This window comes from Rhipicephalus microplus, unplaced genomic scaffold, assembly GCF_043290135.1.
Source record: "Rhipicephalus microplus isolate Deutch F79 unplaced genomic scaffold, USDA_Rmic scaffold_12, whole genome shotgun sequence".
NCBI lineage: Eukaryota > Metazoa > Arthropoda > Arachnida > Ixodida > Ixodidae > Rhipicephalus > Rhipicephalus microplus.
The window spans coordinates 54,408,278-54,479,108 of NW_027464585.1; the positions used below are offsets into that span (position 1 = coordinate 54,408,278).

General features: G+C 48.0%; 3 protein-coding genes across 6 annotated transcripts; 1 reads left to right on the plus strand and 2 right to left on the minus strand.

The window, feature by feature from the left end:
* Positions 1 to 19,541: 19,541 nt before the first annotated feature.
* On the minus strand, positions 19,542 to 31,199 carry LOC142783862 (uncharacterized). 3 transcript variants are annotated; one of them, XM_075882575.1, is made up of 5 exons: positions 30,836 to 31,199; positions 25,548 to 25,602; positions 23,304 to 23,392; positions 19,988 to 20,147; positions 19,542 to 19,890 (listed from the first exon to the last, which is right to left on the minus strand). In XM_075882575.1, exons 1-5 carry the CDS (start codon positions 30,980 to 30,982, stop codon positions 19,829 to 19,831), a joined length of 513 nt encoding a protein of 170 aa, XP_075738690.1. In that variant the 5' UTR covers positions 30,983 to 31,199; the 3' UTR covers positions 19,542 to 19,828. The 3 variants fall into 3 exon arrangements, with proteins under 3 accessions (XP_075738690.1, XP_075738689.1, XP_075738691.1); XM_075882574.1 differs by having other exon boundaries at positions 23,166 to 23,392; XM_075882576.1 differs by having other exon boundaries at positions 23,166 to 23,392; positions 25,548 to 25,610; positions 30,836 to 30,974.
* A 5,282-nt stretch (positions 31,200 to 36,481) lies between these two features.
* Positions 36,482 to 40,589, minus strand: LOC142783864 (BEN domain-containing protein 5-like). Its single transcript, XM_075882580.1, has 11 exons — positions 40,257 to 40,589; positions 40,060 to 40,199; positions 39,864 to 39,965; positions 39,331 to 39,586; positions 39,167 to 39,214; positions 38,437 to 38,475; positions 38,307 to 38,351; positions 38,127 to 38,204; positions 38,005 to 38,042; positions 37,108 to 37,327; positions 36,482 to 36,639 (listed from the first exon to the last, which is right to left on the minus strand). Exons 1-11 carry the CDS (start codon positions 40,447 to 40,449, stop codon positions 36,497 to 36,499), a joined length of 1,302 nt encoding a protein of 433 aa, XP_075738695.1. The 5' UTR covers positions 40,450 to 40,589; the 3' UTR covers positions 36,482 to 36,496.
* A 131-nt stretch (positions 40,590 to 40,720) lies between these two features.
* On the plus strand, positions 40,721 to 44,353 carry LOC142783863 (uncharacterized). Of its 2 annotated transcripts, XM_075882578.1 has the most exons (3): positions 40,721 to 42,017; positions 42,550 to 42,667; positions 43,020 to 44,353. In XM_075882578.1, exons 1-3 carry the CDS (start codon positions 40,959 to 40,961, stop codon positions 44,285 to 44,287), a joined length of 2,445 nt encoding a protein of 814 aa, XP_075738693.1. In that variant the 5' UTR covers positions 40,721 to 40,958; the 3' UTR covers positions 44,288 to 44,353. The 2 variants fall into 2 exon arrangements, with proteins under 2 accessions (XP_075738693.1, XP_075738694.1); XM_075882579.1 differs by lacking the exon at positions 43,020 to 44,353 and having other exon boundaries at positions 42,550 to 42,938.
* Positions 44,354 to 70,831: the final 26,478 nt, after the last annotated feature.

The window sequence follows — 70,831 nt, forward strand, 5'->3', positions numbered from 1 at the left end:
ACCCGCTTTAAGCTTCCGTCTACCTTTCCGTCTGTCTTCCAGTCTGTCTGTCTGTTCGTCCATGCGTCCATCCATGCGTCTATCTAGAGAACACTGAAAGTACCGCCATCTCGCATAACCTGTGGCACACAGCCACTTTACGCGTCCGTCTACCTGTCCATCTGTCTGCCAGTCTGTCTGTCTGTCCGTCCATGCGTCCGTTCGTGCGTCAATCTAGAGAACACTCTGAGTACCGCCATCTCGCGCGTCGTATACCCAGTGGCACATTCCCGCTTTACTCTTCCATCTACCTGCCCGTCTGTCTGCCAGTCTGTTTGTCTTCATCCATGCGTCCATCCGTGCGTCCATCTAGATAACACTAAAAGTACCGCCATCTCGCATACCCTGTGGCACATAGCCGCTTTACACATCCGTCTACGCTTCCGTCTGTCTGCCAGTCTGTCTGTCTGTGCATCCGTGCATCCGTCCGTGCGTCCATCTAGAGAACACTCTGAGTACCGCCATCTCGCGCGTCATATACCCTGTGACACATACCCGCTTTACGCGTCCGTCTACCTGTCCATCTGTCTGCCAGTCTGTCTTTCTCTTCGTCCATGCGTCCATCCGTGCGCCCATCTAGAGAACACTCAAAGTACCGCCATACCGCATCTCTGTGGCACATAGCCGCTGTACACGTCCGTCCACCTGTCCGTCTGTCTGCCAGTCTGTCTGTCTCTCCGTCCATGCGTCCATTCGTTCGTCCATCTAGAGAACACTCTGAGTACCGCCATCTCGCGCGTCGTATACCCTGTGGCACATACCTTCTTTACGCGTCCGTCTACCTTTCCGTCTGTCTTCCAGTCTGTCAGTCTGTTCGTCCATGCGTCCATCCATGCGTCTATCTAGAGAACACTGAAAGTACCGCCATCTCGCATACCCTGTGGCACATAGCCACTTTACGCGTCCGTCTACCTGTCCATGTCTGCCAGTCTGTCTGTCTGTCCGTCCATGCGTCCGTTCGTGCGTCAATCTAGAGAACACTCTGAGTACCGCCATCTCGCGCGTCGTATACCCAGTGGCACATTCCCGCTTTACTCTTCCATCTACCTGCCCGTCTGTCTGCCAGTCTGTTTGTCTTCATCCATGCGTTCATCCGTGCGTCCATCTAGAGAACACTCAAAGTACCGCCATCTCGCATACCCTGTGGCACATAGCCACTTTACACGTCTGTCAACCTGTCCGTCTTTCTGCAGTCTGTCTGCCTGTTCGTCCAAGCGTCCGTCCGTGCGTCCATCTAAAGAACACTCAAAGTACCGCCATCTCGCATATCCTGTGGCAAATAGCAGCTTTACACGTCTGTCTACCTGTCCGTCTCTCTGCCAGTCTGTCTCTCTGTCCATCCGTGCGTCCGTCCGTTCGTCAATCAAGAGAATACTCTGAGTACCGCCATCTCACGCGTCGTATACGCTGTGGCAGATACCCGCTTTACGCGTCCATCTACCTGTCCGTCTGTCTTCCAGTCTGTCTGTCTGTTCATCCATGCGTCCATCCATGCGTCTATCTAGAGAACACTGAAAGTACCGCCATCTCGCATACCCTGTGGCACATAGCCACGTTACGCGTCCGTCTACCTGTCTATCTGTCTGCCAGTCTGTCTGTCTGTCCGTCCATGCGTCCGTTCGTGCGTCAATCTAGAGAACACTCTGAGTACCGCCATCTCGCGCGTCGTATACCCAGTGGCACATTCCCGCTTTACTCTTCCTTCTACCTGCCCGTCTGTCTGCCAGTCTGTTTGTCTTCATCCATGCGTCCATCCGTGCGTCCATCTAGAGAACACTCAAAGTACCGCCATCTCGCATACCCTCTGGCACATAGCCACTTTACACGTTTGTCTACCTGTCCGTCTGTCTGCCAGTCAATCTGTCTGTCCGTCCATGCGTCCGTTCGTGCGTTAATCTGGAGAACACTCAAAATACCGCCATCTCGCATAGCCTGTGGCACAGATCCGCTTTACGCGTCCGTCTACCTATCCATCTGTCTGCCAGTCTGTCTGTCTGTCCGTCCATGCGTCCGTTCGTGCTTAAATCTAGAGAACACTCCGAGTACCACCATCTCGCATACCCTGTGGCACATAGCCGCTTTACGCGTCCGTCTACCTATCCGTCTGTCTGCCAGCCTGTCTGTCTCTCCGTCCATGCATTCGTTCGTTTGTCAATCTAGAGAATACTCTGAGTACCGCCATTTCGCGCGTCGTATACCCTGTGGCACATACCCGCTTTATGCGTCCGTCTACCTGTCCGTGTGTCTTCCAGTCTGTCTGTCTGTTTTTTTGTCCATGCGTTCATCCGTGCGTCCATCTAGAGAACACTGAAAGTACCGCCATCTCGCGCATCATATACCCTGTGGTACATACCCACTTTACGTTTCTGTCTACCTCTCCGTCTGTCTACCAGTCTGTCTGTTTGTTCGTCCATGCGTCCATCCGTGCGTCCATCTAGAGAACACTCAAAGTACCGCCATCTCGCATACCCTCTGGCACATAGCCGCTTTACACGTTTGTCTACCTGTCTGTCTGTCTGCCAGTCTGTCGGTCTGTCCGTCCATGCGTCCATCCGTGCGTCCATCTAGAGAACACTCAAAGTACCACCATCTCGCATACCCTCTGGCACATAGCCGCTTTACACGTTTGTCTAACTGTCCGTCTGTCTGCCAGTCTGTCGGTCTGTCCGTCCATGCGTCCGTTCGTGCGTCAATCTAGAGAACACTCCAAATACCACCATCTCGCATAGCCTGTGGCACATAGCCGCTTTACGCGTCCGTCTACCTATCCATCTGTCTGGCAGTCTGTCTGTCTGAGCGTCCATGCGTCCGTTCGTGCTTCAATCTAGAGAACACTCCGAGTACCGCCATCTCGCATACCCTGTGGCACATAGCCGCTTTACGCGTCCGTCACCCTGTCCGTCTGTCTTCCAGTCTGTCTGTCTGTTCGTCCATGCGTCCATGTGTGCGTCCATCTAGAGAACACTCAAAGTACCGCCATCTCGCATACCCTGTGGCACATAGCCACTTTACGCGTCCGTCTACTTGTCCATCTGTCTGCCAGTCTGTCTGTCCGTCCATGCGTCCATTCGTGCGTCAATCTAGAGAACACTCTCAGTACTGCCATCTCGCGCGTCGTATACCCTGTGGCACATTCCCGCCTTACTCTTCCGTCTACCTGCCCGTCTGTCTGCCTGTCTGTCTGTCTGTTCGTCCATGTGTCCATCCATGCGTCCATCTAGAGAACACTCAAAGTACCGCTATCTCGCATACCCTGTGGCTCATAGCCGCTTTACACGTCCGTATACCTGTCCGTCTGTCTGCCAGTCTGTCTGTCTGTCCATCCGTGCGTCCGTCCGTGCGTCCATCTGGAGAACACTTAAAGTACCGCCATCTCGCATACCCTGTGGCACATAGCCGCTTTACACATCCGTCTATGCCTCCGTCTGTCTGCCAGTCTGTCTGTCTGTCTGTGTGTCCGTGCATCCGTCCGTGAGTCCATCTAGAGAACACTTAAAGTACCGCCATCTCGCGCGTCGTATACCCTGTGGCACATACCCGCTTTACGCGTCCGTCTACCTGTCCGTCTAACTGCCAGTCTGTCTGTCTGTTCGTCCATGCGTCCATCCGTGCGTCCATCCAGAGAACACTCAAAGTACCGCCATCTCGCATAGCCTGTGGCACACAGCCAATTTACACGTCTGTCTACCTGTCCGTCTGTCTGCAGTCTGTCTGCCTGTTCGTCCATGCGTCCGTCCGTGCGTCCATCTAGAGAACACTCAAAGTGTAGCCATCTCGCATATCCTGTGGCACATAGCAGCTTTACACGTCTGTCTACCTGTCCGTCTGTCTGCCAGTCTATCTCTCTGTCCATCCATGCGTCCGTTCGTTCGTCACTCTAGAGAATACTCTGAGTACCGTCATCTCGCATCTCGTATACCCTGTGGCACATACCCGCTTTACGCGTCCGTCTACCTATCCGTCTGTCTTCCAGTCTATCTGTCTGTCCATCCATGCGTCTACTCGTGCGTAAATCTAGAGAACACTCCGAGTACTGCCATCTCGCGCGTCGTATACCCTGTGACACATACCCGCTTTACGCGTCCGTCTACCTGTCCGCCTTTCTGCCAGTCTGTCTGTCTCTTCGTCCATGCGTCCATCTGTGCGTCCATCTGGAGAACACTCAAAAAACCGCCATCTCGCATACCCTGTGGCACATAGCCGCTTTACACGTTCGTCTACCTGTCCGTCTGTCTGCCAGTCTGTCTCTCCGTCCATGCGTCTGTTCAATCGTCAATCTAGAGAATACTCTTAGTACCGCTATCTCGCGCGTCGTATACCCTGTGGCACATACCCGCTTTACGCGTCCGTTTACCTGTCCGTCTGTCTTCCAGTCTGTCTGTCTGTTCATCCATGAGTCCATCCGTGCGTCCATCTAGAGAACACTCAAAGTACCGCCATCTCGCATACCCTGTGGCACATAGCCGCTGTACACGTCCATCTACCTGTCCGTCTGTCTGCCAGTCTGTCTGTCTCCCCGTCCATGCGTCCATCCGTGCGTCCATCTAGAGAAAACTCAAAGTACCGCCATCTCGCGCGTCGTATACCCTGGGGCAGATACCCGCTTTACGCGTCCATATACCTGTACGTCTGTCTTCCAGTCACTCTGTCGGTTCGTCCATGCGTCCATCCTTGCGTCCATCTAGAAAACACTCAAAGTACCGCCATCTCGCATACTCTGTGGCACATAGCCACTTTACACGTCTCTCTACCTATTCGTCTGCCTGCCAGTCTGTCTGTCTGTTCATCCGTGCGTCTGTCCGTGCGTCCATTTAGAGAACACTCAAAGTACCGCCATCTCGCATACCCTCTGGCAAATAGCCGCTTTATACGTTTGTCTACCTGTCCGTCCATGCGTCCGTTCGTGCTTCAATCTAGAGAACACTCCGAGTACCGCCATCTCGCATACCCTGTGGCACACAGCCGCTTTACGCGTCCGTATACCTGTCCATCTGTGTGCCAGTCTGTCTGTCTGTCCATGCGTCCACTCGTGCGTAAATCTAGAGAACACTCCCAGTACCGCCATCTCGCGCGTCGTATACCCTGTGACACATACCCGCTTTAAGCTTCCGTCTACCCTTCCGTCTGTCTTCCAGTTTGTCTGTCTGTTCGTCCATGCGTCCATCCATGCGTCTATCTAGAGAACACTGAATGTACCGCCATCTCGCATACCCTGTGGCACATAGCCACGTTACGCGTCCGTCTACCTGTCCATCTGTCTGCCAGTCTGTCTGTCTGTCCGTCCATGCGTCCGTTCGTCCGTCAATCAAGAGAACACTCTGAGTACCGCCATCTCGCGCGTCGTATACCCTGTGGCACATTCCCGTTTTACTCTTCCTTCTACCTGCCCGTCTGTCTGCCAGTCTGTTTGTCTTCATCCATGCGTCCATCCGTGCGTCCATCTAGAGAACACTAAAAGTACCGCCATCTCGCATACCCTGTGGCACATAGCCGCTTTACACATCCGTCTACGCTTCCGTCTGTCTGCCAGTCTGTCTGTCTGTGCGTCCGTGCATCCGTCCGTGCGTCCATCTAGAGAACACTCCGAGTACCGCCATCTCGCGCGTCGTATACCCTGTGACACATACCCGCTTTACGCGTCCGTTTACCTGTCCATCTGTCTGCCAGTCTGTCTGTCTCTTCGTCCATGCGTCCATCCGTGCGCTCATCTAGAGAACACTCAAAGTACCGCCATACCGCATACCCTGTGGCACATAGCCACTGTACACGTCCGTCCACCTGACCGTCTGTCTGCCAGTCTGTCTGTCTCTCCGTCCATGCGTCCATTCGTTCGTCCATCTAGAGAACACTCTGAGTACCGCCATCTCGCGCGTCGTATACCCTAGGGCACATACCTTCTTTACGCGTCCGTCTACCTGTCCGTCTGTCTGCCAGTCTGTCTGTCTGTTCGTCCATGCGTCCATCCGTGCGTCCATCTAGAGAACACTCAAAGTACCGCCATCTCGCATACCCTGTGGCACATAGCCACTTTACACGTCTGTCTACCTGTCCGTCTTTCTGCAGTCTGTCTGCCTGTACGTCCAAGCGTCCGTCCGTGCGTCCATATAGAGAACACTCAAAGTACCGCCATCTCGCATATCCTGTGGCAAATAGCAGCTTTACACGTCCGTCTACCTGTCCGTCTGTCTGCCAGTCTGTCTCTCTGTCCGTCCGTGCGTCCGTCCGTTCGTCAATCTAGAGAATACTCTGAGTACCGCCATCTCACGCGTCGTATGTCCTGTCGCAGATACCCGCTTTACGCGTCCATCTACCTGTCCGTCTGTCTTCCAGTCTCTCTGTCTGTTCGTCCATGCGTCCATCCGTGCGTCTATCTAGAAAACACTCAAACCACCACCATCTCGCATACCCTGTGGCACATAGCCGCTTTACACGTCTGTCTACCTATTCGTCTTTCTGCCAGTCTGTCTGTTTGTCCATCCGTGAGTCCGTCCGTGCGTCCGTTCGTGCGTCCATCTAGAGAACACTCAAAGTGCCGCCATCTTGCATACCCTCTGGCACATAGCCGCTTTATGCGTGCGTTTACCTGTCCGTCTGTCTGCAGTCTGTCTGCCTGTTCGTCCATGCGTCCGTCCGTGCTTCCATCTAGAGAACAATCAAAGTACCGCCATCTCGAATATCCTGTGGAACATAGCAGCTTTACCCGTCCGTCTACCTGTCCGTCTGTCTGCCAGTCTGTCTGTCTGTCCGTCCATGCGTCCACTTGTGCGTAAATCTAGAGAACACTCCGAGTACCGCCATCACGCGCGTCGTATACCCAGTGACACACACCCGCTTTACGCGACCGTCTACCTGTCCATCTGTCTGCCAGTCTGTATGTCTATTCGTCCATGCGTCCATCCTTGCGTCCATCTAGAGAACACTCAAAGTATCACCATCTCGCATACCCTGTGGCACATAGCCACTTTACACGTTCGTCTACCTGTCCATTTGTCTGCCAGTCTGTCTGTCTCTTCGTCCGTGCGTCCGTTCATTCGTCAATCTAGAGAATACTCTGAGTACCGCCATCTCGCGCGTCGTATACCCTGTGGCACATACCCGCTTTACGCGTCCGTCTACCTGTCCGTCTGTCTTCCAGTCTGTCTGTCTGTTCGTCCATGCGTCCATGTGTGCGTCCATCTAGAGAACACTCAAAGTACCGCCATCTCGCATACCCTGTGGCACATAGCCACTTTACGCGTCCGTCTACCTGTCCATCTGTCTGCCAGTCTGTCTGTCTGTTCATCCATGCGTCCGTTCGTGCGTCAATCTAGAGAACACTCTGATTACCGCCATCTCGCGCGTCGTATACCCTTTGGCACATTCCCGCTTTACTCTTCCGTCTACCTGCCCGTCTCTCTGCCAGTCTGTCTGTCTTCATCCATGCATCCATCCGTGCGTCCATCTAGAGAACACTCAAAGTACCGCTATCTCGCATACCCTGTGGCACATAGCCGCTTTACACGTCCGTCTACCTGTCCGTCTGTCTGCCAGTCTGTCTGTCTGTCCATCCGTGCGTCCGTCCGTGCGTCCATCTGGAGAACACTAAAAGTACTGCCATCTCGCATACCCTGTGGCACATAGCCGCTTTACACATCCGTCTATGCTTCTGTCTGTCTGTCTGTCTGTGCATACGTGCATCCGTCCGTGCGTCCATCTAGAGAACACTTAAAGTACCGTCATCTCGCATCTCATATACCCTGTGGCACATACCCGCTTTACGCGTCCGTCTACCTATCCGTCTGTCTGCCAGTCTGTCTGTCTGTCTGTCTGTTCGTCCATGCGTCCATCCGTGCGTCCATCTAGAGAACACTCCCTGTACCGCCATTTCGCGCGTCGTATACCCTGTGACACATACCCGCATTACGCGTCCGTCTACCTGTCCGTCTGTCTGCCAGTCTGTCTGTCTCTTCGTCCATGCGTCCATCCTTGCGACCATCTAGAGAACACTCAAAGTACCGCCATCTCGCATACCCTGTGGCACATAGCCGCTTTACACGTTCGTCTACCTGTCCGTCTGTCTGCCAGTCTGTCTGTCTCTCCATCCATGCGTCCGTTTATTCGTCAATCTAGAGAATACTCTGAGTACCGCCATCTCGCGCGTCGTATACCCTGTGGCACATACCCGCTTTACGTGTCCGTCTACCTGTCCGTCTGTCTGCCAGTCTGTCTGTCTGTTCGTCCATGCGTCCATCCATGCGTCTATCTAGAGAACACTCAAAGTACCGCTATATCGCATACCCTGTGGCACATAGCCGCTTTACACGTCCATATACCTGTCCGTCTGTCTGCCAGTCTGTCTGTCTCTCCATCCGTGCGTCCGTCCGTGCGTCCATCTAGAGAACACTCAAAGTACTGCCATCTCGCATACCCTCTGGCACATAGCTCCTTTACACATCCGTCTATGCTTCCGTCTGTCTGCCAGTCTGTCTGTCTGTCTGTGCGTCCGTGCATCCGTGCGTGCGTCCATCTAGAGAACACTTAAAGTACCGTCATCTCGCATCTCGTATACCCTGTGGCACATACCCGCTTTACGCGTCCGTCTACCTGTCTATCTGTCTGCCAGTCTGTCTTTCTATTCGTCCATGCGTCCGTTCGTGCGTTAATCTAGAGAACACTCTGAGTACCGCCATCTCGCGCGTCGTATAACCTGTGGCACATTCCCGCTTTACTCTTCCGTCTACCTGTACGTCTGTCTGCCAGTCTGTCTGTCTTCATCCATGCGTCCATCCGTGCGTCCATCTAGAGAACACTCAAAGTACCGCCATCTCGCATACCCTGTGGCACATAGCCATTTTACACGTCTGTCTACCTGTCGGTCTGTCTGCAGTCTGTCTGCCTGTTCGTCCAAGCGTCCATCCGTGCGTCCATCTAGAGAACACTCAAAGTACCGCCATCTCGAATATCCTGTGGAACATAGCAGCTTTACCCGTCTGTCTACCTGTCCGTCTGTCTACCAGTCTGTGTCTCTGTCCGTCCGTGCGTCCGTTTGTTCGTCAATCTAGAGAATACTCTGAGTACCGCCATCTCGCGCGTCGTATACCCTGTGGCACATACCCGCTTTACGCGTCTGTCCACCTGTCTGTCTGTCTTCCAGTCTCTCTGTCTGTTCGTCCTTGCGTCCATCCGTGCATCTATCTAGAGAACACTCAAAGTACCGCTTTCTCTCATACCCTGTGGCACATAGCCACTTTACGCGTCCGTCTACCTGTCCCTCTGTCTGCCAGTCTGTCTGTCTGTCCGTCCATGTGTCTGTTTGTGCGTCAATCAAGGGAACACTCTGAGTACCGCCATCTCGCGCTACAAATACCCTGTGGCACATTCCCGCTTTAATCTTCCGTCTACCTGCCCGTCTGTCTAACAGCCTGTCTGTCTGTCCATCCGTGTGTCCATTCGTGCGTCAATCTAGAGAACACTCTGAGTACCGTCATCTCGCGCGTTTTATACCCTGTGGCACATAGCCGCTTTACACGTCTGTCTACCTGTCCGTCTGTCTGTCTGTCTGTCCGTGCGTCCGTCCGTACGCCCATCTAGAGAACACTCAAAGTACCGCCATCTCGCATAGCCTGTGGCACATAGCCGCTTTACGCGTGCGTTTACCTGTCCGTCTGTCTGCAGTCTGTCTGCCTGTTCGTTCATGCGTCCGGCCGTGCGTCCATCTAGAGAACGATCAAAGTACCGCCATCTCGAATATCCTGTGGAACATAGCAGCTTTACCCGTCCGTCTACCTGTCCGTCTGTCTGCCAGTCTGTCTCTCTGTCCGTCCGTGCGTCCGTTCGTTCGTCAATCTAGAGAATACTCTGAGTACCGCCATCTCGCGCGCCGTATACCCTGTGGCAGATTCCCACTTTACGCGTCCGTCTACCTGTCCGTCTGTCTTCCAGTCTCTCTGTCTGTTCGTCCATGCGTCCATCCGAGCGTCCATCTAGAAAACACTCAAAGTACCGCCATCTCGCATACCCTGTGGCACATAGCCGCTTTACACGTCTGTCTACCTGTTCGTTTGTCTGGAGTCTGCCGTCTGTCCGTCCGTTCGTGCGTCCGTCCGTGCGTCCATTTAGAGAACACTCAAAATACCGCCATCTCGCATACCCTCTGGCACATAGCGGCTTTACACGTTTGTCTACCTGTCCTTCTGTCTGCCAGTCTGTCTGTCTGTCCGTCCATGCGTCCGTTCGTGCGTTAATCTGGAGAACACTCAAAATACCGCCATCTCGCATAGCCTGTGGCACATAGCCGCTTTACGCGTCTGTCTACCTATCTATCTGTCTGCCAGTCTGTCTGTCTGTCCGTCCATGCGTCCGTTCGTGCTTCAATATAGAGAACACTCCGAGTACCGCCATCTCGCATACCCTGTGGCACATAGCCGCTTTACGCAACCGTCTACCTGTCCATCTGTCTGCCAGTCTGTCTGTCTCTCCGTCCATGCGTCCACTTGTGCGTAAATCTAGAGAACACTCCGAATACCGCCATCTCGCGCGTCGTATACCCTGTGAAACATACCCGCTTTACGCGTCCGTCTACCTGTCCATCTGTCTGCCAGTCTGCCTGTCTATTCGTCCATCCATCCAGCCGTGCGTCAATCTAGAGAATACTCTGAGTACTGCCATCTCGCGCGTCGTATACCCTGTGGCACATAGCCGCTTTACGCAACCGTCTACCTGTCCATCTGTCTGCCAGTCTGTCTGTCTCTCCGTCCATGCGTTCGTTCGTGCGTCCATTTAGAGAACACTCAAAATACCGCCATCTCGCATAGCCTGTGGCACATAGCCTCTCTACGCGTCCGTCTTCCTGTCCGTCTGTCTGCCTGTCTGTCTGTCCGTCCGTCCATGCGTCCGTTCTTCTATAATCTAGAAAACACTCCGAGTACCGCCATCTCGCATACCCTGTGGCACATAGCCGCTTTACGCGTCCGTCTACCTGTCCATCTGTCTGCTAGTCTGTCTGTCTGCCCGTCCATGCGTCCACTCGTGCGTAAATCTAGAGAACACTCAAAGTACCGCCATCTCGCATACCCTGTGGCACATAGCCATTTTACACGTCTGTCTACCTGTCCGTCTGTCTGCAGCCTGTCTGCCTGTTCGTCCATGCGTCCGTCCGTGCGTCCAAATAGAGAACAGTCAAAGTACCGCCATCTCGCATATCCTGTGGCACATAGCAGCTTTACGCGTCTGTCTACCTGTCCATCTGTCGGCCAGTCTGTCTGTCTGTTCGTCCATGCGTCCATCCATGCGTCCATCTAGAGAACACTCAAAGTACCGCCAACTCGCATACACTGTGGCACATAGCCGCTTTAAACGCTCGTCTACCTGTCCGTCTGTCTGCCAGTCTGTCAGTCTGTCCATCCATGCGTCCGTCCGTGCGCCCATCTAGAGAACACTCAAAGTACCGCCATCTCGCATACTCTGTGGCACATAGCCGCTTTACACATCCGTCTATGCTTCCATCTGTCCGCCAGTCTGTCTGTCTGTCTGCGTCCGTGGATCCGTCTGTGCGTTCATCTAGAGAACACTTAAGTACCGTCATCTCGCATATCCTGTAGCACTTAGCAGCTCTACACGTCCGTCTACCTGTCCGTCTGTCTGCCAGTCTGTCTGTCTCTCCGTCCATGCGTCCGTTCATTCGTGAATCTAGAAAATACTCTGAGTACTGCCATCTCACGTGTCGCATACCCTGTGGCACATAGCCACTTTACGCGTCCGTCTACCTCTCCATCTGTCTGCCAGTCTGTCTGTCTGTCCGTCCATGCGTCAGTTCGTGCGTCAACCTAGAGAACACTCTGAGTACTGCCATCTCGCGTGTCGTATACTCTGTGGCACATTGCCGCTTAACTCTTCATTCTACCTGCCCGTCTGTCTGCCATCTGTCTGTCTGTTCGTCCATGCGTCCATCCATGCGTCCATCTAGAGAACACTCAAAGTACCGCCAACTCGCATACCCTGTGGCACATAGCCGCTTTACACATCCGTCTATGCTTCCGTCTGTCTGCCAGTCTGTCTGTCTGTCTGTGCGTCCGTGCATCCGTCCGTGCGTCCATATAGAGAACACCTAAAGTACCGTCATCTCGCATCTGGTATACCCTGTGGGACATACCCGCTATACGCGTCCGTCTACCTGTCCGTCTGTCTGCCACTCTGTCTGTCTGTTCTTCCATGCATTTGTCCGTGCGTCCATCTAGAGACCACTCAAAAGAAAGCCATACCGCATACCCTGTGGCACATAGCCGCTGTACACGTCCGTCTAACTGGCCGTCTGTCTGCCAGTCTCTCTGTCTCTCCGTCCATGCGTCCATCCGTGCGTCCATTTAGAGAACACTCAAAGTACCGACATTTCGCATACCCTGTGACACATAGCCACTTTACACATCTCTCTACCTGTCCGTCTGTCTGCAGTCTGTCTTCCTGTTCGTCCAAGCTTCCGTCCGTGCGTCCATCTAGAGAACACTCAAAGTACCGCCATCTCGCATATCCTGTGGCACATAGCAGCTTTACACGTCCGTCTACCTGTCCGTCTGTCTGCAAGTCTGCCTCTCTGTCCGTCCGTGCGTCCGTTCGTTCGTCAATCTAGAGAATACTCTGAGTACCGCCATCTCGCGCGCCGTATACCCTGTGGCAGATTCCCACTTTACGCGTCCGTCTACCTGTCCGTCTGTCTTCCAGTCTCTCTGTCTGTTCGTCCATGCGTCCATCCGAGCGTCCATCTAGAAAACACTCAAAGTACCGCCATCTCGCATACCCTGTGGCACATAGCCGCTTTACACGTCTGTCTACCTGTTCGTTTGTCTGGAGTCTGCCGTCTGTCCGTCCGTCCGTGCGTCCGTCCGTGCGTCCATTTAGAGAACACTCAAAATACCGCCATCTCGCATACCCTCTGGCACATAGCGGCTTTACACGTTTGTCTACCTGTCCTTCTGTCTGCCAGTCTGTCTGTCTGTCCGTCCATGCGTCCGTTCGTGCGTTAATCTGGAGAACACTCAAAATACCGCCATCTCGCATAGCCTGTGGCACATAGCCGCTTTACGCGTCTGTCTACCTATCCATCTGTCTGCCAGTCTGTCTGTCTGTCCGTCCATGCGTCCGTTCGTGCTTCAATATAGAGAACACTCCGAGTACCGCCATCTCGCATACCCTGTGGCACATAGCCGCTTTACGCAACCGTCTACCTGTCCATCTGTCTGCCAGTCTGTCTGTCTCTCCGTCCATGCGTCCACTTGTGCGTAAATCTAGAGAACACTCCGAATACCGCCATCTCGCGCGTCGTATACCCTGTGACACATACCCGCTTTACGCGTCCGTCTACCTGTCCATCTGTCTGCCAGTCTGCCTGTCTATTCGTCCATCCATCCATCCGTGCGTCAATCTAGAGAATACTCTGAGTACTGCCATCTCGCGCGTCGTATACCCTGTGGCACATAGCCGCTTTACGCAACCGTCTACCTGTCCATCTGTCTGCCAGTCTGTCTGTCTCTCCGTCCATGCGTTCGTTCGTGCGTCCATTTAGAGAACACTCAAAATACCGCCATCTCGCATAGCCTGTGGCACATAGCCTCTTTACGCGTCCGTCTTCCTGTCCGTCTGTCTGCCTGTCTGTCTGTCCGTCCGTCCATGCATCCGTTCTTCTATAATCTAGAAAACACTCCGAGTACCGCCATCTCGCATACCCTGTGGCACATAGCCGCTTTACGCGTCCGTCTACCTGTCCATCTGTCTGCTAGTCTGTCTGTCTGCCCGTCCATGCGTCCACTCGTGCGTAAATCTAGAGAACACTCCGAGTACCGCCATCTCGCGCGTCGTATACCCTGTGGCACGTACGCGCTTTACGCGTCCGTCTACCTGTCCGTCTGTCTGCCAGTCTGTCTGTTCGTCCATGCGTCCATCCGTGCGTCCATCTAGAGAACACTCAAAGTACCGCCATCTCGCATACCCTGTGGCACATAGCCATTTTACACGTCTGTCTACCTGTCCGTCTGTCTGCAGCCTGTCTGCCTGTTCGTCCATGCGTCCGTCCGTGCGTCCAAATAGAGAACAGTCAAAGTACCGCCATCTCGCATATCCTGTGGCACATAGCAGCTTTACGCGTCTGTCTACCTGTCCATCTGTCGGCCAGTCTGTCTGTCTGTTCGTCCATGCGTCCATCCATGCGTCCATCTAGAGAACACTCAAAGTACCGCCAACTCGCATACACTGTGGCACATAGCCGCTTTAAACGCTCGTCTACCTGTCCGTCTGTCTGCCAGTCTGTCAGTCTGTCCATCCATGCGTCCGTCCGTGCGCCCATCTAGAGAACACTCAAAGTACCGCCATCTCGCATACTCTGTGGCACATAGCCGCTTTACACATCCGTCTATGCTTCCATCTGTCCGCCAGTCTGTCTGTCTGTCTGCGTCCGTGGATCCGTCTGTGCGTTCATCTAGAGAACACTTAAGTACCGTCATCTCGCATATCCTGTAGCACTTAGCAGCTCTACACGTCCGTCTACCTGTCCGTCTGTCTGCCAGTCTGTCTGTCTCTCCGTCCATGCGTCCGTTCATTCGTGAATCTAGAAAATACTCTGAGTACTGCCATCTCACGTGTCGCATACCCTGTGGCACATAGCCACTTTACGCGTCCGTCTACCTCTCCATCTGTCTGCCAGTCTGTCTGTCTGTCCGTCCATGCGTCAGTTCGTGCGTCAACCTAGAGAACACTCTGAGTACTGCCATCTCGCGTGTCGTATACTCTGTGGCACATTGCCGCTTAACTCTTCATTCTACCTGCCCGTCTGTCTGCCATCTGTCTGTCTGTTCGTCCATGCGTCCATCCATGCGTCCATCTAGAGAACACTCAAAGTACCGCCAACTCGCATACCCTGTGGCACATAGCCGCTTTACACATCCGTCTATGCTTCCGTCTGTCTGCCAGTCTGTCTGTCTGTCTGTGCGTCCGTGCATCCGTCCGTGCGTCCATATAGAGAACACCTAAAGTACCGTCATCTCGCATCTGGTATACCCTGTGGGACATACCCGCTATACGCGTCCGTCTACCTGTCCGTCTGTCTGCCACTCTGTCTGTCTGTTCTTCCATGCATTTGTCCGTGCGTCCATCTAGAGACCACTCAAAAGAAAGCCATACCGCATACCCTGTGGCACATAGCCGCTGTACACGTCCGTCTAACTGGCCGTCTGTCTGCCAGTCTCTCTGTCTCTCCGTCCATGCGTCCATCCGTGCGTCCATTTAGAGAACACTCAAAGTACCGACATTTCGCATACCCTGTGACACATAGCCACTTTACACATCTCTCTACCTGTCCGTCTGTCTGCAGTCTGTCTTCCTGTTCGTCCAAGCTTCCGTCCGTGCGTCCATCTAGAGAACACTCAAAGTACCGCCATCTCGCATATCCTGTGGCACATAGCAGCTTTACACGTCCGTCTACCTGTCCGTCTGTCTGCAAGTCTGCCTCTCTGTCCGTCCGTGCGTCCGTTCGTTCGTCAATCTAGAGAATACTCTGAGTACCGCCATCTCGCGCGCCGTATACCCTGTGGCAGATTCCCACTTTACGCGTCCGTCTACCTGTCCGTCTGTCTTCCAGTCTCTCTGTCTGTTCGTCCATGCGTCCATCCGAGCGTCCATCTAGAAAACACTCAAAGTACCGCCATCTCGCATACCCTGTGGCACATAGCCGCTTTACACGTCTGTCTACCTGTTCGTTTGTCTGGAGTCTGCCGTCTGTCCGTCCGTCCGTGCGTCCGTCCGTGCGTCCATTTAGAGAACACTCAAAATACCGCCATCTCGCATACCCTCTGGCACATAGCGGCTTTACACGTTTGTCTACCTGTCCTTCTGTCTGCCAGTCTGTCTGTCTGTCCGTCCATGCGTCCGTTCGTGCGTTAATCTGGAGAACACTCAAAATACCGCCATCTCGCATAGCCTGTGGCACATAGCCGCTTTACGCGTCTGTCTACCTATCCATCTGTCTGCCAGTCTGTCTGTCTGTCCGTCCATGCGTCCGTTCGTGCTTCAATATAGAGAACACTCCGAGTACCGCCATCTCGCATACCCTGTGGCACATAGCCGCTTTACGCAACCGTCTACCTGTCCATCTGTCTGCCAGTCTGTCTGTCTCTCCGTCCATGCGTCCACTTGTGCGTAAATCTAGAGAACACTCCGAATACCGCCATCTCGCGCGTCGTATACCCTGTGACACATACCCGCTTTACGCGTCCGTCTACCTGTCCATCTGTCTGCCAGTCTGCCTGTCTATTCGTCCATCCATCCATCCGTGCGTCAATCTAGAGAATACTCTGAGTACTGCCATCTCGCGCGTCGTATACCCTGTGGCACATAGCCGCTTTACGCAACCGTCTACCTGTCCATCTGTCTGCCAGTCTGTCTGTCTCTCCGTCCATGCGTTCGTTCGTGCGTCCATTTAGAGAACACTCAAAATACCGCCATCTCGCATAGCCTGTGGCACATAGCCTCTTTACGCGTCCGTCTTCCTGTCCGTCTGTCTGCCTGTCTGTCTGTCCGTCCGTCCATGCATCCGTTCTTCTATAATCTAGAAAACACTCCGAGTACCGCCATCTCGCATACCCTGTGGCACATAGCCGCTTTACGCGTCCGTCTACCTGTCCATCTGTCTGCTAGTCTGTCTGTCTGCCCGTCCATGCGTCCACTCGTGCGTAAATCTAGAGAACACTCCGAGTACCGCCATCTCGCGCGTCGTATACCCTGTGGCACGTACGCGCTTTACGCGTCCGTCTACCTGTCCGTCTGTCTGCCAGTCTGTCTGTTCGTCCATGCGTCCATCCGTGCGTCCATCTAGAGAACACTCAAAGTACCGCCATCTCGCATACCCTGTGGCACATAGCCATTTTACACGTCTGTCTACCTGTCCGTCTGTCTGCAGCCTGTCTGCCTGTTCGTCCATGCGTCCGTCCGTGCGTCCAAATAGAGAACAGTCAAAGTACCGCCATCTCGCATATCCTGTGGCACATAGCAGCTTTACGCGTCTGTCTACCTGTCCATCTGTCGGCCAGTCTGTCTGTCTGTTCGTCCATGCGTCCATCCATGCGTCCATCTAGAGAACACTCAAAGTACCGCCAACTCGCATACACTGTGGCACATAGCCGCTTTAAACGCTCGTCTACCTGTCCCTCTGTCTGCCAGTCTGTCAGTCTGTCCATCCATGCGTCCGTCCGTGCGCCCATCTAGAGAACACTCAAAGTACCGCCATCTCGCATACTCTGTGGCACATAGCCGCTTTACACATCCGTCTATGCTTCCATCTGTCCGCCAGTCTGTCTGTCTGTCTGCGTCCGTGGATCCGTCTGTGCGTTCATCTAGAGAACACTTAAGTACCGTCATCTCGCATATCCTGTAGCACTTAGCAGCTCTACACGTCCGTCTACCTGTCCGTCTGTCTGCCAGTCTGTCTGTCTCTCCGTCCATGCGTCCGTTCATTCGTGATTCTAGAAAATACTCTGAGTACTGCCATCTCACGTGTCGCATACCCTGTGGCACATAGCCACTTTACGCGTCCGTCTACCTCTCCATCTGTCTGCCAGTCTGTCTGTCTGTCCGTCCATGCGTCAGTTCGTGCGTCAACCTAGAGAACACTCTGAGTACTGCCATCTCGCGTGTCGTATACTCTGTGGCACATTGCCGCTTAACTCTTCATTCTACCTGCCCGTCTGTCTGCCATCTGTCTGTCTGTTCGTCCATGCGTCCATCCATGCGTCCATCTAGAGAACACTCAAAGTACCGCCAACTCGCATACCCTGTGGCACATAGCCGCTTTACACATCCGTCTATGCTTCCGTCTGTCTGCCAGTCTGTCTGTCTGTCTGTGCGTCCGTGCATCCGTCCGTGCGTCCATATAGAGAACACCTAAAGTACCATCATCTCGCATCTGGTATACCCTGTGGGACATACCCGCTATACGCGTCCGTCTACCTGTCCGTCTGTCTGCCACTCTGTCTGTCTGTTCGTCCATGCATTTGTCCGTGCGTCCATCTAGAGACCACTCAAAAGAAAGCCATACCGCATACCCTGTGGCACATAGCCGCTGTACACGTCCGTCTAACTGGCCGTCTGTCTGCCAGTCTCTCTGTCTCTCCGTCCATGCGTCCATCCGTGCGTCCATTTAGAGAACACTCAAAGTACCGCCATTTCGCATACCCTGTGACACATAGCCACTTTACACGTCTCTCTACCTGTCCGTCTGTCTGCAGTCTGTCTTCCTGTTCGTCCAAGCATCCGTCCGTGCGTCCATCTAGAGAACACTCAAAATACCGCCATCTCGCATACCCTCTGGCACATAGCGGCTTTACACGTTTGTCTACCTGTCCTTCTGTCTGCCAGTCTGTCTGTCTGTCCGTCCATGCGTCCGTTCGTGCGTTAATCTGGAGAACACTCAAAATACCGCCATCTCGCATAGCCTGTGGCACATAGCCGCTTTACGCGTCTGTCTACCTATCCATCTGTCTGCCAGTCTGTCTGTCTGTCCGTCCATGCGTCCGTTCGTGCTTCAATATAGAGAACACTCCGAGTACCGCCATCTCGCATACCCTGTGGCACATAGCCGCTTTACGCAACCGTCTACCTGTCCATCTGTCTCTCCGTCCATGCGTCCACTTGTGCGCCCAGGCAGCACGCCGCCGTTGGACCAATCTTGGACCAACATCGGCTAACATCGGCACCGACGTCGGAAGTGCAACTTCTTCCAATGTCGGGCCGACGTTCAAGCCAATGATGGGCCGACGTTTTGCCGATATTTTAGCCAGTATGCAACCAACATTGGGCCGACGAAGGCCCATCGTATTGCTGACAAAGCTGCCAATGTTCGGCCAACATTGGGCCATATTTCAGCCAATCACATGCCATTTTTACGCCGATGTTTTCTGCACGACGAATATTGGCTACGGATGTACGACCGACATTGGACCAATTCAGGGCCACATTGCAGCCAATCAAATGCCGTTATTACACCAATGTTTCCTGCACGACAAATATTGGCTACTGATTGGCTTGCCATTATGTAACCATTATTAGTAGGGAATTTTTCTTACCGGAAGATTTAAACAATATGCCTCGATGACCCGCTCTTGTAGCTTTGCAGCCCTGTATACTTGGGGCAACAGAAAATTGAATGCTGAGAACTGAAAGCAGTTACTCGATCTATTTCATCTTTTATACCTCATTCCCTTTGCTAACACTAGAAGTGTTGTTTATTTTTTTACCAATTTATCTTTTGCAATAGCGAGTGCTTTATTTGGTACTGGTATTTGGTACAGCAGATCAAAAAAAGTCGTTAGGAAGTAAATGTTGAAAGCGTATGTCCCCCACTTGCAATCCCCACATATGTCCCCCACATGGTAATCGAGAATATTCATAGTTTAGAGCATTTTTTTGTAACTAAAACATGGTGATGGTGCTTCCGAATCAGCATAAGCTAGCCGAACAGTGCACCACCGACACTCTGCAGACTATTTATTCTTTGTTTTTTTTATTTATTTGGTACAACAAAAAATGTATACATTGAAAAATATATATACACAACTAAAGAAGGCCCGCTCTACTGCAGGTCAGGTTGCGTTGGGGGCACAGTGACAGTGGTGCTGTCAAGGCCCTGGCTGCTGTGACTGAGCAGGAAGCCAGCTGCCGCGAGCAGCCGATAATCTGCACACTGAGAGTGGGGATCATCGGGCTGCTCCACAACAAATGCTTCTCTGAAGCGCCGCTTCCTGCCCCCACAGCGATCACCAGACCCTGGCAGTCACCTCTTAATAAAGTTGAGGGCCTCCGCTTGGTCGCACCCTGCTTTTTGGCAGATGACATCTGCATACAAGAACAGAAATACCATAGTACACATGAACCACTGCAGTACAGAGAATACACAAGGGTACACACACATAAAACAATGAACAAGTCTAACCTGTCACTAATCTACAGAGCCTCAGGTTCACAAAGGCCCTTTTCCCTTTTCTGCCATGAAGGCTGTACAGCACTTGCACATCATGTGCCAATACAGCCTTCATGACATTCACACCAATTTCTCGGAGGCCACGTCCCCCAATCTGCAGGAGGTGCTTGCGCTGTAAAAAAATGCAAGAAGCATAGATGGGGTAAACGCAACAGCACATCAAAATGTTTTCATGATAAAAATCTGCGAGAGGACACTGAAAACAACAACTTGAATTTTTGGGCATCACAACATTTCATTGTTTTTTTACGCTAACTTCAACTCACTTGACCTAAAATGGTTATCACATCAGCCCTCTCACACTCAGTGTGAGAACCTTTCAGAGTCCTTCTCTGAATGCAGTTTCGCTGTTATGAAATCAAATACAAAACTGTTATAACCCTTAATAAATATTGATTCTAGCTATGAAATAGTATAATTGCTTTGTTCAGTGCTCAAATACCAATACACGTTTCTTCGAGGTTACAATGTCTTTGCCTGAATGTTGACCAGGACTAGCTTCTACAGGTGAAAATCGATAAAATATGTGGAATTCAAAAAGAAGCTTGGACATGTTTTTAATCAATGCATTGTAAGCAGAGCACAACAAGATAAATGAACATGATCAAGGTGTACTAAGAGGCAACCTTAGAGCGACCAAATCTTGGTCATAGATAAAACTGATAGAAAAATAAAGGTCGCACTAGATGGTCGCACCATTTGCTGTTTATATTTTTCTGTGATAGCCAACAAAGAGGCATGTCGCTATAGAAATCTCATCACAATAAACAAAGGTGCATTTTTCTTCACACTGCGAAATTGGGTGCATGTTAGATTTTTAAAAAAGTAAGAAATCGGCTAACACAAAGCAGGGTGAACTGTAGCTCAAAGTAGAGAGAGCCGCAGCAGACCCGAAATAGGGTGATAAATGAACAAAATTGCTGAATGTCTGTTTTAAGTAGGCTATTGCTAGTCACTGCCCATCAAACACACGATGCCGCCTACATCGTCTGCTAGCTTAGGACGGTTCACTTGGACTTCACAGACTATAGTAAATACAGTCGAATCTCATTAATTACAACACACTTAATTCGAACTGACGCTGTGGTCCTATCAAAGCTATACCGCGCTCCGAAAATGCTCTCAGCACCCCGCCCAATCCTGCGGTGGCACTTCAGACACCTCATCGCTGTGCTTGAAGAAGAAAATGAAGAAAAGGAAAGAAAAGACTGCGGTGGAATGTTTGCCAAATGCCAATCTGTGACATTCCTGTGCCCCGCTTCGGCTTTTTCCGTCCCTGCCACGTAGAGACCCTTCACCTCTTAACACTGTGCATGAAGAGAAAGAGGGGAAAAAAAGCTGTCGCAGAGAGTTGGCTCTCTCATGCCGATCTGCAACGCGCCGGTGTCACGCTTCCCTGTTTTTCGTTCCTGCTATGTAGAGACTCTTCTCCTTTCAACACCGCGCATGAAGAGAGAAAAAAAAAAAAAGCTGCCGCGGAGTGTTTCTCTCTTGAATGCCCATCTGCTTTTCTCCAGGTGGAGACGCTCCTCCATTCTCATCATGTGCTGGCCACGCTCCGGCTGCAGCGCAGATGGTAACAGTGGAAACACAGTTGTCTTCGAAGAGTGTCAGCACTGGACATTGCCGCGCGCAACTTCTTTTCCCAGGAGAATACTGAAGCCAAAGTACAAATGCTTTGCAAACTGCACGCAAAACTTGTTGACTCGTTGCAAGGCCAACGTGTACAGACATGTATTGACTACTTTAATTAATGACGGATGTCCTGTAATTTGTGAATAAAACTTCTCCATGCACATGCATCACTCCATGGTGAGCCCTCCGCTCGTTTACCGTATTTACTCTATTCTACCGCGCCCTCGATTGTAACGCGCGCCCGATTTCCACGACAAAAAAAAAAAAGAAAAAAAAACTAAGACATCGGTTGCAATGCGCACCCTTTTTTTTCGTTGGCCCGCTTGATCACACCACTCGCGAAAACTACTCTTTTTGAGAGCGTCTTCCGTTTAAATATGAAGTACGGGGGAAGCTTATGCCTATCTGACGTGCAACAGAGCATTGCTGTCACTCTAGTTTTACCGTGGCCTGATGTCAGTACACAAACTTGCTTCGCCCCCTTCTCCTAGACGGTTGTGGTGCCACGCATGTCGAAGTAAAGAGGCGTGTGATCGGCATTCCCGATTTGCCCAAGCAGGTAGCCGTTGTTCAGGAACCTCTGAAGACTGAAGCTTTTCTTCGTTTTCTTCCGGCAACTTCCGGCATATGCCCGTTCGCCTTCGGAGGGAAAAGCCTTTTCTCATCATAAAGTTCGTTAGCCAGCACCTGCTCGCTTTAAAATGGCTCTGCATTAGCCCTTTTTCTAAGGCTAACTGCATAGCCTGCACTTGGAGCAGTTCTGTCGTCACGGGCCTCTGTGCCGCTCACTGCTTAATCACATACTCCCCGAGCCGCTGTTCAATTTGTGGAAACCGACCCTGCTGTGGTCCACTGAAGCCTTTGCGTGAATCTTTGCTGTCGACAATATTCTGCTTTTGTTTCCGCCAGTCCCGCACGCACGTTTCGAGAACTCCGAATGACTGCGATGCGGCCCGATTTCTGTCCGTTCCGGCACACGCGACGACTTTTCTTTTAGAAGCAGCATTGTGGTGCACTGGTCGAGTTTTTGGAGTCGGCCCTACCATGCCGTCGATGCTAATGTACTACAAGATGACGAACTCCTCAGCACACGTATGAAGTGCCACGCATGGGAAACACATAGGCAGAAATGACCGACGCGCCATGCCGACGCACGTAGGGGGCGGCCATATTGTAAGTGACGATGGCAATAGAATGACCATATTCTTTTTTTTTGTTCGTACTCGATTCTAACGCACATGCGATTTATGAACTCTCTTAACCGGAAAAAAGGTGCGTGTTAGATTCAAGTAATTACGGTAACTTTCATTATTTTGAACTTCTTTTAATTTGAAGAAATTTTCTGGCCTCTTTGAGTACGAATTATTCATATTCGACTGTAGTACAGTGGCTCATGAGATAACCTGACTAGTTTGTTTCCCGAAACACAGTATCTTAAAGCAGTACTAAATTTCTGCATGTTACATAGGCATATTAAAAATCAAGAAATATACACCAAAGCCGCAGCCACAGCTTTACTCTGCACAGCTGCCTCTGCTGCCTCCACTTCTCCAATTGTACCAGCAGGCAGCCGGGGAAGGTCAGAGGGGCGCTGTGCTGGCTGGGCGTGCTGAGGCACGGACAAGAGCCGTACCTTGTGCTTCAGCTGTCGCACCTCCTGCAGAACCTCTCTCTGTTGCTGCCGGATGCAAAGTTGGATCCGCAGGATCCGTAGCAATAGAGCTGAAACATACAAGAGTACATACCATATTTACTCGCACAATTTGCATCCTCACATAATTTGCTCACCAGTATAATTAGCCAGCCTGCTTTACTACAAGAAACTTTTTGCTCGCATACTTTGCCCTCCCCAACGAGCCCGAGCCACCTTGCCAGCACACACACAGACACATTCGACTTTATGATGCTCTGGTCAGGCACATCTCTTGTCGAGCACGCGAGTGCAGTTTTACACAAAATTGACTGAGTGCAAGGTCCCTTCTTCCATGAACTTTTATGCTTTCCCTAGAATATCGAACTTGAAAACTGAAACCTGTTTATGTGTAGTCCGAAATGCCTAAAGGTTTGCCTCCTATCTTCCCACCTCTTCTACGGCAAGAATGTATTCCCGAGACACAGCACATATGTTGAACGCGTGCAAGGACCTGTCACATCAACTAGATGAGGCAGGTTTTTGCACTCATTTTTTTTTTTTTTCCGGTTTCGCCATCTGGCCATTGCGTTTTTACCGTTTCTTGTGATAGGCTACAATATTTATATACGAGGCAGATTGCTGTTATAAAGCTTACCGAAGAAAACTGAAACCGTGCTACCGCTAAGCACATCAGCGTGGAGTTCTTCGACATGCAATATTCAGTATGGGAGCCAGCAGAAGAGTGCATTGAATAAGACTTAGCATAGAAGCTTGGGTGTGTTGGTTAGATATCGGAGGGAACACAACGCAATAGAAGACTGGGACAAGGAATGGACACACACACACATGAAGGGCGACACACACAGCACTGTGTTGGCATCGCGCTTCCTTGTCTGCATATTACTTTATGTTCGGTACCCGACAATTATTGGAGAGTACTTATGTTCTCTGGTATAACCCTGTCGTGGGAACTGGTTTTTGTGAGCACTGTTCGGAAGAACTTCAAGAAAATGGGGGCATTTGAACAGGTTTAGCAAACAAATGACAATCCGCTTTGAGACAGCTGTGACAGCGTCTGCAACATATATTCCCAGTTGAGCTTTTAGGCCAGCGATTCCTACTAGCTTCGCACATGACCGGATTGACAAAAAAAGTACACATAATACGCCAGTATATACCGCATTTGACTCTGTAGCTTTGATGAACCAGGCAGATACACAAATTTATCCAAAACTCCATTGATTCTGTTGCAAAATTATTCAACAAACAAATTGCGATGTTATCCATGTTACTTTACGATTGTGGCACTTTACCATTGCAGCTTTCCAGGAGGCACACATAGTGCAGCGTTAGTTCACCACTCGCAGTTAATTGTATGCAGTAGGTTGCTCACAGCAACTGACTGCATGCAATGGTGAACATCTTGCATGCTTGCACCGCTGTTTCAGCATGCTGGCTGCTTCCCATACGGCTATCAATTGATGTTCACAAAATTGGGAAGATGAAGAAAGACTACACAGTGCCCTCTGGCCACCCTATACTCCAAACCTCCAGCCAACAAACAAACAAAAGAAACAGAAGTATGCAAATGAATATTATTCCTAATGCAGCTGGAATGGAGTGTAGTTTTCACCAATTCTGTGTGTTAAGTCAATATGGAGTGAGTTAACTCCATAAAGTAGCTTTTCTCATAACAGTGTTCACTCTATTGTAACACAAGGAGTGACTTCATAGCATCTAGAAGGAAAAATAGAATCTTCAGTATTTGATAGAAATGTGAGGCTCTACCTTAAAACAACAATAATCTGGAAAAAGAACTCATTACATTCGAAAAAAAAAAAAGGTAGCACAGTTGATCCCCTTTACAAGAGACACTGATGTAACAGACAAACGGGGATAAGAGGCACCAGTGTGCAGGCTGACATTTGGCCCATCATGCATCAGGCACTCCGTAGATGCGCCTGTGCAGCCGAAGCCCTGCAGTCAAGCATGCTGAGCAAGACTGTTGACCACTGTACAATGACACATTGCCACAAAATTTCAAAACTTCATTTCAGACTTCTGCAAAAGCTTCTTACACTCTTGCATAATTTTTGCACAAGCTTCTCTCCTTCTTGCGTGATTTTCGTCAGAACATATAAGTGTTGGAAGCTGTATGTCCCCAAAAACTTGCACAATACAAATAGCATACATTAAAGTCTATCACTTAATACGTGCATAGTGTAACAATGAAAGATAACTCACGCATGGTTTGCTCCGAGCCTTCCCCGTGCAGTGCCTCCTTGAGCCTTGGAGAGCACTGTGCAGCTAGAGCAAAGTAGCATCAATCCATTGTTAATGGCAGGTTAACAAGACAACAAAACTAACCCCCATATTCATAAACGCTTCCCTACTCGACTTTCACCCTTCACTTGACAGAGTTGAACACTGTGCCGCTGCTCGTTTGAAAGCGACGCTGCGCTACTGGAGAATCACAGCAGATTATTGCTGACATGCAGCAATTTTCTCTGCTTAGAGACGGCGCTCCCATCAGCCATCTCAAGTGAAGGTGAAGCGTTGAGTGGAGGGACGTTCTAGAATACGGGGGTAAGATTTGTTGCAAGAACACTACAATAGACGCACTTAATTTTTACACTTCATCTATATTGTACAGCTACACACATTCTGCATCCTTATAATGCAACATATACATACAGGCTTATAAAGTAAACACTGTAGGCTGCTCAAATAACACCTACACAAAAAAATTACCCAAAAGTGGCCATGCGCAAAGTACTTTTATTTGAAACTCACAAAACTTTTGCGGTGATGGAGAATAAATAAGACAGGTTACGCTTGGAGGCACATGAGACCTTCGCAGCTTTCATAAAGTACAAAAAACAATATGGTATGTGTGTGTGTATGTACGCATGAAGCTTCAGCCTTTACATACGGTTTTTTGAAAGAATCGACTATGAATTTTACGGCACCTGTGTCCTTCAGCGTAATTGAAAGCCTGCTGATCAGTGTGTGCAATTTGTGGAATAGTTACATGGAAAATGGCGTGAAACACCTAAAATCAAATTTTTCTAGCTAGGAAATATGCAGCTGTGTATACACAACACATGCTGCAAACAGTGGGAGGTGACCACAAGAGTGATTTGAGTGTAAGCGGCAGTATTCCGCATTCATGCACCCCGCCATTTTCAACTTTTGCCCAAAAGCAGCACCACTTCAGCGTGCTACTTTTTTTTTTTACATCATAAACAGCTCGGAATACAGCGAGAATGAAAACAACATATGCAATTAAATTTTGAGCACTATTTATGGTGCGCATGATTGATTGATTGATATGTGTGGTTTAACGTCCCAAAACCACTATATGATTATGATAGACGCCGTAGTGGAGGGCTCCGGAAATTTAGACCACCTGGGGTTCTTTAACGTGCACCTAAATCTGAGCACACGGGCCTACAACATTCCCGCCTCCATCGGAAATGCAGCCCCCGCAGCCGGGATTCGAATCAGCGCCCTGCGGGTCAGCAGCCGAGTACCTTAGCCACTAGACCACTGCGGCGGGGATGGTGCGCATGAAAAAAAAAAAAAAAAAAGGCCTTTGAACAACGACGAATTCATAATTTGCCTTCACGGACCTTCTGTTAGGCTGCACCACATACAGATTTTTTGTGGCTTTCAAAAGAGATTTGAAAAAAATAATAATAACCGTGTTTACTCTCGTCATGAGCGCACTCACTAAGTGACCCTCATTTCAGTCGCCAAAATTTTTAATTTTTTTTTCTTCCACATATTAAACACACACCTTACGTTCATCCGCTGAAGTCCCACGGGCTCCCCCCCCCCCCTTGCCGCCTTCGCTCGCTGCCACGTGCCATTTTATTTTTGTTTCTATTTGTTCACGGAACGTCCCCTGTCTTTTTTAATTATCTCTTGTAACATATGTGGCATTATCTTCTTCCCGAGGTGCCACAGGTGCTCTGCTATGTAGATGCACCATTAAACTAGTATTTTTGATCAACTGTGCATTTCTGATGTTTACCTTGCAAGTACGTAAAACTGGCATGCTTCTTGATCTACGATACACATGTGGCTTGTCTCACTTTGAAGGAAAAGTTAGCATACAATGGTGTAAATGCTTAATTTGAAATATTGAGGCAGCAGCACACCGGAGATGATCATATGGTAAAGAAACAAGTGCTGCCTTATTACTGGCAAGTTGTCACCTATATGTACAAATAAATTTTGCGAGCTAAAAAAGTACAAAAGCACAGCGAGGCTATGATGTGGTTCAACCTGTGGATTCGCTTCATTTATCACGCCATATGATGAACCTTCCTTTGGTAAAACTGCTCAGATAAGAAAAAAAGTTTGCTGTCCGATACAGCAACTCTACAAAGTGTGCACGTGCATCTCGCAGCGCCTTTTCGTCACTTCCGAAATGCGCCACCAACATGCCCGGGCACCAACCGAATCTATCGCCTACAACTGCCATGTTGTCTCCTCGTGCTTGAACCCGTTTAGTTTTGCCTCACGATGCAAGTTTGAGAAATTATGAGCTGCTAGTGAGGCAAGTTGATTTAGTAGTCCACGCAGAGGGAGCAGAGCTTAGGGTGTTTCTTCGCTGAAAGTTATAACCTGAAATTGAGAACGCACATTCCGATTTTCCTAAAAGTACCAGCGTATTTGGCTGGTGCAGATTAACAAAAGCTACTTGAAGAAACTGCAATATTTGCATCTTCAGGTGCAACTTCATTACGGGTAAGTGCCATAGTCAAGTATTTACCTGCAAACAGATATAGCTTACCAAGATACTGTACATACAAACTTGTCCGCAGTTAAAATCATGATGGCGAGGAAGGCAGTTAAAATCGTGATGGCGATCGCGAAGATTTGGTATTGCATTGAAACAAACTATAAAGAATGGGAAACAATATTAGTTCACTTTGAAGTATAGCCGATCGGTTCAAGTTGGGCGTCAGGATTTTTTTTAATTAGTCAATTAATTCTATACACGGTCTCTATCATGTTCAGTGACTCCACTGTACATTAGCGTACAACAAAAGCAAAATACAAAGTGAAAAGTGTGTTAAAGCATACGCGAAAAATCAAGTGATGACTGGCATTACCGCGGCACACATCACGCAAAGTCGCTATCTGCCTTGTATAATATTTTCCTCGACTATTTCCACAAATTGCAATCAAAGAGGCTCAAGCTCGCCCCGCCGCGGTGGTCTAGTGGCTAAGGTACTCAGCTGCTGACCCGCAGGGCGCGGGTTCGAATCCCGGCTGCGGCGGCTGCATTTCCGATGGAGACGGAAATGTTGTAGGCCTGTGTGCTCAGATTTGGGTGCACGTTAAAGAACCCCAGGTGGTCAAAATTTCCGGAGCCCTCCACTACGGCGTCTCTCATAATCATATAGTGGTTTTGGGACGTTAAACCCCACATATCAATCAGAGGCTCAAGCTCAACATCAGCACTGTTTAAAACACTTGGAGGGGGGGGGGGGGGCATTGCTACTTTGGTGGCGTAGGCCGTGACAATATATTCATAATATTATATCTCTTTTAAACTTGCCTAGCTCTGCACGACTAGTTTTCGATGGGAGCAGCTGCGCTTCGCACATCCACTCTTAAAATTGCGGCTCGAGAGACTTTGAGCTTTCACTTGTTTTTGGGCCAGGCAATTTGTAGTGAAAGCAAGATAATAGGCCCTCATAGGTTGTGGCGGGCAGCCGGTGTACGCCGTGGCTGGTATATGTGTCGCACATCTTGATTATCTGGTCTTGTATCGAGTGAACGAGCGAGGCCTTCCTAATCCAATGAGCTCGTTAAAGTAAGACAACAAAAAACCACAATGCTTCCACATCGTTCACAGCAACAGACGACGAGCCCCCAACAAACCGCACTGCAGCACGTGAACTGCCGTAGGTACCCAGGGAGTTACCCGGGCATGGCGGGAGAGGGCGACAATGGCAGAAGTGACATCACAAGAACACTATGTATAAAGGGGACATTTAAACACTTTTTTCCCATTTTTAAACTTCGTGCACTGTTCTGTCACAATTTATAGCTCAGAATAGTTGTATTTTGAAAAGGGCACTAATTCATAAGCCCAATGGTTCAAGGATGGGTGCATTTAGGGGGCCCATTCTACATTTTACTTATGCCCTTCAAGAACTTGCTTACAGGGCCAAAGTCCTGTTTCAGAAAGAACACGCTAGTGCATGGCCAGCAGTCCGTCAAGCATTAGTGCTGGTGAGATTTGGAAATGCAGCGCATGAGCATCCTCATCTGCTACTTCTCTGCTCATGCTCTCGGGGCTTACTTGCGAGGCACGGTCCTTCGCACTTTTCATTTTCACACTGTAAATCAACTGATACCAACTCTGCCTTCCATTATTTAATAAACCAATATTTCATGGTCACGAGGACGAGCTTAAAATGTTTGCTACATCAGACCTGAACAGCATTTTGAGTCATCGAAACTTGCTAGTTGCAGCGAGCATTATGCGAAAAATATGATGTGCTTTACGGTGACAACTTGCAAAACACTGCAGCAATGATTAAAATCATGCATTTTTTGTGCTCACAGGAAATCCCTGAAGCAGGAGGCACTGGGCTAGATAAATTGCGCAGCTAAAATACGGATGCGCTTTCCAATGCTGTCATGCGTACAGGCGGAGAAATGGCAGACAAAACTGGGCGCACCCCGATTCTATGCGCATGCGTCCCATTCACAAGCCTCGCTGCCAGTTAGCACCACATGGCTCACTGTCCATGAGCTCGCTTGTTTCCTGTAACAGTGGACCATACGGTACACCTATTTAAAAACGAGGATAGAATGTATATAATGCAGCATCTGATGAAGCCATGACGATGTGTTGCTGATGAAATCTGGAACTCTAGTTAGTACCCTTATTGTTAACCAGCCGACCGACTAGCAAAAAGATTTGCGACTGAAATGATGGCATCTACACCTGCCCTTAAAGGGACACTGAACAAAGTTTTTGCCGCTAAGATTATCAGCCAAAGCAAAAGATTGGGCCATGAAATTCATAGACTATAATAATTTCAAGCAGAAACTACGAAAACATACTGAATTTAATGAGCCTTTTACAAAATGCCGCGCCTAGCTCTTAGACACGGCGTTTTCTAAAAGGTCGCGACATTTATTTTTCAAGTTTTTTTTTTTGTTATTCAAGACAAATCTACGGTGTATTGTTCACAGAGAACAAAATTGCCTCGGTAAGATTTCTTTGCGAGCAGCTTACTAATTTTAAGGCAGGCGCGTTGATTCGTGAACTGAAGGATGCGAGGGATCGATCTTGCCTGCTAGTGGTTAGGCGACAAAGGCTTTACCTCATGTCCTGGTGTAGCTAAGTCACGCAAATGGAGCAGAAAATGTGCATTATCATTGATTTCACCTAAATATCACACGTATGTGACTTATTGCCGGTGACAGGTGATCAGGATGAAGTCGACAAGTTGCAAATCTGAACAAGAATTCACTCGAATGAAAAACCAACCTATACTCACGTGCACGGTGAAGTCGAACACGTCGTCCGTCACTGTTGTCGCTGATGCCCGAAGGAAAAGAGAAGAGGACAAGCGACGGGGTCGTCTCTTTCTATAAAGTCGGCGGAACTGCCAGAACGGCCAACACAAAAGGCATCGGGTTGACATTCCTCCATCTGGGCATCAGTCGCTCCACCCGGGCATGCAGCTGCTACTGGTTCTACAGTATACTATCCTCTTTCCCGTGCCTCTTCCGGACATTGCAGTGTTGCTGCCATACTCGCGAACCTTTTTAAATTAAAGCACGCAATCATGTATTATCGTGCGCCATACTAAACTTAAAAACAGTGCGCCGGTACATGAGATCACGAAGCGCGGTCCACGCCATCACAAGAGCAATTAGAAAAATGAAACAAAGAAAACAAAAATGTATAAAATATTTTGTCTCAATACGATCCGCAATCCAGTTTCCTGCAGCGGCTTTTGCCTCTGTATGAACGGCCAAGCCAGTGCCAAGCCAAGCTTGCGTCCCTGATCAGCTGTTTGTTTCCATCGAGAATTCAACAGTGAACTGGCAATTTGTTTAGATGATATTGCTAAAGGGCTTGAAATTTAATATTTCTCTACGTACTACTGCTGTATTTTTCCTCTCTGTTTCCTGATCACAGTGATGAGATTGAGGAGGTTACAATTTAGAAAACAGCAAGTGCAGCTCAAGCATTGCTAGTATCGCTGTTTCGGTAATAAAATGTTACAGAGATTTTGCCCCGCGACCTGCTTGCCGTGTTCGAGCACCCAGTAGAAATTTATGGTGCCGCGTTTGAAAGAGTTGAATAAAATTGCAATATTACGAAAGAAAGGCTCTGAAGCAACATCGCATTTTATCAGGCCTACACCTCCCACACCTAGACGAGTAAAACTCGTCGATATTATCTTGCAAAGCTGTGTATAATATTTAAAACACATTCTTTAGCCCACGATGAATTGTTTTCTCGTGTGGCTTCTTCATTTGGTACTGTCATGTTAACTTACAAAGGCAACTTTCCATATTTAGTCTCTTTAGATGTTGCAAAAGCTTGACACGTGGTGTGTATGCCATACTGATAATTCTCCTCGTAACCTGGGTCCGCCTCTTTAAACAGCGTCGCATTTTATTGTTCGCAATTGTGTTTGTTTTATACTGTAAGCGAGCTGTGTGATTTCATCAATATTCACGAGTGTTCCCTGACTATACAAACACGTGCGTCTTATTTGGTGCGGTGCACGTTTGTATGTAGCAAAAAATGTCATTTCGTCGGCGTGTGTCTGCATACACTTGCATGCCCTGCAGTACGTGTACATAATTAATGCAGTAAGGACTGCAATGCATAGCCTTGCATGGGACATATATTCCATGCACCCTCAGAGAAATGTTGTTTGTTATGAGCCTACTGTTTATCATTACATTTTTTTTTTGTTAAAGTTTCATCTCCATATAAAGCAGCTGTATACAGGCACGAGCTTCAGCAGCTTCCTCGTTGTTCCATTTTAAATAAAAACGCCAAGCCTACCCGAATCAATGATCTGTTTGCTATCATTACTGTTATGTGTTCTACGATGTACACAAGGACAGTAGTATACAAAAAATAGGGAGGGAATTGAATGCCCTGCCTGCATGGCTGCGCCGTTTCACAAGATCAGGCGCTGCGCTGTGAAGCTTCCTACCGGCCTGCAGAAATTCAAGGGAGCGTACAATAGCGTGGTTCAAGAGGACTTGTGGGGAATACTAGACACACTGGGTGTAAAAGATGGAGTCACTAATCGTTTAAAGGAAATCTATAAAACTAACAAGGTAGTTAAAGAGTGAGAAAAACAGGTATCCAAGCCCACAGTGGTGAAACGTGGACTTCGGCAGGCGTGCCCACTGTCACCCTTCTTATTTATGATGTACCTACAAGGATTAGAGGCCAAATTAGAGGCAAGGGGACTTGGCTTCAACCTCTCTTTAGTCAAACAAGGAAAACTCATTGATCAGGCGCTACCAGCATTAATCTACGCAGACGATATAGTGCTAATGGCCGACAACAAGGAAGATTTGCAGAGGTTGATGGACATCTGCGGTAATGAGGGAGATAGGTTAGATTTTAGATTCAGTTAGGAAAAATCAGTAGTCATGATTTTTAATGATAACAAAGGTAGTGAGCTTAGAATACAGGAAGTCACGCTAGAGATAACAGATAAATACAAATAACTGGGCGTATGGATAAGCAATGGGACCGAGTACCTGAGGGAACACGAAATATGCGTGACGACTAAAGATAACAGGAATGCAGCAGTGATGAAAAATAGGGCACTGTAGAATTACAATAGGTATAATGTTGTGAGAGGAATATGGAAAGGGGTCATGGTTCCTGGGCTGACGTTCGGCAATGCGGTCTTGTGCATGAGGTCAGAAGTTCAAGCAAGATTAGAAATTAGGCAACGTGAAATATGTAGGCTTGCTTTAGGAGCTCACGGGAATACACCAAACCAGGAAGTACAAGGTGATATGGGATGGACATCATTTGATGGCAGGGAAGCTAGCAGCAAGATAAAATTTGAGAAGCGATGGAGAGAAATGGGGCAGGAGCGTTGGGCTATGAAGGTTTTCAGCTACTTGTGGAGGAAGCGAACCAGGAAATTGACTGGTAAATGCTTAGAAAACAGCAGGTGGCCAAACCAAAAAGAACTATCGGTTAAAAAGAAACTGCAGGAAACGGAGACTGACATGTGGAGAATTGGCATGATTAGGAAGTCCGCACTAGAGATCTATCGAACTTTTAAGCAGGAAATTGCCAAAGAAAGAATCTATGATAATACTCAGGGTAGTTCTCTACTGTTTGAGGCCAGGACGGGAGTATTGCGAACCAAGACATATCGAGCCAAATATGAAGAGGTAGACACAATATGCAGTGCGTGCGAAGAGAAAGAAAAAACTGCCGAAGACTTGACAATGCTCTGTAAAGGGCTTCACCTTATAGTTCAAGATGATGGCGCAGAGTTTTTCAAAGCACTGGTGTTTAGGGACAGGGAGGGCAAAATAGACTTTAAGCGGGTAGACTTAACTAGAAGGAGGTTATCTTATTGGTGGCTAAAGTCAAGGCACGATTGAAAATTAAACCTTTCACTTCAAAGTACCCGTCCAACTTTACTATTTAAAGGGAAAAAAAAATCTAGTGGTTAGTTCGCTAAGCATTACGGCTAGGTGACGTTAGCCGCCACCCGATCTAAAGGGTACGGCCACATCCATCCATCTATCCAGCCAAGAATATGCTCTCTGGCTTGTTGCTCCAGGCCTAGTCAGGTAGATTTTCTGGCCTCACCGTTGAATTGTTTGCTCGGGTTGTGGCTTGCAAACATTGCGGTTTTGGGCTTCGTATCATCTTGTTCCGTCATCATGTCCTCCAAGTGGAGGACATGTCGCAGTGTGAGGAGGGAGTACGACAAGGCGCTGATAGAATGAGCTATCAGTCTTACCAGGCAGGCGGTTGAGAGCGCACCGAGGCAGCTGACGCACACCAGCACTATCCGCTTCCTGTATAATACAGGCTAGGGAATTATAGAAACCGAGAGCAGAAATCAACTCTTGTGCCTCTCTCATGCACTCACAAGGCGGAACCTGCTTCGAACACTGAGGATTGAGCTAAGCAACACCATGCGTGACGATAAATCATGGTCTCCTATTGCAATAATGATTAAGGCACGCATGCAACTTAAACCATTGTCACGCAAGATGAATTCACAACACCATCGAAGTGAACCCAAGGCACGTGCTGATTATTATGTACGGTACTAGCGCTAAACTCATGCAGACGTTTAGTTGGCGCTGCAGTAGGCCTAGTTGAAGGAATGGCCACAGCTACTGCTGTGATGGAGAACGGGCTCATTAACATCTTCATGTAGATTAAAACGGCTTACCCCGAAATGGCTGGGAGTGTCACGCTATCCCTAGCAGTGGCACATGCAGTTGCATATTTAACGATTACAGAAATGGCGTACCGATTTCCAAAGCACCTATCAATACTTCCGTCAAGGCGTAGCACCAAACACTTTATCGCACATTTCGGGAAACATTCCTTTTTCTCCCAATCTGGTGGCTAGGCATGACTACGCCCAAGAATAAGCATGTTATTATGTATGTCGGAGGTATTTTCATCTAATCCCTGAAAAATTGTTTCCCTAAACCCATGTAGAAAAAAGAAAATGGAATTCGCACCTGTCATCACATTGCACCCCATCACAGGAATGAAATCAGATTGGCCTGGCGCTCAATACTCCCTTACGCTTAATCAGAGCTCGGTCTGGCACCAGCTCCAGACAAAACCATTTATAATCTCCTGTCTGGCACATCTGTTTTACTCTGCTCTCTCTCAACCAGAGTGCACCATGTACCTGTGGTTCACCCCTGGTGGATCTTTTTCACTGTTTGTGAATTGCACACAAAGCCCTTACTGGTAGATCCTATTCCCAATTCTTCACTATTCTCACGGGAGGCCACTCTTTGGGCAGCTTACATCACGACATGTGCGTGTCATGATGTCAGTGCCGTCTTTTTCAGAGTCGGCGCCGTCTTTTCTTTCTCTTTTGTTCCTTCCCTGTCCTGTGTTTCTGGTGTTGCGCTGCAAACAAGTGAAGATGTTAAAGAACACCAGATGTTCAAAATTTGCTTCTCATTAATATATCGTGGTTTTGGGAATTAAAACCCCAGATATATTGAAAGAAGATGCATGAAAAGGGAAGGATGATATTGGAAACTGGCAAAAAAGGGATGACAGACTTCTTAAGCTATGCTGCCATTGAGATTTTCAGCTGTTCACGCAATTCTCACACGTGGCTTTGATGCAGCTATGCACATATCACACAAGCATGCTGACTGTACAGTTAGTATAACTGCAACCTTCATGTACCCAGCCTTCAAGTACCCTCTATGACATTTCAGAACATCTGAGTCAGTGTTAGCATCAAGTTATGTTCTTCATGCTGGGGAACCGGTGTGATGAGTTACCATTTCTACAGAATGAAGCCCTGTCTACCTGGAACAAGCTGCAAGATATATAACTAAACGGCCCTTTTCAGGGCCAGTCAATCTCTGTCCGGCTTGGATGCACCAACTGATTCCCTTTATCATCAACCCTCAATAAAACTAGCAAATGTTTATACATGTGCAAGCACTGTCATTCAATATCTTCCCAGGTGAAAATTTCCTGTTGGTTTTCTGTTGGTTCCAGTATTGATGGTTTATTAGCACATTCCCCGTAGTTGATGGGACCAGTAGGTGATGGGACCAGTAGGTGATGGGACCAGTAGGTATTGGAACCAGTAGGTAATGGAACCAGTAGCTGATGGAACCAGTCACTGAAACCAGTATCCGAAACCAGCAGCTACTGGTTTCAGCTCAGGGTTGCATACATGCAACAAAATTGTTACTCACCGAGATGGAGGACGCCCCCAATCAACAAGGTGGTGCCCAAACGAACTCAAATGCATGTTTCTGCCCAATTTAGCAACTTTAGGGTTACAAGCACATAACTTTTATGGCTATCCAGATGGTTGTGCCATTCGATTAGTAAGTCAGTGCTTATTGTAACTTGCACGTTCTACATTCCTGTGCCAAGTTAACAGCATGCATTGGGCGTTAAACAAACAGCCTTAGTGTTTAAGAATTTATTGTGCTTGATCGTCAAACATCTGCTTGCGCACTTTCGATTTCAGGAGATCTTGGATCTTCTCAGCCAGGATCCTGGGCAGATTTTTTTCCGTGTCAGCAGTGTTGACGTCTTTCTGCTGTCCCCAGTGCTTGAGTGTTTCTACAAACAGACGAGTCGATTTTGAGCATTAGACAACAAAAAGTAGTGATTGCGGCAACGACAACTGCCACACCATAGAGGCAGAGCTTGGGTTTGAGCACTAAAGCTCCGACATCACTGGATTAGGAATGTGCATGACTTAGTTTCACAAGCTCCACAAAACCCAAGTTGTCCTGTTCGGCAGCTGATGGCAGTTAAATTTGGTGCACAGTTTCATGTGCAACAGATTGTCAGTTGAGCATAGGAGCCTACCATGCACCCCATCAAATTTAACCCAAACTCAGAGATATCTTTCCATATTTCCAGTACAAAGTGCAACTTCTGTTCACCCTATATACCAAAATTTTGTTTTGACAACTCGCAAAGCAAACAGCATGAATTTCACTCTTTCATTTTCGTTCATGCTGCCAGGCTGTGTAAAGATGACTTCCTGCATGCGCTGTGGAAAACTATTCATGCTAGTTGTACCTGACACAACAAGAAGTTTCTCCGGTGTCAGCGGCTGCTTGGGCTGCTCCCCCAATGCTCTCTTCCTGGAGCCAACGGTCCCTGTGACGCTCCTAGATGCAAGAACGTTGCTTCCCCATATAGCGTGGGCAGCATCCTTCACCACCAAGGTAGCCTTCTTGTTCCCAAATATTTTTTTTGCACACACACCACTTATTGTTACGCCTTTCGTCAAATGGAACTGTGAAAAAGCAAAATAATGGAGGAAAATCCCTACTGTAAGGAGCAATGAAACAAAAAATGCTGCATGTTACTTCTGCTAAACATACAACAAAACTAACAAATTGTTTAACCAATGCACCTGGCACAACACAACGATGTAGCACATGAATAGTATGTACAGTCTATCACACTTGTCTATGGTGCACAAGTGGTGTGCTGCAAATCAAATGCAGTAAAATGTTATTGGTTACTCTGTTAGAGACAATGCTTTTGAGCCTGTGCGGTTCATCTAGTATATTCAACTGCACATGAATGCAAGAAGTATCAGTGAAATTGAGTATCTGCTTTAGAATTTTGCCATATTTCATCCACACAGCACTGCTCAGGTGCTCAAGACAGGTGTGATCAGCACTGTACACCTTGCTATTGCTGATAATAAAAAAGAAAAACTGTGTGCTGGTCCCAACGGTATTCATACTTCTCTCAAAAAGTACACTGAGTAAAACTGAAGACTTGAGCATGCTAAAAAAATAAAAATGGTAAACATGCTGCAAGCAAGAAGCTTTAAGAAAGCTTTCGTAATTAACTATACCACCTAGATCTATAGAGTAGCTGTGACTACCAATAGAAAAAAAAACGGTTAAGCATGAAAAGCAGCTGCAGACAGTGACATTAAATTTCGAGCAAATTACTTACAGAGCCATCTTCCATATAAATGAAATCTCCATTTGGGCCTGCAAGAAAGATATCAGGTCCTTGTCATGGCACAAAAAAAAAAAAATTATTGTCAGAATATCTGAGGTGACATCTGAGCTGACCTGGATGTGTAGTGTTCTTTTCTCCACCAACAGTGCTTGTCCTTTCCTCTGGTTCTACAGCAGTAGATGAGCACGGTGCTACGCAACATTTAGAATTATTCAAAAATGGCTTATCTTGGTGCACAACTTGCTCTAATTGAAACAAAGTTTACTGTCTATGAAACCAGAGCTGTTACTTACGGAGAACACGTTCACTGCAGGCCATGTTGTCCATAATCAACAGATCTAAAGTTACAAAGATATAGTGACAGTAACTGTCACTCCAGTTTTGAAATGCAGGGAAGTATTATAAAAGAAGCAAAGTACTCACTTCCGACGAAGCTTTCTCCTTCATCTGTCTCAGAATGTGCTGTAATAAAAATGATTCAGGTGTAAAAGTTTAGATTTCAACCCCTCAAGCCTGTTAAATCTGGATGCTTTTGTTTAAAGCTTCATGCTAGTCAGAGCGTGCCTTAGAGCATTGGCTGCTTCTAAAAGCTACGATGAGGTGCACATCTCCAAGTCAATTCACTTCGGACTTTCAAACCAAAAATCACAATGTAACATAGCGATAAACCATACCAAGGAAAAATTTTGTTCGTTCGAGGTTTTCTCGATTGGCTACTCTGTTTTACAGTTCAAACTTTACTTTCATCTATCCACCTCCACTTTCAAAGAACCAACATCATTTCATTATCATGGCACTAGCATCTTCTATATTACATACTGACTGAAGCTGCCATCTTACTGCAGAACAGCTGAACTTACACTCCAAAGTTAATTCATGCTGTGTTTGGCGGGCACTTTTTCAAAACAAATAAAAAGTGCAGCACTCTTTGAACTCGTTCGGCAAGTTCATCAAGTAAAGCCAAATCTCTATAACCTTTACTTTGCACATACTACTGAGCGAGTTGCTTAGACAAAATATGAATAAATAAATAATAAAAAAGCTGACTTCATTAAACAGGTCAAAGTATGCTATATTACTGTCCCAGTGAAATATGGAACTGATGCATTTACTCAAGAGCATAGGTGTATGCAGTTCTTATGGGGAAACAAACCTGACAACATGCCCCGACTGCAAGGCACCCGGTCTTGTTCTACTGCAACTGCATGTACACAAAAAAAGGGTGCACAAGTTTTTATGTAGCACATGAGTTGTCATGTAATCATTATACATGGAGCTTTTGTCAAGTAAATAATGCAGAGCAAAAAGCATTCTTACGCTTGAAAAGCTTGCTTTCAAGGGATCTCTGCAGGCTTGCAACCTGCTGCTTTAGAAACTGGTTGTCGTGCTGCAGCTCCTCAGCACGCAATTTCCACATGTCTCTGTCCTTCTCAAGCTCTTTAACCACCAGCGCCTTCGTTCTCGCCTTCCACACGTCTTTCTTCTTCTTCATTTGAAGAATTTCACTTTTTGGGCACAATTCATCACTATCGGAGGACCCGCTGTCCGACGGAGTGTCTGTCCCTTTCCTTGGCTGAAATTTCATCATGCAAAAAATGACTTCATGAATTCACTAGGATGGCTTGGTGGGCTAGTTGGTATTGCATCTTGAAGGCTACTGTGCACAATAGACAGGAACAACAGAAGCAACACAAGTATCGGCGCTTCACTTTGTGCTTTCTTCTGTTGTCCCTGTCTATTTATTGTGCCCTAGCTGTAGCCTTCAAGGGTCTCATGAGGGTTTTGCTTTCAGTAAAAAAAAATGCTTCTTTTATAGTACAGTGCACTAATGAAGACCATGGCACACTTACCTGTGCTCTAGGTTTACGCCCAGAGTGCGCTTTTTCCAGATTCTTTTTAAGAATTTCGTCATACATGTTTTTTTTAGCATTTGCTCTGTCGTTCTTTTGTTTCTGAAAGAAGTCGAAAGCACAATTACAGATGATGATCAATGCAAGACCAGCAAGTTTTCAGCCGTTTCAAAATGTAGGCAGCATAAATAGCAACCTTTCTTTCAGCCTTTTTTCTTTTTGTTTGGGACTCCACGAGCTCATCAGGATCATCATCTGACGTCGTTTCTTGCATAGGTATTTTTGGTATCACCAACCTCTTGGCCCGCATTTTCGCGCGGGCGTCATCTTCGCTTTCTGTAAGAAATTACGACTATAAAATTGGAACCGTAACATTTCACATACCACACATACCTGCCAGCATCAAGACTTGCGTGTTGTACAAACCAGTGTTTGTGTCATCCACGGGGTCTCGCCAGTACGCGCTGTAAACAAAGCGGTTGTCGTAGTCGCTGGTGTCTTTGGGATCAAACTTCTCGATGTCATGCACGTGAATGACGTGTAACCGTTTGTCGTGATCGTCCAGGAAACGAACAACAGCGTACATGGTAGTACTGATGATTTAACAAAGCCTTAAATGGCATCACACACACACCAATCTCTGAAAAAAATGTAGCAGTCGCGTGTCGCGCACGTGTCGTGTCCATTAAAAATAACACCATAACAACTCCTAGCGGCAAGACTGGGCAATACCAATAACTGCGTGCGGAACAAAATAAATAAATAAATACACCTATAAACAAATAAAAAATGCTTTAAATAAGCTTATAAACAGGTGTAAAAACTGTTCATGTTATAAACAATGTATAAACTTACTAAGATATAATTAAATAGATATGTGTTTTTGAAATCCGGGTTGCAATCCAACTAATTCAACGCCGTACAAGCCAATCCAAGTCGTTTGATTGTGTGAGATCATGGAGAATGTGCGAGTCCGAGCGAACTATGAGCGAACTGTCGTGATTGTGCGCGTGAACACAACGTGTGGCTTCATTACTTAGAAGGTTTTCGGTGAGTTTGCAGTGCGATATTTGCGTGGATCCGCACTGAGGGAGTATGCCTCGTAGAAAGGAATACCTAAACCCAGGCAGCGCCTCCGCCATCCCGTATTCAACGAAAACATATCTCGAAAGATCAGCCTCGAGCGTGCAACAATCACGTCGTGGACTGCAGCAGGACACAAATGTCGCTGGCGGGTCGACTGCTCCGACAGCACTTCGCGTACTGACGCAACCTCCGCAGACTGATGTTGAAGGCGACTGTGACTCTGAATCGGCACATGAAGCGGCCCCAAGTGACGAGCCGCAGCCTTCCGTTGGCGCAGAAATGACAGACGAGCCACAGGGAGATTTAGGGAGCTTCTCTAGTGACGATTTGCTGGCACTGACTGTCAATTTTGTCCTCGAATTTGGCATCCCTTGGAAGGGAGTCGAAGCACTCCAAAAGTTGATAATGCACATACTTGAACGACATGATATACCAGTTACTAAATATCTTTTCAAGAAGAGTGTCGGGGCAGAAATAAAAGCCGCCCGGTTACACTTCTACTGTGAAAACTGTATGACGCTCCTTGCCGTAACAAGTGGCGACCTTGCAGCGCGGAATGCAGTGCGGGTAACGTGCACCGTATGCGGGCAACGTAACAGTGGGCCGCAGATGCTACGCGATGGCCACTTTTTCATAACCCTGCCCATCGCAAAGTTGCTGTCTTCGTTACTTGCCGAGAATGATGCGAGCACTGCACTCCACGAAAGACTGAATTCAATAAACGAGAGTATGTCTGTCGACAAAGATGAAATGACAGACATAATAGATGGCACCTTATACAGGGCACTTAGGCGCGAATTGACATCAAAAAATGATATCACTCTCACTGTTAACAGTGATGGAAGCGCCGTGTTCAAGTCATCGAAGTTTTCTGTGTGGCCCGTTCAAGTGATGGTGAATGAACTCCCAGTGTACATGAGGCAGAAAAATGTGCTTGTGTCTGCTCTGTGGTATGGCCAGAAACATCCCGACATGACTCTCCTACTGAACGCATTTGTTGAACAAATGGACGGTTTGTCGACCAGTGGGATCACATGGAAGGCAGGCAACGAAACTGTGCATTCCAAGGTAATTTTTTTTTAATTATTAAAGCTGCTTGAACAACACGACTTCAAGACATTCTAGTTGTAAATGCTGCACTGAGCTACAATGCATAGACGAGGCTACATTGTTGTGCCAGCTAATTTCTTCCAGTCATGATGAAATCCAGGCCACTTGGGCATAATGACACCATGGAGGATGGCACACTAGTTCATCTTTGTGTGTATTCTTTTCTAGTGCGACTTTATCTCTAAATACTGTCAATTATCTAAGTGTCAAAGTGGTATTTACTGCATTGTGTTTACTGTAACTGTTACAACTTACGGAGATCATGTCCCTTTATGCAAAAGCATGAAAAGTGCTTCTTCTGAATGGATTGTTATCAATTGAAAACTGTTAATAACATCACCCGATCTTTTCCTTGTCCTCAATGTCTACTGCAATAATTGACTTGTGTCTGGCAAAGAAAACAAGCCCTCTATCCATTTCCTTTTTGTTGTACTTCATTGCAGAGGGTAGTTAGGGCTAACAGCTTCCTTTTTTGTCCTTGCTCATGCAGGTGTACTGCTTCAGCTGCAGCGCTGATGCACCAGCACGGGCAGCCATGCAGCACCTAACCCAGTTTAATGGGTATTATGGCTGTGGATGGTGCTTGCATCCAGGGGCAGCTGTGAATGGTTAGTAAAGATGTCGCATTACTGCATAACATGGAGTCAGATTTCTGACTAGATATGTTGATCAGAGTTTCTCTCTTTTTTAGCAATTTTTATGTAAACATTCACCTTGTTTAATGTATCTGGGGTTGCCATTTCTCATCTCAGAGGCAAAAATGTGCTTTATGTCGTAGCGATTCTATGTTTCCAAATTCTGGCACATAGTATGTTTTTCTAAATGTGTTCTAGAAGTAAATTCTCAGAAATATCACTGAAAACAAGTGTGCCATTTACAATCAAGCTTAGCTGTGCGAGATTTTACAAACTTCTAAATTTGTGAGGTTCTCTGTTTTTTTTTCTTACTATTGCCAAACAGGAACTGTCAAGTATCCTGTGGACACTGTTTCACCTGACAGGACAGCAGAAGGCACAAAGGAAATCATGGCCAAGGCTGCTGAAGCTGGAAGACCAGTACAGGGAGCAAAAGGCATCACGCCTTTGATTAATCTTCAGCACTTTAATATAATCTGGGGCTTTACTCCAGATTATATGCATTGTGTGCTTCTAGGTGTGGCACGGCAGATGACGGAGGACTGGCTCTCTAATGTAGGCGAGGAATATTACATTGGGGCACCACAAACTGTGGCAGTATTAGATCAACGTTTGTGCTCTATAAAGCCGCATAGCTGTATGCCACGACTTCCCCGCTCAGTTTCTCTGAGAAAGTATTGGAAAGCCTCGGAGTGGCAGCAATGGCTACTGTATTTTTCATTGCCTTGTCTGGAAGGCCTACTTCCACGGCAGTATCTTAAACATTTTGCATTGCTTGTGAAAGGTATTGCCCTTCTTCTGCAGGACACAGTGTCCCTCAGTGACATTTCTGTAAGCACAGACTGCTTGGTAAAGTTTGTTGTCGACATGCAGTTTCTCTATGGAGAAAAAAACATGACTTTCAATGTACATCAATTGTTGCACATGGCTCAGAGTGTTCTGAACCAAGGACCTCTTTGGGCACATTCATGTTTTGCTTTTGAGTCTAACATTGGCCAAATTAAGCAGCTGGTCACATCAGCAAAAGGTGCCCCACTGCAGATTGTAGAGCGCTTAATGATGGCCAGCAACTTCAGGTATCTAAAGGCTTCAGCTAGCCCTTGCACTCTGAAGTTTTTGACAAAAGCTGGCCCATCAAATAGTAAAGGTGGTTTACTGCTCAGCAAACCCCGAGCTGTGTCTGACCAGCTGCTTCACCTTGTGCAGGACCATGTTGGCAACATCGTTAGGGGCCGTGTCATGGAACATGACCGAGTGATTGTATCACCGGGTGTTCGGTTTCACAGTGAGCAGTACTCAAGGCCGAACAAAAGTGACAGCACTGTATTGCAAATATATTTGGGAACGTGCTTGAAGTTGAAGCACATTGTTTCTATTAGGGATTCGTCAGGAAATGTAAGGATTTTTGCACTGTCAAACAAATTCTTGTCACGTCGTGCATTTGGCACTGAGCACATAATGAAATCAGAGGATGCGAATTCCCAACAGCTAGTGGAGCTGTCTGCCAGTGTTGTCCCTTGCAACTATGTAGAGGTCAATAGAAAGTGTTTTTTTCAGAGAATTTCTTTGAAAATGCTCTCTGGTGGTTGTTAAAGGGACGCTTAAGAGCAACATTGAATTAGTTTCATCATTCTATAAAAAGGTCTCATCATATAAAAATCGCACCAATACCTTCTTATACCTACTTTTTGTACTTTTTGTCAGAAACACTTCACATCTGTAAAATTAGTTTTTTTTGTTCCTTGTGTGTTGTGGCTTTATTAATAATTCACTGCTCAAGCCACCTTCTAAATTACAATGATATGAGTAGAAACCTCAGATGTGTACACCGCATTGTCATTGCATGTCAAGCTGTTAAATGAATGGGCTGTTAAAAAGAACCTCCACATGTCAGTGAACTGCAGGTGTAGATGTTTGTGGATTGTGCAGTGAAACAGTTGTTTTTAGAGGAAGTGAGAAATGCCATTTTCAATTGATTTAGCTATTGCCAATTTGTGCAAATTCATGCTGTATACTGTCGAGTGCCTCTTGAATTACTAATAAACTTCATGATTGTGAGTATTGACAATTCTCATTGTTTAAGCCCAGCTTTAGCCCTGTCTCTGGGTGTAAACATTTTGTATTATAAAAAAAAGAAGAGAAAGTGTGCGCTGTTGTACAGTACAAGGTTTAATGTGCACTGGGTTGGTCAAATGTTCCCAGGCAGTGCTGTCATAAGATTACAAGCGTAGCAGCCTGGGAACGTTTGAGCACCCCTTTATATTTGAACACACCTTGTGTGTTCAGGGTGCATGCAACTCTTCAAAATTCCTCCCTTTTTTCTCTGTATCCTTTGTACATGTATGTTTCCAAATTAAATAACAATAAAACCATTGAAATAAAAAAGAACATATTCGAAGCCTAAAAGTCTAGGAATTTGTCTATGAGCTGCTTCTTTGTGCTTAGGCAGCAGTGTAGATTCACCAAACTTCATTTCAGCACCAATATGCTTTGTTCTTCAGGGCATTACAAATATGAAACACTGTTAATGAAGCGATAGACACCTACTGTGGCTTAGGTGCTGGCTCCCTTCTGGTGTTGCACTGTTTTCTTCACGACATTTTTTATTGTTCATTTCCCCACCTGTACGTCAACCTTGTCGTACATTGTCTCTTTCTCGACTTATCTCTCTGCTTCACTATGTCTCGTGCATTTATGCCACAAAATTGGTTTCCCCATCATGTGAGCAGCATGTTAAGTTAGTATACTCCAACGAAGCAAAGCCTAGTTTATGCTTAAAAAGTCTCCGCAGCTAATCTGAACATTTTTTGTGTGTAGTGAACTACTTCTTGTGGAATAAAGGCTTCACTATCACAAGCACTATGTTCATTATAATATAAACTTATTAGAACTAGTCAGAATGTTGAAATGCAGAGCACCCACAAAAATATTCTTTGGATATCTTCTTTAGTCCTTCGAAAACCCAAGACACTGCCTTGAATTCCCTTGACTTTTGTTTTTTGAAACCTGTATAAACAGTCTCTACGTCATATTTCTCTATACTACATCTTAATTGCTCAATGTATTGGCACACCACTTTCAAGTACAGTAAAGTCTTAGTTATAATCAGAAGATACAAGCCTCATGATTGAATGTTTCGGCTAGTTAGAGTTCTCAGGAAACCACGAAGTGGACCACCACTATAATCAGTTCAAGCAGCTGAGAACCGTCCGGTATTGCCTAATGGTCCCAGCAGCATCCCAGGGTGAAACCAGTAGCCTGCTTGAACCAGTACAGAAAACCAGCAAGCATCCTGCTGGTACCAGTAGAGCCAGCAGACAGGGTACTGGTCCCAGTAAAGAACCAGTAGGCACCCCACTGGAACCAGCAGAAAACCAGTAGGCACACTGCTGGAACCAGTACAACCAGCAGGTAGCTTGCTGGGACCATCAGCAAACCAGTAAGAACCAGTAGGCACTTTGCTGGAACCAGCAGAAAACCAGTAGGCATCCTGCTGGAACCAGTACAACCAGCAAGAAACCAGCAGATTAACTGCTGGTTCCATCAAAAACCAACAACTCCCAACAGAAAACCAGCAGGAAATTTTCACCTGGAGGAAATTTTCAACCAGCAGGAAATTTTCACAAGCATTTCCTAATTAGGAAATGCTTGTGAAGCAATTTCAAGGAGAATCGTTTTTCTGATCTCATAGTGAGGCATTAAGAACACCTTAGTCACACCAAATGCCATTATTCAATGAGAGGAACAAGAGAAATATTTCACTGGGAACTATGAAGTAAACAAAAAAACAAATGTTTTCAGATACTGCGAGATCATTTCATAAAAAAGCTCAGAAGTTGCTATGTGTGGCCACATTTAATCTGTGCAAGCATCGTGTGGTTACAAAATTCTGTACCAAACATAGGTTCAGCTTTCTAGAATAGACCGCGCTGCACAAGCTAGCTCAGTGCATGCACTTCTGTACCCTGCCAGAGAATATTTTTACCAACAGTATGTTGTAACGTGAAGTGAAATGGTGATTGCATACTAGGGCGCGTCCTGCAGGACCCCAATAAAGTTGTTTCACTTGATCAGTTGGTGTGCTGTAAGCAGAACATTTCCAAGAAAAATCGTATAGTTCGGAGGAGGACTTAAGCAAGGAAAGGTGTAGATAAAACACTGGATTCACTGGCATTATCCTCACCAAGTATAACATTGTTTTTCTGGTGAAGCTTTGTGTCTGAACAGCGAGCAGGATAAGCTGGTAAAAACATGCAAAATGGGAAGTCTAGCACAGCGATCTGTGCAGTACTGCTCATTTCATGGAGCATTAATTTCACAGGCTTTGCTCATTGTTAGCGTTAAGCCTATATTATGTCCACTGCAGGGTGGAAGCCCAATCAATGTTCCCTGTCCTGTATGAGCCAATTTCATATTATGGCTGATAATTTCTCGATCTCATTGGAACTAATCACCTGCCACCCTCTGCTACATTTCATGTGTCCTAATACAAATTAATTGACATTACTGACCTGTCATCCACCTTTTTTTCTCATTCCCAACTAATGCATTCATTTTTGATAAACTCTGCTTTCTTCCCATGTCTAAATATTATGCTAGCCTTTTTTCATTTTTCTGAAACATTATCTTTGCTCAGAAGCTAGAAGTTATCAGAAAGAACATAACGACATTCTACCTCCTGAGCATATGGCATCATCAATACAAAAATGTAATAAAAGTGAGAAAACATCCTATCTATATAAGAGGCCCCAAAATACTGCAGGAGGCAACAAATAAACTCGTATTTGTATAAAGGCAGTGACAAAAACTTTGACTACTGTCACTTATTCTGATTCTTGGGACATCTTTTTTAGTACATCATAACACATAATTACACATTTACACAATTTACACAGAGAAATTGCCACCACGTGCATTGAGGCCACCCTTCAGAAGTCATGTGAGCACAAGGATGAGGTAAGCCTTAAAAACTAGATTAAATGACTAAAGGATGCTGGATATCCCAACAGCACCATCACACCCGTGTGCTAAACCCTCCTGCAGAAAGTCAAGTTAAACAAAACAGGACCAAAATAAAAACAGAATGACCAAAGATCTTTGCATGCTATACCGTACGTACATAAGGTGTTTCACAATATAAAGAAAATAGCGAGCCGATATGATTTTATCTTGTTATTTGCCATCCCTTGCAAGTTTTCAAAAGTGTGTGTACTAAAAAGCAACAGGAATAGCCATTATTTCACCATTCGTCACGAGAATAGGTATACTGAATGCCAATATAATGTTGTGTATGAGATACTATTGACACGTGGAAACGTAAACATAAGACAAACTGGGCAACGCCCTAATGTTTGAGCAAGACAGCATGCTTAAAATGTTAAGAATGGCTATGGTAGTCGCATGGCCATACACTGTAAAGAATGTAAGTGCAGTTCTATGTTTCATAAAACACTGTTTTTGAAAAAAGCAAGAACAAGAAATGAAAGAGAGACTGTGAAAGCATTTTCTTGTCAGGAAGGCCATGGATCAGTGCATCAGTATACCTTCACTCATTCATTCGGAGAGAGAGTATTCTTTTCTCAGTTAAGATTATATTATCATAGTCTCACATGTGTCGTTGTGCATGAGCACTGTTCTTGTACTCTGTAAAAAAGTGGGCGTAGTACCTTCAATAAAATTCAGTCGGCAGTCAGCGCTCTTTCCTGTCCTTTTTGTCTCTTCCTGAACTTCTCTCACTGTTACTAGAACACAAACACGATGAATCAACTTGCCCAGATTAAGCTATTGTTGACGAAAAGTAAGAGCATGAAAATACTTCAGGGGCTCAGAACCTCCTCACTACCTGTCTAGTTACGGCCCTGGTCTATGTGTTCCTAGAGTGAAGCACTAGTGGAGCTATCTAACTACCTAACGGTGAGAAGGGTTTGTGTATACTCGAGCTTGTTTCATGACATGGTGAAAGGTGGCAGGTTGTTGAAATAATATGCTGTGTGGGAGGTCAAGATTTTGATTGAGAACGCTGAGTATGAGCCAGTCACATTAGGCGTTCAAGACTTTTTGCGATATTCACTCCAGCATAGGACCTTGGTTGGTGGTTGACGTGTGCATTTGATCACATTGTAGTCTTCCATCATAATTTTTTTGCCACTTGGCGTCGACGCTCTTGAGTTGTACCAAAGTAATTAAGCATCCAGGTACAAGTATCTTCTGTCAGTGTTTCAATGAAGAGCTGAATATGAGTAATAGCTTCCATCAATACTTCTGGCAATGGTGTATGCACATTTCTTTTGAAGTTCTCTTGTAAAAAAGGCATTAAAGGTATGTTTTTGTGACTTTTTAGCGTTGGCCAGAACTGCTAGTGTGTCCGAACGGCTCTTCAATTGGTTGTGGTGTTGTCTTGTTCAGGGCCACAGAGCTTTCAGTCTTTTTTTATATTTGCCTTCACAGGAATGCTCTTTGCATGCTTCTTCAGTACTTTGTATTATTCCTTAAGCATTGATTTCCAGATTTTGATTGTGGTGCTTTAATCTAGTGTTCAACTTCACGCTAGCTTCATTTGCACGCAAAGAAGGAACTCAGGAGTATGGTAACTTTTGCTATGGGTTTTCCCTTCTTCAGTCTACTGTATTTTTGCCTGTGTTGTCTAAGTGCTGACAGCCTCGTGCGACAGCCTTTTTTTTTTGTGCACTTATTGTGTGCCAATGACTTATTTGCCTCCTCAGCTAAAGACTTTTTGTATTATAAGAGAAAGCTCTGTCTGTATTGCTTTTGTCATTTGCTGACGGTGTATCTTCAGTATCTTTTCTCAGTGTACACTATACTTGAATGGAAGAGCAGCATGACTACCTTCAGCTGTTAGCAGGCTTTTAGCTGCTGTAATACTGATTGATGCTCCTTTCTCAGGCTTTCTATTTTGGATGGTTGGCATGTCATTGCTTCTTTTAAACTTTAAAACTGCAGGTGCACCTTTTTCTGGTTACACCTGGTATATTTTTTCAGTGGTTATATATATATATATATATATATATATATATATATATATATATATATATATATATATATATATATATATATATATATATATATGTATATATATATATATATCTATATATATATATATATATATATATATATATATATATATATATATATATATATATATATATATATATATATATATATATATATATATATATATATATATATATATATATATATATATATATATATATATATATATATATATATATATATATATATATATATATATATATATATATATATATATATATATTGTAAGGACGAGAAATAAGACACAACGCCTTTGCTGCAGGCCGGCTGTTCTTATTCTGCTTCGTCTTCGTCCTCTTCCTCCTAGCATGCGAGTCTGTGCCAGAGAGAGTTCCAGTTTCGGTTTTCGTCATTACACTCGGCCATGACTGCTAGCGCGCAAAGGGCAATTTTCTCTGGAGGGCGGCACTGGGAGTGCCGTGGTAGTCTGTCATGTGCACGCCTCGAGCTGTCCTGTGGAACTGTCCTGTACTCTGGTGGACGACCCTGGCTGTGTCGAGGTGGTCGTTGCAGGTCGCGTCCGCGCGGCAAGTTAATGTAGTCACCTGGAGAATGTAAACCCAGCAGGTGATACTGGCTGGTGCGGAGTGATCGCATTGGTGGCGGACCATCGCGATGACTACCCCTTCGCTGCTTGGATGACATTGCAGGGACACCAGTATGCAGTACTGCGGCCCACACTGAGCGGGGACGCCTGCGTTGTTCAGAGCGAGGGAAGGTACGATGGGCTATATCGATAGATATCAGCGACATCGCTGTGTAGACTTTGCGCGTAGACTTGCGACGCAAGTCGTGCTCTAGCGTCTTCGCTGATGCACTGCTGGTCGAAGTGGAGGTTTTTGCCAATCCGTCACGTGCGTTCATGTCGACATGGCCAGTTGCCTCGCCATCCGGAGCAACCGTGAACTGCACCGGAATGACTTCGATGGCATCCTCCTCAGGTGGAGTAGGCACTTGTGGCTCGTTAGGGGAGACGGCATTTGGCAAGTTACGAGCGTCCACGCACTCGGCCAATGACGGCAAAGGTGGCAGGGGATGGTGCGGCTCCTTACTATGGGTCAAACTGGCCGTTGTGACGTGTGCTTGGTCTCCGGCTGGTTGTGAAAGAGCCGCCGTCGTCACGCAGCAGGTCAATGGATCCAGGCCATTTGGGGCTGACCAGCTTGGAGGCTGGCTCACTGGCTTCTGTGCTTTATAGGCGGTCCTAAGTTGGGTCAAGGGTAATTGTGTGTCAGGTGTCGACGCGGAGTCAGAGATTTGCCCGGAGGAGTACACCGTCCAGCTTGTCTCGATGATTGCCGCAGGGTACTCTGGGAAGCTGTCCGGGGAGGGGGCACGCGGCACAGCTGTAGGGGGGCGCGGCGCCTCGTGAGGTTGATCTCCGAGGTAGGGCAGGTTGGCAGAGGGTGCAGCTGCCTCGTCGTTGTGCTTCTCAATAGCCCCTTGCTCGGTAGTGGCGAGGGTAGAATGAGAGGTAGCAGTGAGGTCAGACTCATTTCTTCCAAACGCAGCAATGAGCTTGGCGCTCCAGTCCGCCCAGGACTGCTGCCGCACGCCTTCGTACCTGTGCCACGCAGCAGCAGGATTTTGAAGGCGGTCTAAGGCCACGCACCACTTCTGATTGTCGCTCCATCCCTTGCGAGCTCCGAGAGCATTGATGGTAGCCACCCAATCGACGGCATCGTCCTGGAAGCCGCGAAACTCGGGTAGCTCGGAGGCAGCCGGTGGTGGTGTCACGGCAGGCGAAGCTCCAGAAAATAGCGACGCCACACAGCCAAGTTGGTGTGAAAGAGCCGCGAGAGTATACTGGAGCTTGCTGCGGCTCTCGGGGGAAGTTGTTGAATGGTCTTGCGAGGCGGCCGCGGCCAACGCCTCATCGATAATGTGAAGTCCCGGCAAGGCAGCAGGGAATATCGCAGAACTCGACGCTGTCAGGGCGCCGACCTCGAGGCGGAGTCGCGCAATGGTGCGCGAAAGCTCGGTGGCACTCTCGGGCGGCCCACATGCGGAGCCAGTGGGGACGTGTTCCCCGATCAGCGTACTCACTGCTGTGGTACCCTCGGCCGAGGGAGCTTGAACAGCACCCCTGAGCGGCTGAGGTGCCGATGAAGCACTGAGCAGGACGTTGTCGCAGTGGGAAGCGTGAACGGCATTCCCGGTCAACGACAGGCCATGTACTGTCGTGGTGGGGCCGGGGCAAGCCTGCCCAGGAGCCATCGAGAAGGCCTGGACGCCGTCCCCGAATGGCGGCACAGGTGCTCCCGGCTGCAGGAGGGCTGTCGGCTCCATGATCGAGGAAGCGTGAACAGCGTTTTTACGATGAGAGAACCACGCTGCCGATGATCCACGAGGGTACGGACAGGTGGCTTGTGCCGCAGGGTTCACTTGTCGACCTGTGCTCACGGCACAATCCGTGGCGAAGGACGCGTAGACGGTGTCCCTTTTCATGAAGAAATACCGGTGATGGGTATACTAGAGCCGCCGAGGAGGCCTTGGCGCCATCCCCGAACGGTGGTGGCAGTGGCGGCAGGTGAACAGCTGCTGAGGAGGCCTTGACGCCGTCCCCGAGCGACGCTTACCGCATCTGCACGTCGGCGGGCGTCCTGGATGACGAAGCCGGGACGTATGACGTCTTCTTCATCGACTGCGCCATTGTAACGACGAGAGAAATAAGACACAACGCCTTTGCTGCAGGCCGGCTGTTCTTATTCTGCTTCGTCTTCGTCCTCTTCCTCCTAGCATGCGAGTCTGTGCCAGAGAGAGTTCCAGTTTCGGTTTTCGTCATTACAATATATATAAAAAGGAGTAATTCACACACAACGAACGTTTCAGCACAGTTTAGTCCGACGTTTCGACCGTGGGACCGGCCTTCGTCTGGGAATACAGGGCATAAAAATCGCGCGCTTATATATGTCAATATTCGAGACCCCCCCAAAAAACACACATGCTCTTGTGTAACGAACAAGGCTCATCTGTATCAGCACAAAAACGGTTTTCAGTGATCAAAAATATATATCTATACAGCACTGTGTGATGTCACCATTTGTAAGTCATTGGCAGCTGATACGGCTTTGCGGGATACACGTGTGCATCGCGACATTACGGATGTCAAAGCTCTTTTCTTACAATAATGGTTCGCGTGTAAAATATACGCGTTGCCGATGATAAATAATTCTATTATATATATATAAGAATCGCTGTTTCTGTATACATTATCAGCACAGCGCACTCTCTGATAGAGAAGCAGACTAGCGTACACTTGTTATATTGTTGACCCATAAGCTTACGTGGAAGGAAGACACGTCAATGTGCCTGCATCTTCATTGATACCATCTGCTACAGTATTGAACTTGAATATCAGGTATGATTCCCGGAGTTCGCGATCATGGTTTGAGCGGAAACCAGATTCAAGAATGGTCGCTTTCATTTGATCGAAAGAGTGGCCCGGCATGCGAACGTGTCGTGATAGCGGTAGATGAGGGAATATATTTACATGGGATTTGTGGTTATTAAAGCGTATTCTGAATGGAGTTTCAGTATGACCAATATATTGTTTCAAACAGGCACTACATTCCAACATGTATACGGCATTATAAGTGTCGCAGTCGAAGCTACCACGAATCTTTAATTTAAAGTCCGAAGACGTGCTCGCGGCGTTTTGCGTGGTTTGCATGTGCACACACACTTTGCACCGTGGTTTGTTACAAGGTGCACAGCCACTCTCTTTACGGGTACCAATTTTAGATGACGTTAACATGTCGTGAAGGTTTTTTGACCGTCGGTAAACAACACGAGGCGGAACAGAAAAAATTTTTTTGAGATTATCACTTTCGGTTAAGATGTTGTGGTGCCGTTTCAATATAGCAGATACCTTAGGAGCTGATGATGAAAATGTCAGAACAAGGTTAGTTTGAGCAGAGCTATCGTTCCCGTCCTTTCCTTTCAGAATCTCGGTGCGGTTGAGTTGGTCAGCTCGAGTTATGGCATCGTCTATTAGTTTTTCCGGGTATTTTCTTTTTACTAGAGAACTTTTGAGCCTATTACAATTTTCAATGAAATCTGTACGGTCAGAGCACAACCGTTTAAAGCGGTGAGCCTGGCTTTATATATTTATATATAAAGCCAGGCTCACCGCTTTAAACGGTTGTGCTCTGACCGTAATATATATTTATATATTTTTGATCACTGAAAACCGTTTTTGTGCTGATACAGATGAGCCTTGTTCGTTACACAAGAGCATGTGTGTTTTTTGGGGGGGTCTCGAATATTGACATATATAAGCGCGCGATTTTTATGCCCTGTATTCCCAGACGAAGGCCGGTCCCACGGTCGAAACGTCGGACTAAACTGTGCTGAAACGTTCGTTGTGTGTGAATTACTCCTTTTTCTATACTATCAGAGCCTGCGTGATACTTCCTATAATCCCTTATATATATATATATATATATATATATATATATATATATATATATATATATATATATAATATATTGCTAACTTGAGAAACAAGACCTCTTTACGTTAGGTGCACATCAGGTGGGAAGAGTACTTCTATTACTTGCCAAGATTGTGGCCCCTTATGGTGGGAATCGTAATGCACTGTTGATGTGTCAAATTCACATAGCATAATTCCAAGGCACTCGATCAATATCCAAAAAAGAAAATAATGTTCTTTTGCGTGAGTTTCAGCAACTCATAGTAATTTGTATGTAAATGAATACTTCATCATTCTTGGCTGTCATGTTTTATGGAAGCACATGTGCTTCGTTAATAACAAAAAAACACGCACGCTCACGCCACTGCAGTGGCGTGAGCGTGCGTGTTTTGTTTTTTTCGTTGTTGTTGTTATTAACGATTTGCCCTATGCATCCACATTTCTTCTTTTTTTGTGTGTCGTACTTCTCGTATCGCGCAGCCTACCGTTTTGGGCGCACGTAAAAAAAGTACATAAAAAAGATGCGTTCCACGCCGAAATTCGCGTTCGCAACGAGCTGGGCACCGACAGGGTGCCCTACGACGCCCACACACTCCGCAACACCTTACCAACCGTTCGCTGCGATGTTGTTGGGAATTCGTGTGGTCGTTGCATGAATATAGCGCGTGCGTGCGTGCGCACGCGCGTCTGTGTGTTAGATCACGGCAACTGCATATGTTGTATGATTCAGTCACCATAACGCAACTGACGACCCCCGCTCTTCCCACACGTCAAGCAGCAGCAAGTGCCGTTAACCGTACTGTGCTGTGAACGCAAAACAGATTCGAATAGGTCGCGTAGACAGCTAGCCCGACACATGATACGATAAGAGTTGCGTCAGATATTCGACGTCTACATGCACGCGTAAGACAGCGGTATCCGCAGCAGCTTCGTCATACGTACGGATAGCACCGCATCGGACGTCACGTCTGACAGAGAAACTTGATCGGTAATTTCTTCTCACTTAAAAAGTCTACCTTGCACAACTTCAACCAACGATTATGCATTTCAACGAGCTGTGCATGGTTTAATGATTGATTGATTGATTGATTTATATGTGGGGTTTAACGTTCCAAAACCACCATATGATTATGAGAGACGCCGTAGTGGAGGGCTCCGGAAATTTCGACCACCTGGGGTTCTTTAACGTGCACCCAAATCTGAGCACACGGGCCTACAACATTTCCGCCTCCATCGGAAATGCAGCCGCCGCAGCCGGGATTCGAACCCGCGACCTGCGGGTCAGCAGCCTTAGCCACTTGACCGCCGCGGCGGGGCATGGTTTAATGGCGAAAAGATAGTTCTAATATTGTGCCCGGCACATATATTACTCTCTCTCTAACTTGAAAAATCGGCGCGTGAATTGGGGCCAGAACAGCGCCAAAAAGCAGCACACACAGAAATTGGCTCATATTCTAATATTATGACATCGTGATGTTGACTTTTCAGCTGACGCCGGCAATAACGTTCAAACGGCGGGCCAATAATGCCGGTCTTATTGGATGGCTCCGCCCATATTGGCTGCTACTTGTACAACCTGGCCCGATGTGTCCGTTCTAATAGGCCGGCACAGCCTATATGGGCGGAAAGTTCTGAAAGCTGGCCCAATATAACCAATCTAATAGACTGGCACAGCCATCATTGGCGGAATGTTGTTAATGCTGGTCCAACATAGCCGTTCTATTCGGCTGGCAGAACCAATATTGGGGGTACGTTGTCAACGCTGGTCCAACGTCGCCGTTCTATTTGGCTGGCATAGCCAATCTTGGCGGTACGTTGTGAAAACTGGGCCGTTCATGGGCCAGGCAATGCCGATCTATCCCCAATATTGGGCCAACCTTCTGTGCTGCCTGGGCGTAAATCTAGAGAACACTCCGAATACCGCCATCTCGCGCGTCGTATACCCTGTGACACATACCCGCTTTACGCGTCCGTCTACCTGTCCATCTGTCTGCCAGTCTGCCTGTCTATTCGTCCATCCATCCATCCGTGCGTCAATCTAGAGAATACTCTGAGTACTGCCATCTCGCGCGTCGTATACCCTGTGGCACATAGCCGCTTTACGCAACCGTCTACCTGTCCATCTGTCTGCCAGTCTGTCTGTCTCTCCGTCCATGCGTTCGTTCGTGCGTCCATTTAGAGAACACTCAAAATACCGCCATCTCGCACAGCCTGTGGCACATAGCCTCTTTACGCGTCCGTCTACCTGTCCGTCTGTCTGCCTGTCTGTCTGTCCGTCCGTCCATGCGTCCGTTCTTCTATAATTTAGAAAACACTCCGAGTACCGCCATCTCGCATACCCTGTGGCACATAGCCGCTTTACGCGTCCGTCTACCTGTCCATCTGTCTGCTAGTCTGTCTGTCTGCCCGTCCATGCGTCCACTCGTGCGTAAATCTAGAGAACACTCCGAGTACCGCCATCTCGCGCGTCGTATACCCTGTGGCACATACCGGCTTTACACGTCCGTCTACCTGTCCGCCTGTCTGCCAGTCTGTCTGTCTGTCCGTCCGTGCGTCCTTCCGTGCGCCCTTCTAGAGAACACTCAAAGTACCGCCATCTCGCATACCCTGTGGCACATCGCCGCTTTACGCGTCCGTCTACCTGTCCGTCTGTCTTCCAGTCTGTCTGTCTGTCCGTCCGTGCATGCGTCCGTGCGTCCATCTAGATAATACTCAAAGTACCGCCATCTCGCATACCCTCTGGCACACAGCCGCTTTACACATCCGTCTACCTGTCCGCCTGTCTGCCAGTCTGTCTGTCTCTCCGTCCTTGCGTCTGTTCGTTCGTCAATCTAGAGATACTCTGTGTACAGCCATCTCGCGCGTCGTATACCCTGTGGCACATACCCGCTTTACGCTTCCGTCGACCTGTCCGCCTGTCTTCCAGTCTGTCTGTCTGCTCGTCCATGCGTCCATCCGTGCGTCTTTCTAGTGAACACTCAAAGTACCACCATCTCGCATACCCTGTGGCACATAGCCGCTTTACACGTCCGTCAACCTGTGCGTCTGTCTGCCCCTCTGTCTGTCTGTCCATCCGTGCGTCCGTCCGTGCGTCCATCTAGACAACACTCATAGTACCGCCATCTCGCATCTCCTATGCCCTGTGGCAAATACCGCTTTACGCATCTGTCTACCTGTCCCTCTGTCTGCCAGTCTGTCTGTCTGTTCGTCCATGCGTCCATCCGTGCGTCCATCTAGTGAACACTCAAAGTACTGCCTTTCGCATACCATGTGGCACAAAGCCGCTCTACACGTGCGTCTATCTGTCCGTCTGTCTGCTAGTCTTTCCATCCGTGCGTCCGTCCGTGCGTCCACTTAGAGAACACTTAAAGTACCGCCATCTCGCATCTCGTATACCCTGTGGCAAATACCACTTTACGCGTCCGTCTACCTGTCCGTCCGTCTGCTAGTCTGTCTGTCTGTCCGTGCGTCCGTCCGTGCGTCCATTTAGAGAACACTCAAAGTACCGCCATCTCGCATACCCTGTGGCATATAGCCGCTTTACACATCCGTCTACACTTCCGTCTGTCTGCCAGTCTGTCCGTCTGTGCGTCCGTGCATCCGTCTGTGCGTCCATCTAGAGTACACCTAAAGTACCACTATCTCGCATCTCGTATACCCTGTGGCAAATACCGCTTTACGCGTCCGTCTACCTGTCCGTCTGTCTGCTAATCTGTTTGTCTGTCTGTCCGTGCGTCCGTCCGTGCGTCCAATTAGAGAACACTCAAAGTATCGCCATCTCGCATACCCTATGGCACATCGCCACTTTACGCATCTGTCTACCTGTCCGTCCGCCTGTCTGTCTGTCTGTCCGCGTGTCCGTCCGTGCGTTCATTTAGAGAACACTCAAAATAACGTCATCTCGCATACCCTGTGGCACATAGCCGCTTTACGCGTCCGTCTACCTGGCCGTCTGTCTGCCAGTCTGTCTCTCCGTCCATGCGTCCGTTCGTGCGTCAATCTAGAGAACGCTCTGAGTACCGCCATTTCGCATACCCTGTGGTACATAGCCGCTTTACGCGTCAATCTACCTGTCCGTCTATCTGCCAGTCTGTCTGTTTTATCGTCCGCACGTCCGTCCGTGCGTCCATCAAGAAAACACTCAAAGTACCACCATCTCGCATAACATGTGGCACATACCCGCTTTACACGTCCGTCTACCTGTGAGTCTGTCTGCCAGTCTGTCTGTCTGTCCGTCCGTGCGTCCGTCCGTGCGTCCATCTAAATAACACTCAAAGTACCGCCATCTCACATACTCTGTGGCACATACCCGCTTTACGCGTCCGTCTACCTGTCCGTCTATCTGCCAGTCTGTCTGTCTGTCCATCCGTGCGTCCATCTAGAGAACACTTAAAGTACCGCCATCTCGCATCCCGTATACCCTGTGGCAAATACCGCTTTACGCGTCCGTCTACCTGTCCGTCTGTCTGCTAGTCTGTCTGTCTGTCTGTCTGTCCGTGCGTCCATTTAGAGAACACTCAAAATAACGTCATCTCGCATACCCTGTGGCACATAGCTGCTTTATGCGTCTGTCTACCTGTCTGTCTGTCTGCCCGTCTGTCTGTCTGTTCGTCCGTGCGTCCGTCCGTGCGTCCATCTAGAAAACACTTAAAGTACCGTCATCTCGCACCTCGTATACCACTTGGCAAATACCGCTTTACGCGTCTGTCTACCTGTCTGTCCGTCTGCTAGCCTGCCTGTCTGTCTGTACGTGCGTCCGTACGTGCGTCCATAAGGAGAACACTCGAAATAACGCCATATCGGATACTCTATTGCACATAGCCGCTTTACGCGTCCGTCTACCTGTCCCTCTGTCTGCCAGTCTGTCTGTCTGTCCGTCCCTGCATCCGTTCGTGCTTCAATCTAGAGAACACTCCAAGTACCGCCATCTCGCATATCCTGTGGCACATAGCAGCTTTACACGTCCGTGTACCTGTCCGTCTGTCTGCCAGTCTGTCTCTCAGTCCGTCCGTGCGTCCGTCCGTGCGTCCATCTAGATAACACCCAATGTACCGCCATCTCGCATACCCTCTGGCACATATACGCTTTACGCGTCCGTCTACCTGTCCGTCTGTCTGCCAGTCTGTCTGGCTGTTCGTCCATACATCCATCCGTGCGCCCATCTAGAACACTCAAAGTACCGCCATCTCGCATACCCTGTGGCAAATAGCTGCTTTACACGTCCGTCTACCTGTCCGTCTGTCTGCCAGTCCGTCTGTCTGTCCGTCCGTGCGTCCTTCTAGAGAACACTCAAAGTACCGCCATCTCGCATACCCTGTGGCACATAGCCGCTTTACGCGTTCGTCTACCTGTCCGTCTGTCTGCCAGTCTGTCTGTCTATCCGTCCGTGCGTCCATCTAGAGAACACCTAAAGTACCGTCATCTCGCATCTCCTATACCCTGTGGAGCGTTCGTCTACCTGTCTGTCTGTCTGCTAGTCTGTCTGTCTGTCTGTCTGTCCATGCGTCCGTTCGTGCGTCAATCAAGAGAACACTGAGTACCGCCATCTCGCGCGTCGTATACCCTGTGGCACATACCGGCTTTACGCGTCTGTCCACCTGTCCGTCTGTCTGCCTGTCTGTCTGTCTGTCCGTCCGTGCGTGCGTCCGTGCGTCCATCTAGAAAACACTCAAAGTACCGCCATCTCGCATACCCTGTGGCACATAGCCGCTTTACACGTCCACCTGTCTGTCTGCCAGTCTGTCTGTCTGTTCGTCCATGCGTCCATCCGTGCGCCCATCTTGAACACTCAAGGTACCGCCATCTCGCATACCCTGAGGCAAGTAGCCGCTTTACGCATCCATCTACGTGTCCGTCTGTATGCCAGTCATTCTGTTCGTCCATGCGTCCGTTCGTGCGTAAATCTAGAGAACACTCTGAGTACCGCCATCTCGCCCATCGTATACCCTGTGGTACGTACCCGCTTTACGCGTCCGTCTACCTGTCCATCTGTCTACCAGTCTGTCTGTCTGTTCGTCCATGCGTCCATCTAGAGAACACTAAAGGTACCGCCATCTCGCATACCCTGGCACATAGCCGCTTTACAGGTTCGTCTACCTGTCCGCCTGTCTGCCAGTCTGTCTGTCTCTCCGTCTATGCGTCTGTTTGTTCGTCAATCTAGAGAACACTCTGAGTACCGCCATCTCGCGCGTCGTATACCCTGTGACACATACCCCCTTTATGCGTCCGTCTACTTTTCCATCTGTCTGCAAGTCTGTCTGTCTGTTCGTCCATGCGTCCATCCTTGCATCCATCTAGAGAACACTCAATGTACCGCCATCTCGCTTACCATGTGGTACATAGCCGCTTTACGCGTCCATCTACCTGTCCGTCTGTCTTCCAGTCTTTCTGTCTGTCCGTCCGCGTGTCCGCCCGTGCGTCCATCTAGAGAACGCTCAAAGTACTGCCATCTCGCATACCCTGTGGCACATAGCCACTTTACCCGTCCGTCTACCTGTCCGCCTCTCTGCCAGTCTGTCTGTCTGTCCGTCCATGCGTCCTTCCGTGCGTCCTTCTAGAGAACACTCAAAGTACCGCCATCTCGCATACCCTGTGGCACAACGCCGCTTTACGCGTCCATCTACCTGTCCGTCTGTCTGCCAGTCTGTCTGTCTGTCCGTGTGTTCACCTAGAGAACACTCAAAGTACCGCCATCTCGCATACCCTGTGTCACATACCGGCTTTACACATCCGTCTACCTGTCTGCCTCTCTGCCAGTCTGTCTGTCTGTCCGTCCATGCGTCCTTCCGTGCGTCCTTCTAGAGAACACTCAAAGTACCGCCATCTCGCATACCCTGTGGCACATACCCGCTTTACGCGTCCGTCTACCTGTCCGTCTGTCTGCCAGTCTGTCTGTCTGTTCGTCCATGCGTCCGTCCGTCCGTCCGTCTAGAGAACACTCTGAGTACCACCATTTCGCGCATCGTTTACCCTGTGGCACATACCCACTTTACGGATCCGTCTACCTGTCCGTCTGTCTGCCAGTCTGTCTGTTTGTCCATGCGTCTGTCCGTGCGTCCGTCTAGAGAACACTCTGAGTACCGGTGGTGGTGCGACGCTTTTTTTCGGCTGATAGCTTTGAAGATATGTTCTGATGGTGGTGAGTTAAGCAAGACCGTCTCCGTGGCGCAATTGGCTAGCGCGCTCGGCTGTTAACCGAAAGGTTGAAGTTTCGAGCCCTCCCGGGAGTGGTGTGTTGCTTTTTTCTTTGGGCTGATAGCTAGGAAGATATGTTCTGATAGTGGTGAGTGTTGAGCAGGACTGTCTCCGTGGCGCAGTTGGCTAGGGCGATCGGCTGTTAACTGAAATGTTGGAGGTTTGAGCTTTCCCGGGAGTGGTATGTTGCTGTTTTCTTAGCGCTGATAGCTTTGAAGATATGTTCTGATTGTGGTGAGAGTGGAGCAGGACACTCTCCGTGGCGCAATTGGCTAGGGCGATCGGCTGTTAATTGAAAGGTTGGAGGTTCGAGCCCACCCGGTTCTGGTGCGGCGCTTTTTTTTGGGCTGAAAGCTTTGAAGATATGTTCTGGAGGTGGTGAGGGTGGAGCAGGACTGTCTCCGTGGCGCATTTGGCAAGCGTGATCGGCTGTTACCCGAAAAGTTGGAGTTTCGAGCCCACCCGGTGGTGGATCGGCGCTTTTTTTCTTTGAGCTGATAGCTTTGAAGATATGTTCTGATGGTGGTGAGAGTGGAGCAGGACTGTCTCCTTGGCGCAATTAGCTAGCGTGATCGGCTGTTACCCGAAAGGTTGGAGTTTCGAGCCCACCCGGTGGTGGATCGGCGCTTTTTTTTCTATGAGCTGATAGCTTTGAAGATATGTTCTGATGGTGGTGAGAGTGGAGCAGGACTGTCTCCGTGGCGCAATTGGCTAACGCGATCGGCTGTTAACCGAAAGGTTGGAGTTTCGAGCCCTCCCGGGATTGGTGTGTTGCTTTTTTCTTTGCGCTGATAGCTTTGAAGATATGTCCTGATGGTGGTGAGAGTGGAGCACGACTGTCTCCGTGGCGCAATTGGCTAGCGCGATCGGCTGTTAACCGGAAGGTTGAGGTTCGAGCCCAGCCGGTGGTGGTGCGGCGCTTTTTTTTCTTTATGCTGATAGCTTTGAAGATATGTTCTGATGGTGGTGAGAGTGGAGCAGGACTGTCTCCGTGGCGCAATTGGCTAGCGTGATTGGCTGTTAACCGAAAGGTTGGAGTTTCGAGCCCACCCGGTGGTGGATCGGCGCTTTTTTTTCTTTGAGCTGATAGCTTTGAAGATATGTTCTGATAGTGGTGAGTGTGGAGCAGGACTGTCTCTGTGGCGCAGTTGGCCAAGGCAATCGGCTGTTAACCGAAATGTTGGAGGTTTGAGCTTTCCAGGGAGTGGTATGTTGCTGTTTTCTTAGCACTGATAGCTTTGAAGATATGTTCTGATGGTGGTGAGAGTAGAGCAGGACACTCTCCGTGGCGCAATTGGCTAGCGCGATCGGATGTTAACCGAAAGGTTGGAGGTTCGAGCCCACCCGGTGGTGGTGCGTCGCTTTTTTTTCTTTGGGCTGTTAGCTTTGAAGATATGTTCTGAAGGTGGTGAGAGTGGAGCAAGACTGTCTCCGTGGCGCAATTGACTAGCTGAATCGGCTGTTAACCGCAAGGTTGGAGTTTCGAGCCCTCCCGGGAGTGGCGTGTTGCTTTTTTCTTTGCGCTGATAGCTTTGAAGATATGTTCTGATGGTAGTGAGTGTGGAGCACGACTGTCTCCGTTGCGCAATTGCCTAGCGCGATCGGCTGTTAACAGAAAGGTTTATTGATTTATTCAGGTTACCCCTAAAGGCCCTCTAGAAGAGGGTATTACATAGGGGGGGGGGGGCAATACAACATGGTTTGCCAATACAACATACAGAAATACATGGGGAATACAATACATGGGGTCAGAAATACAATACATGGGGTCAATACAACAAAACAGAAAAAAAGCAGTACAGCAAGATACAGTGCAACCTGACAACCGCAACAAAGCACAAACCATGAATACGGGCAGCAATTGCATGGCGCTATACAATTGTTAAAAAACGAAAGAAAACAAAACAACAAAAGCAAAAAATATTTAGTTAGTCACCGTAGTGCGCATGAGCTCTGAAAACTTTACCGAGTCTTTCTCGGTGGCAATATGTGCAGGCAAACTGTTTCACTCAATAATAGTGCGCGGGATGAATGACTGAGCGAAACGAAGTGTGCGAGATAGCGGGCGTTTGACTTTGTTAGGATGATCACGGCGGGGAAAGATGGAACAGGCAGGTTCAAAGAAACTGTCATGTAATGATGGGTGATTTTAAAGTTTGTGGAAAAGTGATAGGCGTGCATATTTCCGACGAATGGCCAAATCCTCTAGCACAGCACGGTTTTTTAAGGTAGTTACGCTGGAATAGGTAGAATAATCTGAGTAAATGAAATGAGCAGCTCGGTTTTGCAAAGATTCAATATTTGATACAATGTAGGCTTGATGAGGATCCCAAATGGCACTGGCATATTCTATTTTAGGGCGAATTAAACTGGTAAAAGCAAGTTTTTTTAACTGCGATGGAGCCTGTTTAAGATTTCGTTTCAGTAACCCGAGAGACCGGTTAGCAGCTGCAAGAGTGACTTCTATATGATGGTGCCAAGATAGATTCGATTGAAAGTGGAGACCGAGGTACTTGTAGGTAGATGTTAACTCAAGTGTCATAATATTCAACGAGTATCGACTAGGAAAACGTGTAGCAGCGTTAGTAAAGGACATGCACTTTGTTTTAGAAACATTTAACGACATAAGCCATGTTGAACACCAATGATTAATTTTGTTAAGGTCAGACTGCAAAGCTAAGCGGTCAGAATCAGAAGAAATGTTACAGTATATTACGCAGTCGTCCGCGAAAAGTCGAACGTGTGAAGATAAAGAATTCGGTAGATCGTTATAGTAAACGAGGAAGAGTAGAGGACCAAGAACACTGCCTTGGGGTACACCAGATGTTACCGGTAAAGAGGAAGAATAAAAATTCATAGCAAAGGTGAATTGAGACCTGGAGGAAAGAAAAGCTTTTGTCCATGCAAGAACTATAGGGTTAATGTTAAGTTGTTCTAGCTTTAGTAGTAATCTGTGGTGAGGAACGCGGTCAAAAGCTTTAGCGAAATCTAAGAAAATGGCGTCGACCTGGCAACCAGCATCCATGGATTTGTGAAGGTCGTGAACAAAACCGGCAAGTTGGGTGTCGCATGAAAATCCCTTGCGAAAAACGTGCTGAAAATTGAAAATGTTATAGTGACGTTCGAGATAGTTTATTACTTGAGTGTGTATGATATGCTCCATGAGTTTGCAAATGGTACTAGTTAAGGAAATGGGCTTGTAATTTAGCGGTGAGGAACGTTCACCTGATTTGAAGAGGGGGACGACTTTAGCTGATAGCCAATCTTGGGGTAGAGTTCCGGTAGACAAAGACAGTGAAAACAGAGTGCATAAGAAGGGGGTGATACTGAATGATATAGATTTCAGGATTTTATTATTTAACCCTATATTATCCAAGGTGGAAGAAGTTTTTAGTTTCTGTAAAAGGGACAGAACACCGGCCTCACTGATAACGATCTCCGGCATGACTGTGCTGCTGAAACTATGCATTATGGGAGCGGATGAAACGTCTTCACTGGTAAAAACTGAGGAAAAGGCCTGGTTTAAGACATCTGCGCATTGAGATGTGGGAACTGAAACGCCATCGTTATTGCTTAGGACTATATCAGGATAGAATTTGGGGTTAACAACGCGCCAGAATCTGCGTGGATTATTTGCAAGTTCTGATGGAGGTTCGAGCCCACCTGGTGGTGGTGCGGCGCTTTTTTTTTGGGCTGATAGCTTTGAAGATATGTTCTGATGGTGGTGAGAGTGGAGCAGGACTGTCTCTGTTGCACAATTGGCTAGCGCGATCGGCTGTTAACCGAAAGGTTGGAGTTTCGAGCCCACCCGGTGGTGGTGCGGCGCTTTTTTTTCTTTGGGCTGATAGCTTTGAAGATATGTTCTGATGGTGGTGAGAGTGGAGCAAGACCGTCTCCGTGGAACAATTGGCTAGCGCGATCAGCTGTAAACCGAAAGGTTGGAGGTTTGAGCTTTCCCGGGAATGGTATGTTGCTGTTTTCTTTGCGCTGATAGCTTTCAAGGTATGTTCTGATGGTGGTGAGAGTGGAGCAGGACACTCTCCGTGGCGCAATTGGCTAGCGCGATCGGCTGTTAATTGAAAGGTTGGAGGTTCGAGCCCACCCGGTTGTGGTGCGGCGCTTTTTTTTGGGCTGATAGCTTTGAAGATATGTTCTGATAGTGGTGAGAGTGGGGCAGGACTCTCTCCGTGGCGCAATTGGCTGGCGCGATCGGCTGTTAACCGAAAAGTTGGAGGTTCGAGCCCTCCTAATAGTGGTGGGTTGCTTTTTTCTTTGCGCTGATAGCTTTGAAGATATGTTCTGATGGTGGTGAGAGTAGAGCACGACTGTCTCCGTAGCGCATTTGGCTAGCACGATCGGCTGTTAACCGAAAGGTTGGAGGTTCGAGCCCACCCGGTGGCGGTGCGTCGCTTTTTTTCTTTGGGCTGTTAGCTTGGAAGATATGTTCTGATGGTGGTGAGAGTGGAGCAAGACTGTCTCCGTGGCGCAATTGACTAGCTGAATCAGCTGTTAACCGAAAGGTTGGAGTTTCGAGCCCTCCCGGGAGTGGTGTGTTGCTTTTTTCGTTGCGCTGATAGCTTTGAAGATAAGTTCTGATGGTAGTAAGCGTGGAGCACGACTGTCTCTGTGGCGCAATTGGCTAGCGCGATCGGCTGTTAACCGAAAGGTGAGGTTCGAGCCCACCTGGTGGTTGTGCGGCGCTTTTTTTTTTCGGCTGATAGCTTTGAAGATATGTTCTGATGGTGGTGAGAGTGGAGCAGGACTGTCTCCGTGGCGCAATTGGCTAGCGCGATCTCTGTTAACCAAAAGGTTGGAGGTTCGAGCCCCTCCGGTGGTGGTGCGGCGCTTTTTTTTCTTTGGGCTGATAGCTTTGAAGATATGTTCTGATGGTGGTGAGAGTGGAGCAGGACTGTCTCCGTGGCGCAATTGGCTAGCGCGATCGGCTGTTAACCAAAAGGTTGGAGTTTCGAGCCCACCTGGTGGTGGTGCGGCGCTTTTTTGCCTTTGGGCTGTTAGCTTCGAAGATATGTTCTGATGGTGGTGAGAGTGGAGCAAGACTGTCTCCGTGGCGCAATTGGCTAGCGCGATCGGCTGTTAACCGAAAGGTTGGAGATTCGAGCCCTCCCGGGAGTGGTGTATTGCTTTTTTCTTTGCACTGATAGCTTTGAAGATATGTTCTGATGGTGGTGAGAGTGGAGCAGGACTGTCTCCGTAACGCAATTGGCTAGCGTGATCGGCTGTTAACCGAAAGGTTGGAGTTTCGAGCCCACCCAGTCTGTCTGTCTGTTCGTCCATGCGTTCATGCGTGCCTCCATCTAGAGAACACTAAAAGTACCGCCATCTCGCATACCCTGTGGCACATAGCCGCTTTACACGTTCGTCTACCTGTCCGTCTGTCTGCCAGTCAGTCTCTCTCCGTCCATGCGTCCGTTTGTTCGCCAATCTGGAGAACACTCCAAGTACCGCCATCTCGCATACCCTGTGGCACATACCCGCTTTACAAGTCCTTCTACCTGTCTGTCTGTTTGCCAGTCTGTCGGTCTGTCTGTCCGTGCGTCCGTCCGTGCGTCCATTTAGAGAACACTCAAAGTACCGCCATCTCGTATCATCATCATCATCATCATCGTCATCTGCCTGACTACGTCCACTGCAGGACAAAGGCCTCTCCCATGTTCCGCCAGTTAACCCGGTCCTGTGCTTGCTGCTGCCAATTTATACCCGCAAACTTCTTAATCTCATCTGCCCACCTAACCTTCTGTCTCCCCCTAACCCGCTTCCCTTCTCTGGGAATCCAGTCAGTTACCCTTAATGACCAGCGGTTATCCTGTCTACGCGCTACATGCCCTGCCCATTTCCATTTCTTCATCTTGATTTCAGCTATGATATCCTTAACCCCCGTTTGTTCCCTAATCCACTCTGCTCTCTTCTTGTCTCTTAAGGTTACACCTACCATTTTTCTTTCCATTGCTCGCTGCGTCGTCCTCAATTTAAGCTGAACCCTCTTTGTAAGTCTCCAGGTTTCTGCTCCGTAGCTAAGTACCGGCAAGATACAGCTGTTATATACCTTCCTCTTGAGGGATAGTGGCAATCTACCTGTCATAATTAGAGAGTGCTTGCCGAATGTGCTCCACCCCATTCTTATTCTTCTAGTTACTTCAATCTCGTGGTTCGGCTCTGCGGTTATTACCTGCCCTAAGTAGACATAGTCTTTTACAACTTCAAGTGCACTATTACCTATCTCGAAGCGCTGCTGCTTGCCGAGGTTGTTGTACATTACTTTCGTTTTCTGCAGATTAATTTTAAGACCCACCTTTCTGCTCTCCTTGTCTAACTCCGTAATCATGAGTTGCAATTCGTCCCCCAAGTTACTCAGCAATGCGATGTCATCGGCGAAGCGCAGGTTACTAAGGTATTCTCCATTGACTCTTATCCCTAACTGCTCCCATTCTAGGCTTCTGAAAACCTCCTGTAAGCACGCGGTAAATAGCATTGGGGAAATTGTGTCCCCCTGCCTTACACCCTTCTTGATTGGTATTCTGTTGCTTTCTTTATGAAGCACTATGGTAGCAGTTGATCCCCTGTAGATTTCTTCCAGAATGTTTATATATACTTCATCTACGCCATGATTCCGCAGTGTTTGCATGACGGCTGATATTTCTACTGAATCAAACGCCTTCTCGTAATCTATGAAGGCTATGTATAGTGGTTGGTTATACTCTGAGCATTTCTCTATTACCTGATTGATAGTATGAATATGGTCAATTGTTGAGTAGCCTGTTCGAAATCCTGCTTGTTCCTTTGGTTGATTGAATTCTAATGTTTTCTCTACTCTGTTAGCAATTACCTTTGTAAATAGCTTGTATACTACAGAGAGCAAGCTGATCGGCCTGTAATTCTTCAAGTCCTTGTCATCTCCTTTCTTATGTATTAAGATGATGTTAGCGTTCTTCCATCTCGTATACCCAGTGGCAAATACCGCTTTACGCGTCCGTCTACCTGTCGGTCTGTCTGCCAGTCTGTGTATGTCCGTCCGTGCGCCCGTCCGTGCATCCATCTAGAGAACACTCAAAGTACCGCCATCTCGAACACCCTGTGGTACATAGTCGCTTTACGCGTCCATCTACCTGTCCGTCTGTCTGCCAGTCTTTCTGTCTGTCTGTCCGCGGGTCCGTCCGTGCGTCCATCTAGAGAACACTCAAAGTACTGCCATCTCGCATACCCTGTGGCACATAGCCCCCTTACACGTCCGGCTACCTGTCCGTCCGTCTGCCAGTCTGTCTGTCTGTCCGCCCTTGCGTCTGCCCTGTGCATTCACCTAGAAAACACTCAAAGTACCGCCATCTCGCATACCCTGTGGCACATACCGGCTTTACACGTCCGTCTACCTGTCCACCTGTCTGCCAGTCTGTCTGTCTGTCCGTCCGTGCGTCCTTCCGTGCGCAATTCTAGAGAACACTCAAAGTACCGCCATCTCGCATACCCTGTGGCACATCGCCGCTTTACGCGTCCGTCTACCTGTCTGTCTGTCTGCCAGTCTGTCTGTCTGTCCGTCCGTGCATGCGTCCGTGCGTCCATCTAGATAACACTCAAAGTACCGCCATCTCGCATACCCTCTGGCACACAGCCGCTTTACACATCCGTCTACCTGTCCGTCTGTCTGCCAGTCTGTCTGTCTCTCCGTCCATGCGTCCGTTCGTTCGTCAATCTAGAGATACTCTGTGTACAGCCATCTCGCGCGTCGTATACCCTGTGGCACATACCCGCTTTCCGCTTCCGTCTACCTGTCCGCCTGTCTTCCAGTCTGTCTGTCTGCTCGTCCATGCGTCCATCCGTGCGTCTTTCTAGTGAACACTCAAAGTACCACCATCTCGCATACCCTGTGGCACATAGCCGCTTTACACGTCCGTCTACCTGTCCGTCTGTCGGCCCCTCTGTCTGTCTGTCCATCCGTGCGTCCGTCCGTGCGTCCATCTAGACAACACTCAAAGTACCGCCATCTCGCATCTCCTATGCTCTGTGGCAAATACCGCTTTACGCATCTGTCTACCTGTCCCTCTGTATGCCAGTCTGTCTGTCTGTTCGTCCATGCGTCCATCCGTGCGTCCATCTAGTGAACACTCAAAGTACTGCCATTTCGCATACCATGTGGCACAAAGCCGCTCTACACGTGCGTCTATCTGTCCGTCTGTCTGCTAGTCTTTCCATCCGTGCGTCCGTGCATCCGTCTGTGCGTCCATCTAGAGTACACTTAAAGTACCGTCATCTCGCATCTCGTATACCCTGTGGCACATAGCCACTTTACACCTCTGTCAACCTGTCCGTCTGTCTGCAGCCTGTCTGCCTGTTCGTCCATGCGTCCGTCCGTGCGTTCATCTAGAGAACAATCAAAGTACCGCCATCTCGCATATCCTGTGGCACATAGGAGCTTTACACGTCCGTCTACCTGTCCGTCTGTCTGCCAGTCTGTCTCTCTGTCCGTCCGTGCGTCCGTCAGTGCGTCCATCTAGATAACACTCAAAGTACCGCCATCTCGGATACCCTCTGGAACATAGCTGCTTTACACGTTTGTCTACCTGTCCCTCTGTCTGCCAGTCTCTCTGTCTGTTCATCCGTGCGTCCGTCCGTGTACTCATCTAGAGAACACTTAAAGTACCAGCATCTCGCATACCCTGTGGCACATAGCCGCTTTATACGTCTGTCTACCGGTCCGTCTGTCTTCGAGTCTGCCCTCTGTCCATCCGTCCGTGCGTCCGTCCGTGCGTCCATCTAGAGAACACTCAAAGTACCGCCATCTCAAGTACCCTGTCGCACATAACCGCTTTACGCGTCCATCTACCTGTCCGTCTGTCTTCCAGTCTGTCTGTCTGTCCGTCCACGCGTCCGTTCGTGCGTCAATCTAGAGAGCACTCAATGTACCACCATCTCGCATACCCTGTGGCACATAGCCGCTTTACGCGCCCGTCTACCTGTCCATCTGTCTGCCAGTCTGTCTGTCTGTCCGTCCATAAGTCCGTTCGTGCTTCAATCTAGAGAAGACTTCGAGTACCGCCGTCTCTCATACCCTGTGGCACATAGCCGCTTTACGCGTCCGTCTACCTGTCCGTCTGCCAGTCTGTCTGTCCAGCCATACGTCCATTCGTGCGTAAATCTAGAGAACACTCCGAGTACCGCCATCTCGCGCGTCGTATACCCTGTGGTACATACCCACTTTACGCGTCCGTCTATCGTCCGTCTTTCTGCTAGTCTGTCTGTCTGTCCGTGCGTCCGTCTGTGCGTCCATTTAGAGAACACTCAAAGTACCGCCATCTCGCATACCCTGTGGCACATAGCCGCTTTGCACATCCGTCTACCTGTCCGTCTGTCTGCCAGTCTGTCTGTCTCTCCGTCCATGCGTCCGTTCGTTCGTCAATCTAGAGATACTCTGTGTACAGCCATCT

Bases quoted from the DNA above. Each gene is read 5' to 3' on its own strand.
- LOC142783862 (XM_075882574.1), bottom strand. From the start codon at position 30,982: ATGTCAACCCGATGCCTTTTGTGTTGGCCGTTCTGGCAGTTCCGCCGA. The intron at 25,603-30,835 runs GTGAGTATAGGT...CTAGCTGCACAG, and splicing joins TGTTCGACTTCACCGTGCAC to TGCTCTCCAAGGCTCAAGGA. The intron at 23,393-25,547 runs GTGAGTTATCTT...TGTATGTTTCAG, and splicing joins AGGCTCGGAGCAAACCATGC to CTCTATTGCTACGGATCCTG.
- LOC142783863 (XM_075882578.1), top strand. From the start codon at position 40,959: ATGCCTCGTAGAAAGGAATACCTAAACCCAGGCAGCGCCTCCGCCATC. The intron at 42,018-42,549 runs GTAATTTTTTTT...TTGCTCATGCAG, and splicing joins ACGAAACTGTGCATTCCAAG to GTGTACTGCTTCAGCTGCAG. The intron at 42,668-43,019 runs GTTAGTAAAGAT...ATTGCCAAACAG, and splicing joins TCCAGGGGCAGCTGTGAATG to GAACTGTCAAGTATCCTGTG.
- LOC142783864 (XM_075882580.1), bottom strand. From the start codon at position 40,449: ATGTACGCTGTTGTTCGTTTCCTGGACGATCACGACAAACGGTTACAC. The intron at 39,966-40,059 runs GTTGCTATTTAT...GACTTCTTTCAG, and splicing joins GAAAAAAGGCTGAAAGAAAG to AAACAAAAGAACGACAGAGC. The intron at 39,215-39,330 runs GTAAGAATGCTT...GTGTACATGCAG, and splicing joins TGAAAGCAAGCTTTTCAAGC to TTGCAGTAGAACAAGACCGG.